The sequence below is a fragment of the Orcinus orca genome, chromosome 7 (genome assembly GCF_937001465.1).
Source record: "Orcinus orca chromosome 7, mOrcOrc1.1, whole genome shotgun sequence".
In the NCBI taxonomy this organism is placed as follows: domain Eukaryota; kingdom Metazoa; phylum Chordata; class Mammalia; order Artiodactyla; family Delphinidae; genus Orcinus; species Orcinus orca.
Window position 1 is genome coordinate 108216524 of NC_064565.1, and position 72089 is coordinate 108288612.

A 72089-nucleotide genomic window follows, 5' to 3' on the forward strand; every position below is an offset into this window, starting at 1 on the left:
AAATAATATGATGGCAGAATATAATTAATTAATTACTGAATTGATGGCTTATAATTTTTTTGTCCTTATGTATACATGCCATAGTCATTAGAAACAGGCTCTTACATGCTCTTGTAAGTAGGATATTTGACAAGTTACATAACCTGTTTTTCAGTTTTCCATCAATGAAAAGGGAAATATGATAACCTCTATCTTATAAAATTGCTCAAAGATTAAATGAATAATAGATATAAAGTATAAGACCCAATGTTGGCAAATAATTATTTCTCAATCAATATTAACTATAAGTATAATTGTTATTGTCATAATTATCATCATCATTTAGGTAGGCAGCTTGTGACATGGATCCCAATGATCCCACATCTTGGTATTTATGCCTTGTATAATCCCCTCCTATTGAGTATTGGCTGTACCTAGTTGCTTGCTTCTACTAAAGAGAATACAAGAAAAGTGATGAAATATGATGGAATAAGCAAGACCATGACTTCTATCTTGCTAGCGCTTTCTCTCTTGCTGCTACTCTCTCTTGCCCTCCTACTTGCTTGCTCTGAAGAAATGAGCAAGCAGGCTTTAAGATACTCTATGGAGAGATCCAGTGGAAAGGAAATGATGAAGCCTCTGACCAAACAGAGGCTCCATGGGAAAGTAAATTCTGCAATAATTATGTGAGTGAGCTTGGAAGCAGATCATCCCCAATCAAGTCTTCAGATGAGAATACAGCCTTGGCTGATACATTGATTGCACATGGTGTGTGCATCCCTGATCTGCAGAAACTATGATACATTCAGAGTGAATTAAGTCAGAAGGAGAAAAATAAATATTGTATATTAATGCATATATATTTGGAATCTAGAAAAAAATACAGATGAACCAGTTTGCAAGGCATAAAAGGAAATGCAGATTTAGAGAACAAACGTATGGACACCAAGCGGGGGAAGAGGAAGGTGGGAAGAATTGGGAGATTTGGATTGACATATATACACTAATATGTATAAAATAGATAACTAATGAGAACCTGCTGTATAGCACAAGGTACTACACTTCGTTGTACAGTAGAAACTAACACATTGTAAAACAACTGTACCCCCAATAAAAAATTAAATAAATGAAAAAAGAAATATGATATAATAACTGTCTATAGTTTTAAGTCATTATCTTTTCATGAAATTTGTTATGCAATAAGGGATAACTAATAGCTAATAGTCACCATCACCACCATGATATTCAGGAGATACTCATGAGTAATCCTATATTCCAGGAATGCCTTTTGAAAAGTAGGGACTTTGAAAGATTAAGATAAGATTGGGATAGGGACTTCCCTGGCGGTCCAGTGGTTAAGACTTCACCTTCCAGTGCAGGGTGTGTGGGTTCAATCCCTGGTCAGGGAACTAAGATCCCACATTCCTCTTGGCCAAAAAACCAAAACACAAAACAGAAGCAATATTGTAACAAATTCAATAAATACTTGAAAAATGGTCCACATCCAAAAAAAATCTTAAAAAAATAGATAAGATTGGGATATGCATAAGAGGTGAATGGAGGGTGTGAGGTCATTTAAAGAGACAGAAAACCATTGGTAAATCATCAAAAACAGAATACTGAATATTTAAGAAGCATTAAGATAAGCTGAAATAAGACTGAGATGGGTGTCTGGGAATTTGACTAAATTTGACTAGATTGATGGAGATAAAATCAAGTTCACTAAAGTTCAGTCTTTTCTACTAGACTTACTAGATACTTGATAGCAGGATAAGGTTCTGCCTTAATTCCCTCTTTCCAAAGTGCCTATGATTGGGCCTATCAGAAAATATTTAATCAAAAATATTTGGGACTTCCCTGGTGGCGCAGTGGTTGAGAGTCCCCCTGCCGATGCAGGGGACACGGGTTTGTGCCCCGGTCCGGGAAGATCCCACATGCCACAGAGCGGCTGGGCCCGTGAGCCATGGCTGCTGAGCCTGCGTGTCCGGAGCCTGTGCTCCGCAACGGGAGAGGCCGCAACAGTGAGAGGCCCATGTACTGCAAAAAAATATATATTTGAATGAGAAACAAGTGAGAATAAGGTGAGTTTCTAGGCATCAGAAATCTCTGGGGGATTTTACAATTAGAAGTTACATGATGAAAAAAATGTTTACAGAAAGTTATTTGAGTGCACATCTGTACCATGGATTACAGAGAGAAGAAACTGTTGTCATGGAGGCCAGCTCTTATCCATGTATGAGGACATGTGAACACAGACTAAAGGGAGAGTGGTAGGGATGGATGATATCCAGAGACAAAGAACAGTCTTCCCAGAAAGCCACAGGTAACCAGGCTGTGCCCAGAATGTCAGATCTTTAGGGATGTCAATATAATTAGTTGATCTATCATTCCTTCTACTTTCCTTGCTAGGAATTAACTAAACTATGAATTCTCTACTCATTATCTCTTCCACTACTGTCCATCTGTCCATCTGTACAACTACTGTCCACCTGTAGCAGAAACAGCTATAAATCTATAAGGGCAGATGACTATTAGAGGTAGATAGGGTCACAGGCCAGAGCAGTATTTTCAGAGAAAGGAGAAATCATGAAAATGAATTCCAAACACCGACATTTTCTATTTTTCAACTTATTGACATCCTATTTGATTCTTGAAATTAAGCCTCATAAATCTAACAGAAAGAATGAAATAAATAAAAATTACTGTACCTGAGAATCAGTCCACTATTTTTTTGTTGAATGACACAGTGCTAAATTCTGAGTAAACTGAAATAATTTAAACACACACACGCACGCACAGAATTTCTGCCCTAATGAACCTTATGATCTGAGTTTAAAAAGTAAAAATGCATAACTAGCGATATAAAAGAGTAATGAAAGCTATTAAATTATAGAGGTACTCTTAATGTGTAGCACAATATAATGAGAGTGATTTAACTGTGTCAATATTTAATGGAATATTGATTCATATGTATAAACCCTGTTACTAACAATTTAAAATAGAATGTAAGTATTTGAGAAACTTTTTCTAAGGCAGTCACTTTTCTTCCTCACCTGTTTCTTGTTTGCAATTTTATTGTTTGCCATCTGTCTTTTGGCTTTGTTTTGTTATTACAAGCTATGTTGAAATTCTGTAGAAAAACGAATGAATTATTTTTTAAATATAGTAAAAAAATATATGGAAAAATAATTGATAGTAATGTGACAATGAAAGACAAATTACTTGTTCTACAAGAAAGTAAACTGTCTACATGATATTCTTGAGAAAAGCAGAATCAAATAACAGTAGGGATTAATGTCCATGTGAGAGTTCATTAAGGTGAGAGAACAATCAGGCCGTTTCAGTTTGTACCTTAGTTTTTTCAAGTAAATTTTTCACTCAAATACAACACACTTATAGAAAAGTACATAAATCATAAGTGTAGAGCTCAATGAATTTTTATAAATTGAACCCAACTGCAGAGCCAAAACCCAGATCAACAAACAGAATATTGCCAGCACCCCATAAAGACCCTTAATATTCTCCAAGGCACTTCTGCCCTTCTGAAGGATAAACATTCTATTCATTTCTCAAATCATAAACAACACATGCCTATTTTGTAAATTGTAATTAATGTTTATTTAAATGTTTTTAATTTTCAGCCATGTTGTGTGATGTTGCACTCATTCATTCTCATTTATGTAATGGTATTAAAATGAATATGTTAATTTACAAAAATGTATTTATTTGTTCTACTCTAGATGGACATTTGGGTTGGTTTCTAGTTCAGACTATTACAAACAGTGCTGCTATGAACCAACCACTAACAAATGAATATATATATATACGCACACACACACAAACACATAATTTGGACTGGGCACTATGCATGGTGTAAAATTCATTAGATGATTGAGTTCATGTCATTTTTCAATAAAACAGGATATTATAGTTATCATTAATATCCTCATTCTTAAACTGTAGAAACTGAAGTTTGGAGAAGGTTAGTAAGTTGCCCATTAAGACATAGCTAGTAAGTAAGGGAGGTGGAATTCTTGATTCAACACATAAAATCTCTGTGTGCCAGAATTCTTGTAGAAACAATAGAAAAAGCAATAAACAAAACAGATCACAATCCCTGTCAACCATTTTAGTTGGTTTTGGGGAAGGAAATAATAAAATGTCATACATTAGCTGGTGAGGTAATTAATGTTATGAAGAGGGCTTCCCTGGTGCCCAGTGGTAGAGAGTCCACCTGCTGATGCAGGGGACACAGGTTCATGCCCCGGTCCGGGAAGATCCCACATGCAGCGGAGCAGCTGGGCCCATGAACCATGGCTGCTGAGCCTGCGCGTCTGGAGCCTGTGCTCTGCAGCAGGTGGGGCCGCAACAGTGAGAAGCCCGCGTACAGCAAAAAAAAAAAAAAAAAAAAAAATGTTATGAAGAAAGTAAAGTAGGAAGGGAAATAAGGTATGGGGGAGTGTTGATTGTAAAGTGTGGTGACCAGAGAAGACTGATGAGAACAGTTCTGTTGGAATCAAAAATCAGAAGGAGAACCTGTCTAATTGAAGAGCCCATGCTGTTTACTGCCATATTAAACTAATAAATATACATTTATCTTGTCTTAATAGAGATTTCCTGAAAATTTTGTGCATCCCTTTTTTTCTTTTTTCTTTTTTTGTTTTGGCAAACAATCTATTGGCCACACAGTGTATAGATCATTAAACTGAACAAAACAAAACAGAGCAAACAAACAAAAGCTAATATTTTTAAATTGATTAGATTTATATAAACACAGAATAAAGATGATGGAGGAAATAATCAGTGAACTTGTAGAAATATCAGTAGAAACAATCCAATATAAAGAAAAAACAATTAACATGACTTCAGGAGCCTGTGGGTCAATACAAAAAAATTCTAACATATGTATAATTGCAGTCCTAAAAAGAGAGGACACAGAGAAAGGGGAACACACAATATTTGAAGAAATGGCAGCCTAATAATCATATATTTTATAAAAGACATATAGATTCAAAGAGCTCAAGAAAGATAAACACAAAGTAACAGAAAATATTGCCTTGAAAGGAATGTTAAAAGAAGATTGTCAGAAAGAAGAAAAATGATATAGATCAAAAAACTAGTTTTTTGTAAAAAAAAAAAAGGAGCAGAAAAGAATGAATAAGTGAAAGTAAAATAAAAACTTTATTTTTATTTTTTTCAATTCATCTAAAATATAACAGTTTATTCAAAATAATAAAAAAAATTATTTGATTATGTAAGCTTACATATAAGTGAAATGGATGACAGTAATGAAGAAAAGGACTTGCTCTACCCATGAAGTGATACAGTGTTATTTGAAAGTGGACTTGGATTAGTTGTAAATGTGTATTGCAAACTGTAGGGCAACCACTAAAAAAGTAAAATAATAATAATAATGTATAGCTGATATGCTAAGAAAGGAGAGAAAACTGAATCATGTAAATTGCTCAATTAAAACCATAAAAGGCAAAAAAAAAGGTGGAATAAAAAATAGGAAAAAAGAACTTTGGCAACAAATGAAAAACTATCAGATAAGGTATATATAGGAACTATATTTAATCAATAATCACCTTAAACACTAATGGTATAAATGTCCTAATTAAAAGACAGATATAGTCAGAGTGGATCAAAAAACAAGACCCCAATTTGTTGTCCACAAGAAACCCACTTTAAATATAAAGACTCATATAGATTAAAAGTAAAGGGATGGAGAAAGCTATACCATAGTAACACTAATAAAAGGAAAGCAGGAGCTATATTAATTTCAAACAGAGCAGACTTCAGACCAAGGAAAGTTATTAGAGATAAAGAGGGGAATTACATGATGATAATGTGGCCAATACTCCACGGAGACATAATAATCCTTAATATGTGTTAGCCCAACATCAGAGTATCTAAATATGTGAGGCAAAACCTGATAGAACTGCAAGAAAAAATATATGAATCCACAATTTTAATTGAAGAATTTAACATCCCTTTCAGAAATGGACAAATCCATTAAGTAGAAAAGCAGAAATGACATAACTGAACTTAACAGTACCATCAATCAAGTGGTTATAATTGACAACTATAGAACATTTCATCCAGCAACAGCAGAATATATAATTTTATTCTCAAGCTCATACGAAACAATCATTGATAGTTCACTTTCTAGACTACAAAACACACCTTAACAAATTTAAAGGAATAGCAATCATACAAAGTCTGCTGTCAGGTCACAAGGCATTAAACTAGAAATTAATAACAGAAAGATACCCCAAAAAAATCTCAATATACTTGAAAATTAAATAAGACACTTTTAAATGACAAATGGGTCAAAGAAGAGATCTCAAGAGAAATTATTTTAATATTTTGAACTAAATGAAAATGAAAATATAATTTATCAAGTTTGTGGGATGCAGCCAAAATAATACCTAGGGGAAAATTTATTATATTGAATGCATACTAGAAAAGAGAAATCTGAAATCAATAATCTAAGCTTCCACCTTAGGAAACTACAAAAGGATAAGGAAATTATATCCAAAATAAGCAGAGGAAAAAATTTAAGAATTAGAGCAGAAATCAGTGCAACTTTAAACAGAAAATCAATAGAGAAAATTAACAAAACAAAAAGTGTTTTTTGAAAAGATCAATAAAATAAAAAAAACCTCTAGTTAAGCTAACTAAGAAAAAATAGAGAGGACATAAATGACTAATATCATAAATGAAAAAAGGTACACCACTACAGATTCCATGAATATTAAAGGATAATAAAGGAACGTTGTGAAAAGCTCTGTGCCCACCAAGTTAATAGCTGATTCACTTTGTTATAAAGCAGAAACTAACACACCATTGTAAAGCAATTATACTCCAATAAAGATGTTAAAAAAATAGCTTAAATAAAATGGACCAATTCCTTGAAAGAGAAGACCTATTGGCTCACACAAGAAGAAATAAATAATCTAAATATATCTATTAGAGATATTTAAAAAGTAATTAGTTACCTTCCAAAATAGAAAACACCAGGCCCATATGGTTTGACTGGTGAATTCTACTAAACATTTAAGGAAGAAATTATATCAATTCTCTAAAGTCTCTTTCAGAGAATAGAAGCTTAGGAAACACTTCATAACTTGTTCTTTGAGACCAGCATTATGCTAATACCATAACCAGACAAAGACATTACAAGAAAACTACAGACTAGTATTGCTCATGAACATAGATGAAAATATCCTGAATAACATTAACAAATTGAATCCAACAATGTATAAAATAAATTATACATGAAGACCAAATGGGATTTGTCCCAGGTATGTAAGGCTGGCTCAAAAGTAACATCACATGATAACAGCAGTAGATGAAGAGAAAGCATTTGACAAAATCCAAAACCCATTCATAAGAAAAACTCTCAGCAAACTAGGAAAAGAAGGAAAATTTCCTCAACTTGATTAAAAAAAAAATCTATAAAGCCTAGAGCTAGCATCATACTTAATGGTGAGAAGCTCAAAAATTTCCCAGTAAGGTCGGGAAAAAGCAAGATGACCCCTCTCACCACTCCTTTTCAACATTTTATTAGTTGTGGCTAATAAAGTAAGACAAGAAAAGGAAACTAAATGTATATAGTCTGAGAAGAAGAAATAAAACTCTGTTGTCAGATGACATGATCTTCTATGTAGAACATCCAAAATAATCAACAAATAAACTTCAGGAACAAATAAGCAATTATAGAAATGATGCGGGATACAAGGTTAATATAAAACTGTTAATTACTTACCTATATATCAAGAAAGAAAAAGTGAAATTTGAAATTAAAAACATATTACCATTTACATTAGCACCCCCAAGATGAGATACTTAGATATAAATCCAACAAAATGTGTGCAAAATCTACATGAAGAATATTATTAAAGTTTCTTGAATATAAAAGAACTATAGAAATGCAAAGATGTACCATGTTCATGGATAAGAAGACTCATCTTGTCAACGTGTTAGTTTTTCCCAACTTGATCTATAGATTCAGTTTGATCCCAATCAAAATTGTGAGTATCAACAATCTGATTCTAATGTTCATGTACAGAAGCAAAAGACCCCAAATAACCAAGTGAATATTGAAGGAAAATACAAAGTTAGAGCACTGACAACTATAATGCTACATTAGTCAAGACAGTGTAGTATTGGCAAAGAATAGGCAAATAGATAAATGGAAAAGAATAGAGAGCTAAGAAATAGATCCACATAAATGTAGTCAACTAATCTTTGACAAAGTAGCAAAGAGCATATGATGGAGCAAAGATAGTCTTCTCAACAAATGGTGCTTGAGTGACTGGACATCACATGCAAAAAAATTATACACAAAATTTACACCCTTCAGAAAAATTAACTCAAAAGGGATCATAGACCTAAATGTAAAATGCAAAACAACAAAACACCTAGAAGATAACATAGCCAAAAACCTAGATAACCTTAGCTATGGTAATGACTTTTTAAGGTATAACATCAAAGGCATGATCCATGAAAGAAATAATTAATAACCTGGATTTCATTAAAATTAAAAATTTCTTCTCAGTAAAAGACAATTATCAGGAGAATGGAAAGGCAAGCAGCAGACTGAGGGAAAATATTTGCTCAAACAGATCTGATAAATGATTGTTATTCAAAATATACAAATAAATTTTTAAATTCATCAATAATGAAATGAACAACCCAATTTAAAAATGGGGAAAGACAACAGACTTCTCATCAAAGGAGATATACAGATGGCAAGAAGACTTATGAGAAGAGGTTTATCATCATTAGTCATTATAGAATTGCAAATTAAAACAATGAGATAACTCTGTACATTTACTAGAATGGTAAAAATCTGGATCACCGACAACACCAAATGCTGACAAAGATGTTAATTAACAGGAATACCATTCATTGATGATCGAAATGCAAAATGATACTGTCACTTTGGAAGACAGTTTGGCAGATTCTTACAAAACTAAACATATCTTTACCATGTGATCCTGCAGTGGTGCTCCTTTGTATATACTCAACTGATCTGAAAATTTTATGTTCACTCAAAAACTTGCACCTGAATATTTATAGCAGCTTTATTTATTATTGTCAAAACCAATTTATTATTCATTATTGAAGCAATCAATATTCCTTTTGGGGGCTTCCCTGGTGGCGCAGTGGTTGAGAGTCCGCCTGCCGATGCAGGGGACACGGGTTCGTGCCCCCATCCGGAAGGATCCCACATGCCGTGGAGCGGCTGGGCCCGTGAGCCATGGCCGCTGAGCCTGCGCATCCGGAGCCTGTGCTCCACAGCGGGAGAGGCCACAACAGTGAGAGGCCCGCGTACCGCAAAAAAAAAAAAAAAGTCTTTTGGTAGTTGAGTGAATAAATAAACTGTGATACATTCAGACAATGGAATATTATTCAGCACTAAAAGAAATGAGCTATCAAGCCATGAAAAGACATGCAAGAAGCTTAGATACATACTACTAAGTGAAAGAACAAAATTTGAAAAGGCTACATACTATATTACTCGAATTATATGACATTCTGGAAAATGCAAAATAATAGATACAGTAGAAAATTAGAGGTTGCCAAAGGTTAGAGGGAAAAGTGGGTTGAATAGGCAGAACACAGAGAATTTTTAAGGTAATAAAATTATTTTGTACAACACTATAACAATGAATACATATTAGTATACCTTTGTCAAATGTCTTGAGTGAACCCCGATGTAACTATGGACTGTAGGTGATAACGAAGTGTCAACGTAGGTTTATTGATTGTAACAAATACATCACTCTGGTGTGAGATGTTAATAGTGGGAGAGGTTGAGCATGTTGGAGGCAAAGGGTATATGGGACCTCTGTACTTGCTGCTCAGTTTTGCTGTGAATTTAAAACTGTTCCAAAATTAAATTTATTAATTAAAAACAAACCAAAAATAAAAAGGAAATGATAAAATGTCTGTGAACTCCTCAAATTTTTGAAATTAAAGTGCATATATTTAAATAAATTGAATTGAAGAAGAAATCTAAAAAGCAAATCTTACAGCACTTCCTTAGGTTTGGTGTCAATATGATGCTGGCCTCATAAAAATTCATTTCAAAACTTTTCTGCCTACTCTTCTCCTATGTTTGTGTAAACTGGAATTAATTTTTCCCAAAATATTTGATAGAAGAAGGCAATGAAACCATTTAATCTTGGAGTGTTATTTATTATAATTCAAATTCTGTTAGAAATGTGATGCTATTCAGGTTATCTATTTCTTCTTGAGTGTGCTTTGGCAATTTGTATCTTTCAAGTCACTTGTGTATGGCATTTAAGCTATCTAATTTATTGACATAAATTAGTTTGTCATACCCTCTTATCACCTTTTAAGTATCTGTAAGATCTACAGTAATATTTCTGCATTTATTCTTGATATTGGTAATTTGTAAGCTGTTCTATAATAAAACAAATTTGTTAAACTAGTCTATATGTTGTTTATAAAAGGCACAGTTCAACATAAAGATTAAAATGGTGAAATTAAAAGGATGGATACCATGTATGTATACTGTGTAAATAATAAAAAAAAAAAAGCTGCTGAATGAATGCCAAAAATACTTTAAGACAAGAATCATTAATAGAAATAAAAGGAATATTTCATTTAAAAAATGGTGACCCAACAAAACAGAATTTTAAATGTAAGCTCACATACTATCTAGATTAAAATACTTAAATAAAAAATTAATAAAACTAAAAATCATCCAACTTTTAAAAATTGGGAGACTTTAATAAACATCTTTTAGTACTTGATAGAATAAGAAGCTTAATAAGGTAGTAATCATAGAGAAGATCTGAACAGCAGAGCTCTAAGTTTGGCTTAACATATAAAAATACTTCACTTAATAATTGCAAAATAAATGTTTTTTTACAAGTAACCATGAAGTACTTAGGAAAATTCATCATTTTCTAGCAATAAAGCCATCTCAACACATTATAGGATTCAAATGATGAATAGGTAATTCCCAGATCGGAGTGGAATTTATCTAGAAATCAATTGAAGCAAAAAAATTATCTGAAAATCCCCATGAGTTTGGAAACTAAGGAACACATTTCTAAATAAATAAATGTGTCATAAAATGAATTTCATGAAAATTAGAAAATATATTACACTCAATATGAATAAAACAATTATATATCTCAACATGTAAGATGAATCACAGCTGTGCTTACAGAAAATTTCAGCCTTAAATTAGTTTACTAGGTTTTCTTAAAAGGTAGAAAACAATTATTTAAAAATCCTTTTCAAAAAATTGTATTAACATCAATAAATTCAAATAAAGTAGAAAGGAAAATAATAAAGAATGAAAAAGTGAACAAATATATGATACAGTGAATCAACAAAACCAAAAGTTTGCACTTCAAAAAGACTAATACAATTAATAAATCTCCTATAATATTGATAAACAAAGAGGGAGAGAGAAAGAAACAGAGAGATATAGAGAAATACCTTAAATAGCCAGGTCTGAAAACAGTAACATCTCTATTAATACTACAAACATTAAAAAGATAGGCAAGGGCTTCCCTGGTGGCGCAGTGGTTGAGAGTCCGCCTGCCGATGCAGGGGACACGGGTTCGTGCCCCGGTCCGGGAAGATCCCACATGCCGCGGAGTGGCTAGGCCCGTAAGCCATGGCCGCTGAGCCTGCGCATCCGGAGCCTGTGCTCTGCAACGGGAGAGGCCACAACAGTGAGAGGCCCACGTACCGCAAAAAAAAAAAAAAAAAAAAAAAAAGTAAAAAGATAGGCAAAGTTATCATGATCAAATTTAAAGCGATGAAAATCAAGATAAAATAGCAAAATCCCAAAAAACACAAATTACCAAGACTGAAAATAATTCACCAGTGAATTCTGCCAAACACATCAGGAAGAAATAACAACAAACATGCACAGAATTTTCCAGAGACTAGAAATATATGGAATAGTTCCCAACACATTTTATAAGATCAGCATAACCTTGATAGCAATATCTGATATCCAATGAATTTTTAAAAGGAAAATTACAAGACAGTCCCACATAAAAGCACAGATGTTATATGCCATGATGAAATATTAACAAAATAAATCCAGCAATAGAGAAAAAAGATAATATATTATGACAATATTGAGTTTTTTTCTGACTGGAATATAATCCAATACAATAACAGAACAATTTTGTTAATGACACTATCTCAATAGATAGATTGTTTATTCCAAGACTTGTTCAATACACATAAAGCAACCAGTATAAAACACCATATTAACAGGCTGAGAAGAAAAATCACATGATCATATCGATTGAAGCAGAAAACACATTTGAAAAATTTCAAAAACCCATAAATAATTAAAAACACTGCAAAAGACAGGAATAGAGGAAAACTTCCTAAATTTTATAAAGAGCACCCATAAAAACCTACAGCTATCAACATAATTAATGGTGAAATACTGAATGTTTCCCCTTGAGATTGAGAAAAAGACAAGGATGTTCACTGTGTTACTTTTATTTGACATAGTGCTAGAAGTTCTATCTAGCATATTAAGGCAGGAAAAGAAAATAAAAAGCACACAGAACACAAAAGAAGAAATAAAACTCTCCTGATTTTTAAATGACATAATTATCTACGTAAAAAAATTCCAATAATTTTACAAAACGAACAAACACTAAGCACTGCTGGAGCTAAGTGGCTTCAGCAACATTGCAAGAATACAAGAGAAATGTACAAAAATCAATTTTATTTCTATAGCAGTTGACACTGAAATTGAAAATACCATACCACTTATAATTGCTTAAAAATACAATAAAGTAAGTCTAATGAAACATATACAGGACTTCTATACTAAAAACTGCAAAACACTGTGAAAATATAAAAAGATATAAATTAGCGGAGAGTCATATCATTTTCAAGTATTGGAAGACTCAACATAGTAAAGATGTCAATTCTTCCCAAATTGTTATAGAGAATTAGTGAAATTTCTATTAAAACCCTCACAAGATTTTTATAGATCTAGACAAGACTATCCTAAAATTTGTATGGAGGGCAAAGGAACTATACACGGAAAAGTAATTTTGAAAAGGAAAAATTAAAATGAGAGTAGATTTACCGGATTTCAAGAGTTTTTATATAGCTACAGGAATCAATACAACTTATTTAAACTTCCTTCAGGCACTAATATAAAGCTGTAATTATTCCATTTTTTATTTAATTTCATTCTTTCAACAAATATTTGTAGAGTCCCTACTGTGTTCCAAACACCAGAAATATGGGGAAAAAATCTCTATTTTCATGAAATATATATTTACTGGAAAGAGACAATATATAAGAAGTAAATTGGAAAATATCAGGTAATGCTAAGATCAATGATGAAATAAAATAGAATGATCTGACATAAGAATACCTGATTATTATTGCACTGAAAAATGTAAGCTCCATGATGACAAGGACCAACTTTAATGTTTCTTTGCTACATCACCAGCACACTATATGACACATAATATTCATTCAGTATATGTTTGTCAAACTACATAATGAACTAATGGGAAAAAAATAATCAGTGGAATAGGGAAACTACATTATCAACTTTCCCAAACCAAATGCCTTGAAAATACCCCAACTTACCATCAGAAGCCCATAACATTTTGTTAAACCATTTTATTAAGAAAGGTATGGTTCTGGTAGATTAGTGACTAGAAGCACTATTTAAGAGGATGAAGAATAGCATTTTAAAGAAGTCATCTGGGGCCAGGTTTTAGCAGTTGCAGAGTCTGGTGGAAAATGCCAGGAGTGATTGAATAGGGAGATTTGATTTTTTGCCTAAGTATGTCTGGCAGAGTGTATGCTCTAATTCTGGGCTCTGAAAAATATACTTAGCATATTCCATTTGAATGATTATGTAACCATAAAATATTGATTATGTCACGGCCAGTAGAAATATCAATATTATAAGATAGATAGATAGATAGATAGATAGATAGATAGATAGATATTCGGATGTATATATACATCCAGGGAAGTAGAAATGAATGACCCAAAATTGCAACATAGGCAATATGGAAGTTTATGATAAATCAGTTTTAAAGTAGCACTTTATAGAGAATTCTATTTTGATAAATCCATTTCTCTCTCCTTTTTTTTGTACTTTCTAAAGTTTTGTCTTCAGTTCTCTGTTCTCTATCTATGCTCTTATTACAAGTCAAATGTGTTGATTGTGATGACTGCCAGCCGTGTATAGAATTCTGTATTAAGTACAGAAGCAGGATAGGAAAGTGTGAATGATAAACAGACCTTACACAGAGGAGCATAATACACTAGTACTTCACCACTAACAGCTTTAGTGAAACTATTCATGAATGTATGTGGTGAACTTTATATTAAATCCACACTGCAACATGTGCCTAAAGCTTCAGTAAAACACTAAGAATTAGAGATGTAGACTCTTAAATTATCACCACTTTTTTATGAATCCATTTATTTTTTTAAAAAGTATTCATGGAAGCATATAACAATAAGAACAGAAATGCATACAAGTTTATAGGTAGGAAATGTTCTGGCAGAAAATTAGTGAAATGTGATTTAGCTGCTCCACATTAAACACTGACACATGGATGGCAAGAAAAGCGCAAATGCACAGTCTCAACAAATATAGGGACTAAAAATATAGGTAAAAAAATGTACCATATAGCAGAAATAATTCTTTTCAAAGGAAATTAGGACAAAGACAGAGATTCACAGGATCGTTGCTGGAAAGAGGAGTTGAGACCTTCCTGTTTTCTATCTCTACTGTGCTACTATCTGTATCTCTACTTCTGATTCAATGACTCTTCTCCAACCAGAGGGAAGGATGCAAACTCAGAAGGACATTTTTCTGCCACAGACAAGGTTGGTTCACCCTCATATGATTAACCAATAACTTTTTCGGGATTGACATTATTCAAGACAATGCAGGTGGGGGTTACAGTACATCAGAAGTTCGAGGCTAGTAATAGAAGAACATGGAGGCTTCAATGTTAAGACTGGAGCTGGGTTCAAAGAGCCATATTCAGAGATGTCAGATAGTAGCTTGGAACTGACCAAAGTATTTACAGCATGGAAATCAGGGCTTCTTTTATACCCCTCAGGAGAACTGATTATTAAACATTTACCAGCACAACACTTCCTGTACTTTTAAAATTTACTCTTTCTGGCAAGAAAATGAATATAGCTCGTTTCAGATTATCCTTAACTAACTTCTACCCCAGCAGGACTATCAAAAATTTGTTTGCTTAGGTCCATAGATACACCCTACATAAAAGACTTAAAACCATTAGAAATTTGTCCAGAAGCTTTGTCTGTCAATCACTTTTCTAACTAAATATCAAAAAATATGACTCAAAAATTACTAGATGGGTATATGAAGAACTAATAGAAAATATCTGCAGTGACTTTGACTAACACATGACCTGGACAGGCCCAACTTCCTTTAAGAATGAATATGGAGAGACAAATACAAAGCTTATAAAAATATTCCACAATTTGAGAGAAGTAAAACTCAGCTTAGGGTAAGCTGGGACAAAGTGAGAGAGTGGCATGGACATATATACACTACCAAATGTAAAATACATAGCTAGTGGGAAGCAGCCACATAGCACAGGGAGATCAGCTAGGTACTTTGTGACCACCTAGAAGGGTTGGATAGGGAGGGAGAGATAAGAGAGAGGAGATATGGGGAGATATGTATATATATATATATATAGCTGATTCACTTTGTTATAAAGCAGAAACTAACACACCATTGTAAAGCAATTATACTCCAATAAAGATGTTAAAAAAAAAAAACTCAGTCTAAACAATAAACTCAGAAACTTACTTTGAAAATAATTTTTTTAGGAAACCAGAGAACATTTAGAAAATATATATACTTCAAGCCTAGAAATGTTCCTTAGCTATTGTAAGGAGTTTGCAGAAGGCAACTGGTGGGAGTGGGGAAATGGGAGCTATAGAAAGGGAGGACATTGTTAGCATAACTTGGGAACTTGGATTTGGATTTTGGATTTTGGTGTCATGACCAGGACCAGGGTTAAAGAGTATTTTTCTCAAGGATTGTAGAAATGTAAGTCATTGAACTAAATAAATATTTCAAAGAACTCTGAATCTGAAGAAAACAATAGGAATAATGTGTCAGCATCAAAAGAAAGATTTTACTTGATTTTAATATTAAAATATCATGTTTTCTGTGCCTTGGTTTTTCCAAATCTAAAAGGGTTAAAAAAATACTGTTCTCATACATTCTTGTAAGAATTAAATAGTTTATTACTTTTAGAATCAGACATGGCATGTAACAAGTACGTAACAAATGTTAGCTTTTTTACTATAATCATTTCTTGAATAGAATGGCTGACAAATGCTAGTTTTTCTTCTGATGTCCTTATAGAATGGTCTTCCTCTCATTTGCAGCTCTAGAATATGAGTTTTTAACTTGGCAGAACCAGAAAGAACCTAAGAGGCTGAGTGATCATACACAATTATATAAATAGTAGAGGAAGAAAAGAAAAGCTGCAAAGAATTTGACATACCCCACTTCCACTGGTTTTTGTTATTTTTCTCCTCTCTTTAACTTACTGAATCACTCTTTTCTTTTCTTCCCCCATAAATTAGGAGTCCTCCAGTCTCCAGCCTTTTGCTATCATCCAACAACCTCTCTTTGGATGACGTCATTTATTACATGTCTTCAATTTCCATCTACATGCTGATGACTCCACAGTATGTATATCAGCCCAAATTTCTCTCTAGTACTTGAAACCTGAACATCTAAAGGTCAACTTGATATCTCCACCTCAGTATTCCACAAAATTATCTTCTTCTCTATGTCCAAACAGGGTTCTCCTCTGTTTCTAAGTCAGAAATCTGGGAATAATCCAAAAACCCTTCCTTCCTCTTGTTTTTACCTATCAGTCTGGAAAATAGTACTTTAGTTTTTTTTTAAATTATGCTAATACAAGCTCATAATTAAATATCAAATTATAGTAGGGCATATAATAAAAAAACAACCTTTTATCCATCCTAGCCCTGCTGGGGTGTGGGAGTACAGACTGGCAAACACTTTTGATGGATTTTTATCATTTAGTTCTTTTCTATAACTATGGAAAACAAAATTATGGCTCTATTTCTTGTATGTTAAAATGAGTACATATTTTGTTACTTTATAATATGTTAGATTAAGATTTGGCAATTTACACCACTAGCCTCCCCTTCCCTTTCTAATATAGGTATAAACGTTAACATAACTTTTTCTACTTGTCACTTCTATTACTGAAGAGTAAAATTAATTTGCCCTATCTTGTTCAGTAAGACTTATTATTCATTTTCTGTCCTAAGAGGAAGCTTTTAATGTTCCCAGGTTTTCTTTTACCTTTTCTCCTCATCTTCTACCTGTCATTTGCTGCAGCTCCATCTTTACTTTTACATTACAAGACTGATAATATTTATTATGTTCAGTATACAATTAGGCATTATGTGATTTATCTACAAATCGATTCTAAAAGTAGAGAACAATTCAATGATTATTATGATTATTCAGCATGTTTACTGAGGATCCAATGTCACAATGCCGTGCTGCTCAAAACAGAGTATTACTATAGTCGTTAGAATGGATCTATATTTTTTATCAAATTTCTTCTAAAGGTTCCGTAATTCCATCTCTGCATTCAACTCCCCTATTCCCCCCACTTTCTTCCTCCTAGAGTTTTCTACCCTCATACTTTTATACTGAATTCTATATTGACTCTCCAAGTTTGCCATTCTCATTTCATACTGAGAGCAGGTCACCACTCTCCTAAAGTGCTCTTTCATGGATTCGATGTCTTCCTCATTCTTAATTTCTCTTGAATGCTTTTAGAGTATATCCTTAATTAGTTTTCCACAGAAGCCAGCAAGGAAGACAAAATTTTGAGATTTTGTATATCTTTAGAAGCTTACATTCTGATCCATTATCTTTTTGTCTTGTAGTCTGGGAGGTATTTTTGACATTTTCTACTCCTTTAATTTTTTATGAAAATTATATTTCAAGATGCATGTTCAGGTTTTATGCTCATTTTTCATAGCTCACGCTTCTTGTGTTACCAATAAAACATTTCCTTGAATTTGACGACACTAGTGAAAAATTTTTATAATTCAGGTTCTGTTCTGTGATATATCACATTGTTTACGTTGTCACATTTTGTATTTCTTTTTCATATTGCTGGCATTCTTTACAGGTCTGGTAGTCATTGGTTGTCTGCTCCCATGTAAGAATATGGCCATAAAAAGATTACTTAGTATCAGTATGCATAAAGGTAGGGATTGTTGTCCAGCATGTTTTACTTTACAACAGGGCAATGAACCAGCCATTATGTTAGGTAACACCTAAATTCAACAATGTCAAAATTTGTCTTGTGGATATCTCAATATCGCTGATTGCAGTAGAGTTTTGGAGACTAAAAAACCCAGCTTCCCAGTCTCTGTGGCAGAAAATAACAGAAAAAAGAATAGTTGGCATTGGCTGTTGCGTTAGCCAGTCCCTTTTGTCTGCTACAGTCTCTTCTCTCCTCATTTATTCACTAAATCCCAGCACCTGAAGGCCTCAATTCTTACTTTCCAAACTTCTACTGCAATCAATTTTGTTCAATGAATGAAAAACAACAAACATGACGATAAACACTTATTGAATATTTACCTACATAATTTAGGTGTATTAATTAATTAAATCTTGACAAAAGCCAAAAATAAGAAGGTACTAAGGTGCAAAGAGGTGAAAAGTGGAGCTGGGATATGAACTCAGACAGTCTGGCATCAGACCCAAAGCTTAGTTCTACGTTATGAATTAATAAATAAATAAAATGATGTCTTAAAAATCTCTCTTATTTGGCTTCTGTAATATTGTCCTCCTTTGGGGTGTGTTTCACCTTATTGGCCCTTTCCCCTTCGTAAATTCTAAATATGGGAGTGCCCCAGATCTTGCAAATGAGCTTTCCTCTGTTCTCATTTTCAACTTACCCATCATCATAGTTTTTAATAACATCCATATTCTGATGACTTCCAAATGTAATCCTCTCTTCTGAACTCCAGACATGTAAATTTAAATGTTTCACATTTCCTCTCCATCTGACTTAACCTGCTCTAAAATGAACAATTGCTCTATTTCTCTGGTTTTGCTCCTTGTCTCTCCAACCTTATCTCAGTGTTTGTTACTGTTTTCCTCCCAGTTGTTCAAGCCCAAGATCTAGGAGTCAACTTTAACACATCTCTTGTAACTGTCACATCCATTCATTGATTAACACGTCTTACTTACCTTAACTATGAAGCATACTTCATATCTGTCCACCTGGCTCCGAGTCCATTGCCCATCCCTGCCTGAACACTTATCCACCCAATACTAAGGCTTCTGCCCACTCTTTAGGCACTCATTCCTACTCTTTAGGGACTTAAGAGTTAACTGAGGAGATAGACATATATGCCACTATAATACAATGTTAAGAAAAATCTGTAACAGAAGTATTTTCACAGATCTATGGCTGACAAGGAAGGGGTATATTAATTCAGCCTTTGGTGGGGTTGGGAGGAAAAGTATCACAGTGTAATGGACAGTTTAGCAGCAAAGTGACTCGGAATTCATGTGAGGGATATGTTTTAATTTTTGAAAGACTCGTTTGAAAATTGCAAATCTCTTCTTTCTTTTTGAACACTGCCATTGTTTTCCTTTATCATAAGATAAAGAATATGTTGTTTTTCCAGTAGATAAATAGAGAAGAAATGTACACAATGCGTTGTCCAAGGACCATGAAGTCTTATGGAATCCCAGGACAGTAGAGTTGAAGGAGAGATTATGATATTATATAGCCTTTGCTTTCAGGCCTATTAATTCCAGTTTGTGTCCACATATCCAAGCTCATCGAAAGTAACTCTCCATCAGCAGCTCAGCTTACACTGTACCCATTCAGAGCAAGCAATTTGTTTTGTGGCTAGCTGTTCAGAATAATCTGCTTCAGAGAAAAATTAAAAACTGTTGAAGGATAGAATATACTAATAAAATAACAAAATGAAAAGATTAGATGGAGATAAGTAAAACAGTTGCATGTTGCATGTAATTTAGGCTTATATTCTCCATCATTCCACAGTTATTTCTAAACTTATTTTGTCCCTCAATGAAGTATTAACAGTAGTTTCTATTCTACTGTGAGGCGTTGTTGGCAGTGTGAGTTTGGTTTAATTTTTTTTTAAGTGCATACTGTAATTAAAATCGTAGAGTTTTTTTTTTTTTTTTTTTTGGTACGCGGGCCTCTCACTGCCGTGGCCTCTCCCGTTGTGAAGCACAGGCTCCGGATGCGCAGGCCCAGCGGCCATGGTTCACGGGTCCAGCTGCTCTGCGGCATGTGGGATCTTCCTGGACCGGGTCACGAACCCGTGTCCCCTGCACCGGCAGGCGGACTCTCAACCACTGTGCCATCAGGGAAGCCTAAGTTTTTTAATCATTGTAATAATGCTAGTTTTGGGGTCTAAATTACTTGTAGTTAAAGACTTCCTACAGTAATGCCCTTTTGCTATTTTCAAAATATTTCCAAGTAATGAACCAAATTTATATTATAGTTCATAAAGTACTAAGCAGTGTTAGATAATTTTCAACATTTATGTCAAAAATATTGGTTGCATATAAATGCTGAACTTGAGCTATCAGAGACTGGAGTATACCTAACTTCTGAGCAAGCACGATAATTCAGGACAGCTAGCTTTATACATATAATGTAAACACCTATTTTTTCACAATAACAACTCCTTAAATTATTAAAGTAATGCTTGCAGCCAATAAAATATGTGCCAGATATTCAGATATTCATGAAAATGGGGAAGTAAAGACCCCCAAAAGCTCACCTCCTCCATAAATGCAATAACAACAAAAAAAACTGGCAAAAAATTTTCAGAATCATTTTTTTTTCAGAATTCTGGGAATTAACAAAAGGCTTGCAGCAACTAGGGGAGTATTTAGTCAAGAGAAACTGCTGAATCTCAGTTAGAATAGCAAGCTCTGTGGCTTGCTTTTAGTCACATCCCTTTCTCCCCAATTCAACGATAGCCTTGAAAACTAACAGCCCATATTCCTGGAATTTAAGAGAGAATAGATCTCATTTCCAAACAATTGTCATTATTTGACCTGTCTGGTGGTTCCCTGGAAAACTTCGCTCAAAAAACCTTGTTTTTATTCCCACTCACTTGAACCCACCCAGCTATAAATGACTGGAGGGAGGAGGCTTTTGTCTAATGTTTTAAAATTACAGCTGTTTGAGGCAATGAATAAAAGTTAGGGCAAATAATAGATTACCCAAAAAGCTTAACATGGAAAGCTGCAGAATGAGATGCTCACAGGGGATTCAGAAAGCTCCGACATATTCCTGAAAACTTAGAAGGCAATGCACATGGCCTTATGCAGCTGTGTGCATGCTCATAAAAGGCATGAGAGGCCCTAAGCTCTTACCTTAACTGACCCTGAGGTTCAAATAAAAGAACACTGGACAGTAACACAAATCTACATTAAAAAATTAAAAGTACTGGTGAATGTAACTATATAGGTAAATATAGAATACAGTATAAATGTTTTTTCTATCTCCTTTTATTTCCCTTTCTGATTTAAACCACAACTGCATAACACAATAACTATAAATATAAGTTAATGGGCACATAATGTGCAAGGATGCAATTTGTGATGATTATCACATAAAGAAGGGGGATGAAGCTATATAAGACTGAAGTTTTTGTATACTGTTGAAATTAGGTTGGTAAGAATTTGGATGGTAATTGTAATCTCCAGGGCAACCTCTAGTAATTCAAAAATGTATAGTAAAGGAAACTACAAGAGAATTAAAATGGAACACTAGAAAATTTCTATTTGACACAAAGTAAGGCAGTAATACAGGAACTGAGGGACAAAAAATACCAGACATGTAGAAAGCAACAAAATGTCAGATGTAAATCCCACCTTATTTGTTATTATATTACATGTAAATGAATTAAACTCTTTAATTAAATGTCAAAGTTGAAAGAATGGATTAAAAAAAAAACAGGATCCAACTATATGCTGTATATAAGAGACACACTTTAGATCCAAATACAAATAAGTTGAAAGTTAGAGAATGAAAAGACATACCATGTAAATGGTAACTGAAAAGAAACTAGGGTCGATATACTAATATCATACAAAATAGACTTTATAGTACAAATTGTCACCAGAGGCAAAGAAAGACATTTTATAATGATAAAAAGCCAATACACCAAGAAGATATAGATAGCTACTATAAACATATGTGTACATAAAAAGAGAACCTCAAAATACATGAAGTAAATATTGACTGAATTAAAGGGAGAAATAGGAAATTCAACAATAGCAGTTGACTTTAATTTTAATAGTTAACAGCTAGATTGAAGATCAAGAAAGAGAAAGAAAATTTGAACAATATTATATAACAAATAGACTTAACCGATATCTATAGAAAAATTTATTCAACAAGAGCAGAATTTTCATACATTGTTTTCAAGTGCACATGGAACATTCTCCAAGATAGATTTTATGTTAAGCCATAAAATAAGTGAGATATATTTAAAAGGATTGAAATTATACAAAGTTTGTTCTCTATACATAATGAAATGAAATTAGAAATCAATAACAGAAGGAAATTTAGAAAATTTATAAAAATGTAGAAATTAAGTTACACACTAAATTACCAATGGGTCAAAGACGGATCATAAGAGAAATTAGAAAATGCTTAGAGATAAACAAACAAACAAAAACCCCCCAAAACTTATGGGATGCAGCCAAATGGTACTCAAAGAGAAATTTACACCTCTAAGTGTATACATTACAAAGGTAGAAAATAACCTAAAATTCCATCTTAAGAAATCAGAAAAAGAAAAAGAAGATAAACCCAAAGCAAGCAGAAGAAAAAAAAACAAGTAAAAATTAAAGTGGAAATGAAGATTGAGAATAGATAAACAATAAAGAGAATTAACAAAACCAAAACTTGTTTATTTGGGAAAAAATCAACAGAATTGTCAAACATTTACCTAGATTGAAAAAAAGAGAGAAGACTCAAATTACTAAAATCAGAAATGCTATAGAGGATATTACTACTGACATTATACAAATGGAAATGATTTAAAGGAATACTATGAATAGTAATATGCTAACAAACTAGATAATCTAGAGACACAAACAACAAAATTGATTTGTAAAGAAAGAAAAAACCTGAGTAAATCTATGACAGATGAAGAGACTGAGTTAATAAAAATAATGGTAAACTTCCCTCAAGGAAACCTCCAAGATAATATTGACTTTGCTGCTTTGCTGGTGAATTATATCAAATGTTCAAAGGAGAATTCATGTGAATGCTTCACAAACGCTTCCCTACAATAGCAGGGAAAATTTACTAACTCGTTCTATGAGGTCAGTATTACCCTGATACCAAAACCAAGCAGACATATCAGAATAAAAGAAAGCTTCAGACCAATATCCCCTTTGAATATAAATGCAAAACAACAGCGAAAGCAACAGAACCTCAACAAAATTCTAGCAAACTAAATCCAGCAACAGGATATGAAAAGGATTTCATATCATGTCTGAATGGTATTTATTCCAGTTATGCATGGTTGGTCCAACATTTGAAAATCAATATATGTAATACAAAATTTTAGTAGGATAAGGGGAAAATCCACATAATCACCCAATAGATATATAAAAAAATATTTGACAAAACTTAATACTCTTTCATGATAAAAACACTCAACAAACTAGGAATAAAAGGGAAGATTCTCAACCTGATAAAGGACATCTATGAAAAATCCCCAGATAACATTCTACCTAGTAATTAATTATTGAAAGTTTTCCTTAAAGGTATAGAACAAGACATAAATAGCCTCTCTCCCCACTTCTATTCAACATTATACTGGAAGTTTTAGCCAGGGTTAGAGACTTGTCTTAGATTAAAAAAAAAAAGAAATAAAAGCAAGCCAGATTGGATTTAAAAAAGTAAAACTAACTCTATTTGTAGATGACGTGATCTTATATATAGGCAATCCTAAAGAATCCACAAAAAAATTATTAGAATCAGTAAATGAGTTCAGCAAGGTTGTAGAATACAAGTTTAATATATAAAAATCAGTTGTATACACTACCAATGAATAATCTAAAAATAAATTAAAGCACTTCCATTTACAACAGCATCAAGAAAAATAAAATACTTTAAGCAAGATGTATAAGACGTGTACACTAAAAACTATGAAATATTGTTGAAAATAATTGTAAAAGATCCAAATAAAAGGAAATAAAAGAAAAGACATTGTTTTCATAGATTGGAAGGCATAATATTATTAGCATGGTAATACTCCTCAAACTGATCTACAAATTCAACAAAATTTCTATTAAAACTTTCAATACCTTTTTATAGAAATAGACAAGCTTCTCCTAACATTTTAATGGAATAGCAAGAAATACTATTTTAACATTTTAAAAAAATAGACAAAACATCTTGAAAAAGATGAACAAATTCAGAGCACTTATACTTTCTGATTTCAAAATCTACCAGAAAGCTACAGTAATCAAAACAGTGTGGTACTAACATAAGAAAGACAGAGATCAATGTAATAGAATTGAAAATCCACAAGTAAAGCCCTCCATTTATGGTCAGTTGGTTTTAGCAAGGGGTTAGTTCTATGGACAAGAAGTCTGAAAGCAAGATATCATCAGAGCCATAATCCTTCTGAAACCTGTATGGATATCCTTTCTTGCCTCTTCCCAGCTTTTGGTGATTTTACTGGCAATATTTGGCTTTCCTTGGCTTGCAGCTTCATAACTCCAATCTTTGCCTTCATCATCACATAACATTTTCCCTGTGGCTCTCTGTCTTCATATGGCCATTTTGCTACGAGGTCACCAGTCGTATTGGATTAGGGGCCCATCCTACTCCAAAAAGACCTCATTCTAACTAAGTACATCTACAGCAACCTTATTTCCAAGTAAAATTACATTCTGAGGTACTGGAAATTAGGATTTCAGTATCTTTTTTGGGAGGTGGAAGAGGTAAAGACACAATCCAACCCATAACAGGTCCAAGATAATTTAATGGAGAATGAATAGTCTTTTTAATAAATGATTCTAGGACAACTGAATGTTTATATGCTCTTAAAAATGAATTTGAACCCATTATCTCACACTACACACAAAATTAACTTAAAATTGATAAAATTCTTAGAAGAAAACATAGGAGTAAGTCTTCATGACCTGGATTAATTAACAACTTCTTATATATGACACCCAAAGCACAAGCAACATAGGAAAACGTAAATAAATTGGACTTCACCAAAACTAAAATCATTTGTGCATTAGAGGACATTATTACATAATTAAGGGGACAAATCACAGAATGGGAGAAAATATTTGCAAACCGTATATCTTTAAGGTCTAGTATCCAAAATACATAAAGAACTCTTAAAACTCCACAATTTGGGCTACACTGGTGGCACAGTGGTCGAGAGTCTGCCTGCCGATGCAGGGGACACGGGTTCATGCCCCAGTCCGGGAAGATCCCACGTGCCACGGAGCAGCTGGGCCCGTGAGCCATGGCCGCTGAGCCTGCATGTCCAAAGCCTGTGCTCCACAGCAGGAGAGGCCACAGCAGTGAGAGGCCCACGTACCGCAAAAAAACAAAAAACAAAAAAACTCCACAATTCAATGAAAAAAAAAATCCACAATAAAAAAGACAAATAGCCCAAAAAGAAAAATGAGTAAAAACATAAACAGACATTTCTCCAAAATAGATATACAAATGACAAATAAGCGCCAGAAAAAATACTCAGCATTATTAGTCACTAGTGAAATGAAATCCCAAACCACAATGAGATACCACTTCACACCCATTAAGGTGTTTATAATTAAAAAAATAAAATAAAAGAAGCAAGTGTTGGTGAAGATGTAAAGCTATTGGAACGCTCATACATTTCTAGTGAAAACATAAAATGATGCAACCACTGTGGAAAAGAATGTGGTAATTCCTCAAAAAAGTTAAAGATAGAGTTATCATATGACTCAGCAGTTCTACTCATGGGCATATAACCAAAAGAACTAAAAATATATGTCATACAAAAACTTGTACATGGTATTTACAACAACATTACTTATAACAGCCAAAAAGTAGAAGCAACCAAAAGTCTGTTAACTGATAAATGGATAAACAAATGTGATACATGCATAAGATGAAACATCATTATTATTCTGTCATAAAAATGAATGAAGTACTGATACATGCTATGACATGTGTGAATCTTGAAAACATTACGCTGATTACAAAACCAAGACACATAGGCTACATTTTGTATCATTCCATTTATATGAAATGTTCAGAACAGGCAAATCCCTAGAGACAGAAAGTATATCAGTTGTTTTCAGGGACATTTGAACACAAATCAGGGGTGAGGAAGAAAGGAGAATGACTGCTAATAGAGTTTCTCTTTGGAGTGAACAAAATGTTCTGAAATTAGGAGTACAGAGGATCTTTAGGATGATGAAAATACTCTGTATGATACTATAATGGTAGATACCTGTCGTTATATATTTGTCCAAAAGCATAGAATGTATAACACCAAGAATGAAACCCTAATGTAAATAATGAACATTGGGTGATAATAATGCACCAATGTAGGTTCATCAGTTGTAACAAATATACCATTCTGGTGGAGAATGCTGATAATGGGGGAGTCTGTGCATGTGTGAGGGCAATGGGTATGTAGATATCTCTGTAACTTCCTTTCAACTTTGCTGTGAACTTAAAATTTCTCTAAAAATAGTCTAAAAATGTTTCAGAATTACATGGTCATGATGATTGCATGTTTCTGTGATTATACTAAAACACACTGAAGTGTATACTTTAAAATGGTAAATTTTATGGAATTTGAATTATATTTCAATTTAAAAAATATGTTTCAGGGAGAAAAGTGAACCCTCGTGCACTGTTACTGGGAATATAAACTGGTGCAGCCACTATGGAAAACAGTATGGTGCTTCCTCCAAAAATTAAAAATAAAACTACCATATGATCCAGCAATTCCAGTTTGGGGTATTTTCCAAAGAACACAAAAATACTAATTTGAAAAGATATATGCACCCTTATGTTCATTCCGGCATTATTCATAATAGCCAAGATATTGAAGCAGCCTAAATGCCTATCCATAGATGAATATGTAAAGACGTTTTATATATACACAAGATGTATATATAATATACACATATAGGATGTTATTCACCCATAAAGAAGAATGAAATCTTGCCATTTAGAACAACAGGGATGGCTCTGGAGGGTATTATGCTAGTTGAAATAAGTCCGAGAAAGACAAGTGCCATATGATTTTGCTTATATGTGGAATATAAAATAAATGAAAAAAACATAAGTAAACAGAAAAAGACCACCAAGAAAAGAGTGAAAATGGAGAATTCTGGGGGAAAGCTAACATTTAGAGCAGATTCTTAAAGTGTGATCTCAAACAAGGAGCTTCATCAAGACCTGGGAACTTGGTAGAAATGCAAAATCACAGGTCTTACCCCAGATGTGCTGGGTCAAAAACTCTGAAGGTGGGACCCAGTGGTTGGGTTTCAACAAGGCTTCCAGGTGATTGTCTTGAAGTTAAAGGCTGAGGTCTGCTGAGACAGAGAATCAGAGAAAAGAACCGATAAAGGGGACTTTAAAGTGAACAGTTAGTTGGTAAAAAGCAAAAATAAACAAATGGAATCTAATTAAATTTAAAAGCTTTTGAATAGCAAAAGAAACCATAAACAAAAGACAACCTATTGAATGGGAGAAAATGTTTGCAAATGATATGACTGATAAGGAGTTAATATCCAAAATATATAAACAGCTCATACAACTCAATATCAAGAAAACAAACAAGCCAATTTAAAAAATGGGCAGAAGACTTGAATAGACATTTTTCCAAAGAAGACTCACAGATGGCTAACAGGCACATAAAAAGATGCTCAGCACTGCTAATTATAAGAGAAATGCAAATCAAAACCACAGTGACAACCACACTTGTCAGAATGGCTATCATCAAAAATTCCACAATTAATAGATGTTGGCAAGAATGAGGAGAAAAGGAACTCTAGTATATTGTTTTTGAGAATGTAAATTAGTGTAGCCACTATGGAAAGCATTTTGGAGGTTCCTCAAAAAACTAAAATTAGAAGTACCATATGATCCAGCAATTTCACTCCTGCATATAGCTAAAGAAAACAAAAACATTAATTCTAAAAGATACAGGCACCCCAATATTCATAGCAGCATTATTTATGATAGCTAACATACGGAAGCAACCTAAGCATCCACCAAAAGGTGAATGGATAAAGAAGATGTGGTATACACACACACACACACACACACACACACACTGGACTATTACTCAGCCCTAAAAAAGAAGGAAATTCTGCCATTTGTGACAGTGTGGATGGACTTGGAGAGTAATGTGCTTAGTGAAATAAGTCAGACAGAGGAAAAATTATGTTATCACTTACATGTGGAATCTAAATAATAAAACAAATGAATGTATATAACAAAGCAGGAACAGACTCACAGATATAGAGAACAAACTAGTGGTTACCAGTGTGGAGAGAAGGGGGGCAGGGGCAAGATAGAGGTATGGGATTAAGAGATATAAACTACTACGCATAAAAAAGATAAGCAAAATAAAAAGAAATAAAGAACAGTAAGGATAGTATGATTAAAAACAGGAGATGGAAATGTTTTAGAAACTATGGGAAAATTACAAGATGTAAAGAAGTCTCACCAGGGCCAAGAACTGAAAAGAAGTTGAGTATCATGATGGTTCTATAAGAGCCATTTTCCTTTAGGTGCTTGACAATCTCTGAAAGCTAAGTTTTAGTAGAGTTTGAATAGAATAAAGAATTGATGGAGAAGAAGGCAGTTAGCAGTTGGAGTCAGCATGGGAAGGTCAGGCTTCTGAGTTGAGGTGGTGAAACAGCAGAAATGGGAGATATCTCCAGGGAACAAGAAGGCTGAGAGACTGGTTACTTCTAAGATGGATGAGCAAGTTTTTTGGTATAGGAATAAATCTCTGCCAAGAGACTGATGTCTGATAAAAGAGAGAAAAGAATATGGAGAGAACAAATACTGGAGAAGTGAGGAGAGAAGAGTTTCTGACACTAGAAGATGGATTAGCTTTGGACTGGTATTAGCTAATATCCAAGGAGGAACAAAAGAACAGAGCATTCCGGACTTGACACTTGATTTTAATTGGAATTAAGTCTCTTGGTTATTTATTTAAATGATGGGTCTATCTTCTTTTGAATCTTTTGTGTACATGAAAAATCTTTTAGTGTTTACTTCATGGCAATAAAAGGTAAAGTTTAAAGGGTGGTCTCATGTATAAAGATCTCCTGATGAGAGCTTTCAATTATAAAAATCCATGTTTTAATTTAAATTATAGAAAGAAAGAAGAGAAACTGATTTTCTGAATATTTAGGGCTATTATCTGAATCAAAATAAATTTCCTATAGAAATTCTATGGGATTCATTCATTCAGTAAAAATTCACTAAAGACTAGTATATGTCAAGCACTGTTCTTGTTTTCTGTGTTCTTACATATCTGAAAATAATCAGGCAAGGCCTTTTTATCATGGACCTCACATTTTAGTCAGGAAATGGAGCAAAAATTAAACAAATAGATATTTTAATATTTCAAATAAAGAGGAAACATCAAAGTGACAAGTGCTATGCAGAGAAATAGAAGATGATGGTGTGGTAGAGAGTGAGTGACTGACTATATTACACGGAGAGTTATATTACTTAGGAAAGTGCTATGGCTGTGACAAGTAAATGCACAAATTTTAGTGACTTCACATTTACATTCTAATCCAATGGAGTTCAAGTACAGAGAAAGGGCCCCATTGAGTCATTTGGAGACATAGGCTGATGCCAACGCTGCCATATTCAATGCTTGCCTCCTAAGCTTGCTCTGGAAGATCACATAGAAGGAAAAGAACGTGGAAGATGGTACATTGGAGGTTTTCACATTTCTATCCAGGGAGCCACATGCATCACTTCTGCTGATATTCCTTTGGCTAATGCTCGGTCGTATGGTTCCCCTAGCTCTCCACCTTGAAACTGCAAGAGAGACTAGGAAACATAGCATAGCCATGTGCCAGGGAAAATGGAAAACCAACTTTTGATGAAGGGTTAGTAGTCCTTCTACAAATTGTCAGATCCCACAGGCTATGATTAGAAGCTCGTAGACAGTCTTAGGAATAGAATGGTAAAATTTGATTTGTATGTTACAAAGAGCACTCTGACTATGAATAATGGATAAGAGAATGACAAGAATGGGAGCATGGAAGTCAGTTAGAAGGCTTTTATAGTGAGAGAAGATGCTGACTCAATGGCGACTTGGACTAGAGTATAATTCTAGTGGAGATGGAGAGAAGCAGAAACACACTGAGAATGAGCTTGGAAAAAGGACTAGGCACAATTCATGAATATAGGTCTTCTCCACACTTCTTCTCAGCTGCTTCTTCTTAGCTCTTATTTCTTATCAGAGACGTTTTCACTTTTAAAATGTTTTATTAATTCTGCACCCAACTAACGTTGGTGGCCAGATTTAGTTTTATTCAACAACACTAAATGAGTGTGGCATTTTCCCCAGCTGTCATTACTGGGTGCTTGGATGAGGTCCCCTTCTGTAAACAAAAAGAACAAGGATTTCAAAGAAGAGCTCACCCAAGTTAAATCCACTCTCCAGTTCTGCAATAAGGTTGGAGCTAAATCCAGAAGTGAGAACTTCCAGCAGCTGGGGGAGGGCAGAGAGAAATGGAGCCCATTTCATGCACATGTGACAGTCATGATTCATAATGGGAATCTGGGTCAGAATTTGCAGCTGGGGAAGCACCAGGAAAAGATTACTTTTATTATAAAGCATGTACTTAATTACAGCTCAGAGCTGGAGTTGGGGGTGAATTGTAGAGCTGGAAGGGGAAGCAAATTAATTTGTTGACTTTTAAAGCCCTCTTACAGTGAAATATGCCCCCTCTTGTTTTAGCATTGGGTTATAACTAAAGAATTTTCAGGGTAACCTCAAAGCAAGGGTGAGTGTGATGCAATGTGAAAGCAAATAACTTACATTAGGTACCTCCTCAGCCTTGTGAACTGCAAAAGCTTTGGGCTGTGGTTTCTTTGTACAAAGCAAACAAAGCCTAGCCATTGGTCAGGATTATATTCCTTAACAGGCAGTATCACCTCCAGAGAAGTTGATGCCCTTGTAAACAATGTCCTTGATTTTATACTACAGTCCTTATTGATCATTGGACCCCACAGAGAGACCCTGTTGACAGAAGCTGGCACCCACGTACCAGGAAACAAAGACATTCAAATATACGTTAAGTCAATATGTTAAAATGGTGGGAATTAGATTAAAGTTTTCAAGCCATAGCATGTTAGTTATAAAATAACCCTAATGACATGAAAATATTTGCAACTTTCACAATAACTAGGCTGTATCTTTTTGGCCATGCATTGAGCAAGGCAATGAAATACAAAACAAGACTTCTGTCATCAAAAGACCAGCAATCTAGGTAGAGCTAAAAGATATGGATACATTAACACATAATTAATAATCAAGTCATCTGCAGGAAAAAGTCAGAGAAAGTAAGATTTGATAAGCATCTTGAAGGGAGTGGTATCTGATAGGCAGAGGCCAAGAATCTGAAATCATAAACAAGTCATTAGTTGAAAGCAAGAGTGTAAAAATGGTAGACATGAAGCCTGTTAATAATAATTTTTTAAAACAGCAAGATTTAGAAGATCGCAGACATGAAAAATTATGAATTAGAATACTATCACTGAATATATATGAAGATTCAGGAACTATTTCAAAGAAAAGTAAAATATTCAGTGTATTTGAAACTACTGTTTTATGAAACTACCATTTTATGCTCTCTGAAATATACTTTGAATAACTCTTTAAAACTTGGAACAATTATAATAGAGAATATCAACAGGATAAAGGATCTAAATTTAATTTTGAGTTATACTAATTTTATCTTATATTACTTGATGTTAGGGCACTTAGATAATGTTCAAATTTTTATTATTCCTTCATAAGTACATACCGAGAACTTGATATACAAAAGACACTCGGCTAAATTTTATCGTTGAATTCATATATGCTAGTGCTTTTATATAAGTGCTATATTGCCAATTCAAAGGCACCACATCATAAACTAAGTCCTAAGTAATTAACAAATATTTATATTTGGACTATCTGATGATTGATTTTCATATCATAGATTTCTTAAATTGCTAACACACTATAATTAATGAAAATTATTTGCAAATATTTACAACATGAGACTGGTTTTGATGTGAAATGTGGAATAATAGAATCGACATTGACTGGGCAGCCAGCCAATGCCATTCTGGACCTGCTTCTCCCACTAAACTGCATAAACTTTCACAAGTGACTTGGTTTCTGGGCTTTTCTAGTCTAGAAAATGGGTCAGTGGACTAGATCATGTTGTTTGTTCTTTCCTTCTCTAAAAACTATGATTTCTATGTGTTCCAAAATGGTAGCAATGTATCATGTGTATTTCTGGTCTCATCACATATGCAAGCCATTGCAGCCTGGGTAAGAATTCTTCCTGCAAATATAACATTATATTCCTACTTCTAGATGTGAACAATGACAGACTTAGAGCTGTCACACTGTCACTGAAGTAGGCCCAGCTTTCACTTTCAACTGGGACCTAGTGTCAGACTTCTACCAAGTAATGAACAAAGCAACAAAACCAACAGTAATTCTAACTCTGCCATGTATGACCATCATCATCCTTAGACATAGGCACAGAGCTTGAAAAAAGGGTTTGGACACGAATGCCTTCCTTATACTAGATAAAGTTAATTTCCAATTTTGGTATCTTCAGCTTGGGTAGAATAAGTGAAAAAAAAAAAAAAAAAACAGACAAGTATCGAATTTACCCAGGATTCAAATCTGATTTTAAAATCTAATACTTAAGTTTCATCAAGAAGATACATTTTTAAAGTATCAGGACCAGGGAATAGTCTGAAAGCACCATAGATCACAAAGACAGTAACAAATAAATGACAAAATAATTAGAGCCGACATTGCATTATACATATTGTGTCTGGCCCTGTTATAAGCATTTCATATATGTTAGCTCATTTAATTCATTTAATCTTCCCAATGAAACTATGAGGAAGGTACTATTATTATCCATATTTTACAGATGATGAAAGTAAGTAACAGAGTTTCAGTAACATGCTCAGGATCATACAGCTGATAAGAAGCAAAAAATTGGTTTCCAAATTCAAACAGCCTGGGTCTGAAATCTGGACACTTAATCATTTATTACACTGCTCCTGCATGACTATTGAGAAGAAAGAAAAGAACAACAATACAACAAACAACCTGGGTAGGCAGATTTAAAGAGACATTGCTATGCATATCACTCTAGTCAGTGTACAACTCTTGCTCCAAACTGCTCCCATTCCCCCCAGCTCCTTGTCAACAAATCTTCAAGGAATCATAAACTGTTCCGAAGAAGTATAAAAGGGGATCCCTGCTGTCAAGTGGTGCCAATAACAGAGACATAGGAGGGCAAGCTCTTGCCGGGGAGCAGTAGATACAGGCCTGCACAGAAGAGGAAAGAATGCATAAAGTGCAGAAAAGTGAGGGAAGAGTACAAACGTCCTCCTTACTGTCCCTGAGATGGTGCTTGAAAACCTCAAATTTGTCACTTCTTTGAGTCAAGGCACTATATAAAAATACAAATATTATACAGGGATGCTATTACATTAAATTATCATTGGGGTTGATTAGCTTATTTATGTTGATTGTTTTCCTCACCTGTCATATTAGCAGACCTGCTGCTTCCATGGAAGACCAACACAGATGAGGCTTCGTAGACAGAGGCCCACATAAACGCATGCATACCTGGCAGGAATGTGAAAGGAAGAGAGGCAAAATGGGCTAAAAGTGATTATGGCTTTTATGACTTCATACAGTATGCTTCTTCATTAATAATCAGGGAAAGACTCGGAATGAAATGATTGTGCAGTGTTACATTAGATTTGCTGATTCAAAAGAAAACAAAACAGTTAACATTATTTCTCTCCATTATTTCTTCTCCCTAAAGGGAAAATAAAATTTCCCAATTCACGGAAGAGCAAAATCTTTGCCGTTTCTTTTTTCTCCTCCTTCAGTAAAATACATTTTGGATATCTAGGACCCTTTATGACATATTCCAAAAAGCATCACTGATCTTCCTGGCTACACTGTCACCGCAATTTCTGGGACTTAATGCTTTGTAGAGGCTCCCTGGATGCCTAATGAACTGTTTTAGAAATCTGTTCTGCTTTGTTTTCCATTTGCTGGTTTCTTCTACCATGTCCAAAGTTACTTAGTCTGACTTCCAGAAAGCAGATGGATGAAGTCTCTGAGAACAAAGGCTCCTTGGCTAAGTAAATAACTTGGGAGGTTATTGTGCTTTGCATCAACAAACTGCTTTGCCCACAAACTGCTTTTGTGAGGTCATTTCTACATTTCCCATGTGTATTACTAAATGTGTGAATTTTAGGAGGAGTAGGAACTGAAATAGTGCCTGTAGAAATAATTATTTGGAAAAAGCATGTTTCTAGGTTTCAAATGCAACTCTTCTGGTTAGAACTTCAGTTTTAACAAAATTAAAAAGAACTCTGTACATAGACATGTCTCTATATATGTATGTATGTATATGTGTGTATATATACATATACACATGTATACACACATATATATATTATATTGGCTTTTACATTATTTGTTACATTGCATTTTATTTGTCCCTTAATTTTTTTAAGATAAATATTATTATAAATGCTAATTGTTTTCTTTCTTTTATTTTAATATTGACAAGTAAGTATTTTGTTTAAAATTAGGGCTACAATTTGAATATCTTTCCCCTTATCTAAAGGATGGACAAGAGAATGTTACTCTTGAGTAGAATACATGTAGAAAGGTAATACTGGTCAGCTTTTTAAAAAAAGTTATTTTCTTGGAAGCAGAATAAAATGAGATCTGAGTCTACTATTCAAATTCTATATTTTCTTCCTTTTTAGTTCATAAGTGAAATATTCTTTCTCAGCGACCTTCAAATTAATGAACATATCTTTTGCCATTGATATAATAGATCATTAGCCATCTGTGGAAGAAATTGAAGGAGTTGCCTGCAAATGTGTGACTGAAAAATCAGTTATGGGTAAGGTTATATGATAAAGTAGTTCTACTTAGATTTGTGATGCTGACCATATGCCCGTTCTCCATATCAGAGTACTGAGCTATGGAAGGAGTCCCAGAGAGCTAGGAACCAGCTTACCAAGTGAATCAGACAACTATCTATATAAGCCTAAAGTGCATGACTCAGTTATAAAGCTTGATGTGAGAACATGTCTTAGAGTAGACTTTTCTAAAATTTTGGCTAAAACTGTGGGGAGAATTATGTCTGAAAAACAGATTTTTTTCACCCTCCAGCCGGTTCTTTGGAGAATCAGAGACCTGCCTCACACCTCTATCAGAAACAGACCAGTATGATGGAAATCGGTTCAAAAATAATTTTGTCAAATGAGTAATTCACCGAAAATAAATTGACAATTTTTTGGTAGTGTTTTACCATGATCTTGTTAAAGCCAATCAAGAACAAGCCCCTTAGAGGGCAAACTCTTGCATTTAACCCAGCACACAATCACTGCTACATTATGCTTGAAGAAGAATCCAGAAATGTACTGTCAGAATGACACAGTGTGTGCTTTTCCCCCACAATTATTTCACTAAAATCCTTTTCTGCAGAGCATCTAAGAAAACTATTATGATGAGGAACACACTTAGGGAGAAGATAACCTAGCACATGGGAAAAAGAAACCCCCAAAGGCAGAAATTAGCAGAGCCCATTCAAATACTACCTAAGGAAATGGTGAACTGGCACTCAAACTCCGCACACTGCCCTTTCGGGAAGATAGTCCTTTTGGAGTCATTCGATTATCTCCTATGATTCTGACTCTCTGCTTACAGAGCAGTCATCTATTATAGTTTGGCTTCTAGTGCAGATTTGCCTGCAAGGAGAGAACATACTGGCTCAGCCAACAAACCACTACAACCCTGTGCTTTGACTTCACTGGAACTTCCAGTTCTTCCAATCCCTCAATCTTTTTCTTTCTTTGCTTTGCTCATCATCCAACTTAGATTCCACGAATGGTTCCAGAATTTTGGTTTGCTACTTGCTAGCATTCTAAACTCCCTTGTTTCATTTCTTGTTATTCATAGGATGAAATCATAACTCTGTATGAATTTTAACTATGTTTCTACGATTGCACCCAAACTGCTGAATTCTGGTGGAGAATGTCTCAAAATAATTGCTTAATTTATGGTTACTAACCTCATATAGGAACTCAATACTGCCTAGAAAACACTATATTTTCTCATTGCAATCAGTCTCCAATACTCCACAGTGACTTTTTCAAATCTTCTCTATTGCTGTCAGATCTCCAAAGCCCTTACCTCCTCTTGCTTTCTCTCCAAAGAGAAAATGGAGGCATCCAGAGGAAATGTTCTCATCTTCCCACCAGGATGCATACAAGTCTACCTATAATTTGTATGAATCTTTTCTTTCTTCCCTTTTATTACAATGAAGAATGGAATTGGCTCCCACTTGAGGCCAACCCAATAGCCATGCCTTGGATCACTATCCTCACCTTTTCAGACAACTTATACTACTAATTGTCACTGCCCTTCACATGCACATTTACCTTTCCACGACTGCCTTCTCATTAGCCTAAAAAAAGCTCACATTTCTTCAATAGAACACACACACATGCACTGCACTCATTCCAGAAACCTCTGCTTGCTCCACAGCAGTCATTCTATCTATCTCCTCTTCTTCTCATCCAAACTTTTCTAAAAATTTCTCTGTATTCAGTGTGGTTTTTCTTTAATTGTCTTTAGTTGTATCCGGTGCTTCTTTGATCAGGGTTAATTTAAACTAGATTTTTAATTTCTTCTTTTCTTTTAAATGTCTTCTTGAGTCACCTTTGATAATTTGTATTTTCTTAGAGTTATCAATTTAACCTCAGATGTCCAAATAGATCTATATAAATCTGTAGAATTGATTTCTTGTAACTTTTTTGTATCTTATCAATAGCTTTAGCTAAGACTCCTTTCTCATTCATAATATTGTTTATCCTTCTTTTTCCTTTATTGTTTGATTATTGATTCAAAGATTTGTCTAATTCATTGATGTTTTCAAAGAACTACTTTTGGATTTATTAATAAGTTTAAAAAAATTTTTTAACCTAAGTTTAGTTGATTTACACCCTTGTGTTAGTTTGTATCTGTTAATCCCATAAGGATTCATTAATAAGTTCTTATGTTCATATTTGTATTGATTAATTTCTGCTACCATCTTTACTAATTATTTTATTCTACCAACTTGAATTTTACTTTGTTGTTTATTCTTTGGCTTCATTGCTTCATTTTATCTTTTCTTTTTAAACAAATGTATTTAGAGCTATAAATGTCCCACTTTGTACCATCTTATCCACTTTCCATTGGTTTCATAGTATTACATTTTCATTGTCATTTATTTATAAATAATCTCTAATTTTGGTTTTGACTTTTGCTTTAAACAAAAGTTATGTAAGAGTGTATGTTTAGCTCTCCATATACAAAAATCTATATTTTTATAAAAATATAATTCTTGTTTCTAAAACATATTCTGAGAGAGGTTCGTGTATATCTGTGTTTTTTGTTGGTACCCATTTTCTAAAAGGTCTACCTAAAAGTGTTCACTAAAGCCAACTAAACCAAAGTATCAATAAATACACATTACTTATGAAGACTCATATGATACTTCTTCACATGAGTTTTTCTCATAATTGTGTCTACAATATTTTTAACTGAGCTGTTTCACTTATTTCAAACTTTCTATATTTGATTGTTTTAATTTACTTAACAAATGAGTACTTTTTAAGCAAATGAAATATTACACAAAAAGGAAAACCTGATCATATTAGTTCCCTTCCATTATTCCCACCTCCTAACTTAATAAATGTTAAATTTATGGTGTGTGTATTTCCACAGTTTTGTCCTGGATTATCATAAGCAACTATTTATCTACCTTAAAGTAAGGAGAAGGTGACTATATATTTCTGGAAGAGAGGATCTTGTATGTAATAATAAGTCATTATAAAGATAGGTCTCTGTTAATTTATAGGATCTATGAGGTAACTGCAAAATTCACCTCCTAAAGTCTTTTCTCTTTAAATATATATATATATATATATATATATATATATATATATATATAATGAAGAAAGAAGCAAAAAGTTTCCTAGACATTTTTCTTAGGTCCTAGATTTAAAATGCACCCATGTCATGTCCCTGGGAAATGATATCTTGGAAACATTTTTTAAGTGTATGCTATGAACTAAATGTTTTTGTCTCCCCTCCAAATTCATATGTTCAGATCCTAATACCAAACGTGATGGTATTTGAAGGTGGAGCCTTTGGGAGGCAATTAAGTCACAAGAGTGAAGCCCTCATGAATGGGATTAGTGCTCATACAAGAAAATACACTAGAGATAATCTCTTTCTTGGTCATGTGAAGTTACAGTAAGGAAGTAGTCATCTGCTAACCAAGAAAAGGGCTTATGGGATCTTCTGACCTCTTGATCTTGGACTCCCCAGCCTCTAGAACTGTGGGAAATAAATGTTTGTTTTTTAAGCCACCCTCTATGATATGATATTTTATTATAGAAGCCCAAACTGGTTAACAGTGTACCATTCAGTTCTCTCTCTCTCTCTCTCCAATTCACATATATAAATAATCTGGAGATTATATTACACAGCTATAATAATCCAGACAGTGTGGTATTGGCTAAAGAATAGATAAATATATCAGTGGAACAGAATAGAGAGCTCAGAAATAGATCCACGTAAATATAAACTCATCTTTGACAAAGGAGCAAAGGCAATACAATGGAACAAAGATAGTCTTTTCAACAAATAGTGCTGCTAAACTAGACAACTACATGCAAAACCAAAATGAACCTAGACACATACCTTACACCCTTTACAAAATTAACTCAAATTGGATCATAAACCTAAATGTAAAACACAAGTCTATCAGACTCTTAAAAGATAACATAGGAAAAAACATAGATGACCTTGGATATGGCAATGACTTTTTAGACTTTAGGTACCAAAGGCATAATGTAAGAAAGAAGTAACTGATAAGCTGGACTTCATTTAAATTAAAAACTGCTCTGTGAAAAACAATCTCAAAACAATGAGAAGAAAAGGCACAGATGGGAGAAAATATTTACTAAAGACACCTAAGATAAAGGATTAGTATCCAAAGAATTTTTTAAATTCAGCAATAAGTAAACAAGCAATCCAAATAAAAAATGAGCCAAAGACCTGAACAGACATTTCACCAAAATATACTTCATATCACATGTCATCAGGAAAATGCAAATCAAAACAATGAGATACCACTACATACCTACTAGAATGGCCAAAATCTGGAACACTGACAGCTCCAAATACTAGTGAGAATGTGGAGCAATAGGAACTTTCATTCATTGCTGATGGGAATGCAAAATAGTACAGCCACTTTGGAAGACTGTTTGACCACTTTCACAGACTAAACATACTCTTACCATATGATCCAGCAATGTGCTCTTGGTATTTACCCAAATGAGTTGAAAACTTATGTCCACAAAAAAACCTACACATGGATGTGTATAACACCTTTATTCATAATTGTCAAAATTGAGAGCAACCAAGATGACCTTCAGTAGGTGAATGGATATATAAACTATGTTACATTCAGACAATGTAATACTACTCATTTCTAAAAAGAAGTGAGCTACCAAGCCATGAAAATACATGGAGGAATCTTAAGAGCATATCTAAAAATACAGTACTGTGTGATTCCAATTATATGACATTCTGGAAAAGGCAAAACTATGGAGACAGTAAAAAAGGGCAGTGGTTGCCTGGGGTTGGGGTTAGGGGGAGAGATGAATAGGAAGAGAACAGAGGATTTTCAGGGCAGTGAAATTACTCTATATGATATTATAATGATAGGTGTGTGTCATTATATATTTGTCCAAACCCATAGAATATACAACATCAAAAGTCAACAGTAGGGCTTCCCTGGTGGCGCAGTGGTTGAGGGTCTGCCTGCCGATGCAGGGGACACGGGTTCGTGCCCCGGTCCGGGAAGATCCCACATGCCGCAGAGCATGGCTGGGCCCGTAAGCCATGGCCACTGAGCCTGCACGTCCGGAGCCTGTGCTCCGCAATGGGAGAGGCCACAACAGTGAGAGGCCCGCATACAGCAAAAATAAAATAAAATAAATTAAAATAAAATAAATACAAAGAAAAAAAGAGAAACAATTTCAACTATTGTGCAATGACATTCATCACACTTCGATATGCTCTACTTGCATCTGGCTTACAGTTCACATTATTTAGTGTCTAAATTTCCTATTTGTGCACACAATTCTGTGAACCTAAATAAGTCAGTTATGCAGCTTCCTCCACCTGTCAGAAAGGTAAAATTTAGGAAGGTCAGGATTATTTTACCTCTAAATTGAGGAATGTCTACATCAAAGAAACCTTTGAGTGACCTTAGCTGTGCTCTGGTTACTAACTAGTCCCGATTTAGCATGAGGACATGTATCATTTTCAGGAAAAAACTTCAAAGAAAACAGGGTTCTGGTTGCCTATGATGGATGCTAAGTGATGAAATCCCAACTCTGATGCTAATTATTTGATTTGAAGTTATGACACACATTACACAACCTGATTTTTAAGAGGTTTTGATGAATAAAAGCAATACAGCAATAAGATCTCAATAAAAAAGCCACATTTGCAAGTGTATTATACACACTTTCTAACACCCAAGCCCTGAGGTTTTTAACAGTATTTCTATTTTTCTCAATAGAAAAATAAAATAAACAACTTAAAACAATTGTGAAAGGACAATATGGGACCATATAAATAAATTTTGCAGTTAAATAACAGACTACTAGGCAGCCATGAAACTGGATATATGGATTAATATTTATGTTTATTGCCATGAGAAACTATCATGTCATATTGAGTATTAAATCAGATTACAAAATATGTGTGCATGATGATTCCATTTGGTTGTGTGATATGTGTGTATATATGTACCTGCATATGCATATATATGTATATTTGACAACATACATGCATACATATATACAAACAGGTTTGAGTCTCTGTTTTCAGATTCCTTCCTCACATTACCTTGTAGGTCAGAAGTATTTTCTTCCTCTTTCATCTAGTTTATAGATGTGTACGGCCAAAATGTTTTTGCCAGGCAGAGTTTCTGATGTTTTCCTGGGGCAGGGTTTCTGACAGCTGTTTTGCCCCCTCAGTGGCTCCAATTTTCATCAGACAGGCCCAACACAATCCTATTTTTCTCTGGCTTGATTCTAGCTTCTGACACAGACTCTCACCCTTGGGCCCTGCAAACTCTTTCTCTTCCCTTTGTTCCTTTAGCCTAAGATTGGTGATGACTTCATCTGCTTGCCATATTGTTTCCAGTTTGGCCTTGGGGTTCATGCATCACCAGTGGAAACAATATTCAACTCCTCTGGTTTTACTTCCTAAGGGTTCCTATGTGGCTGTTGGGCCTTGCCTAGTGGATACACACCCTCACACACACAGACACACAGAGAAACGGTGTTGAAACATCTACTGGCTTCCAGGCAATCTTATTCCAGAACCCACTCTCTCGAGCCTCATGCTAAATTTCTCCCTTAATTGAATTTACCCTCACCTGGAATGTTTAAATAAATTTGGCTTACGTGGCTTTGTACACACTCTGGGAAGACTAGTGTGCTCCCTGAGTTTTCTGCTTATTTCTAGAATCTAATAGTCCTGTGGCTTATTCCTTCAAGCTTCTGTTTTCACTGGACTTGATCTCATTTATCTTCCTGTTATTATTTATACAGAGCTGTTTAGTTTCTTTGTCTCTTTTCTTGAGATCATGCCTTCTGGGCCTCCCCTTTCTCATTCAAAGTGGCCTATTATGGCATTTTACTAAATAAAGACAGTTCCTTTCCTAAAAAAATCTCTTATAATGCTTATAAATAAAATATAAAACAATTATTTTCTCCTAAAATAACAAAAAAAATGAATTGCTATTTTACAACAATTTCTCACTCTTCTACAGGGACTATTTCTGATTGATGAGATTATGGATGGCCTTCTTTATGGCAATTTAAAATTATTTTTATAATGAGCACAAAATACCTGTGTGATTAAAATAACTCTGCCAACCACAATAACTGTTTGCTATGAGTTTAGAGTATGTAAACTAAATCCACCACTACCTCAAACTTGAGATATATTTTTCAAGCAAATGTGTAAATGATTTAACACATAGACTTTAAGATTAAATGCTTAATAAGAGGGGGGAAGAGGGCACTTTACTCATTTTCACACAGAAAGAGATGATAATTGTTATAGAATAATTTTTTAGTTTCTGCAGAATTGCATTTTGTCACAGGCTTTGCTTTAAATTGGTGCTTAATTTTTAATAGTAGTATAAAGTGATAAGAAAAGTGAAGAACAGAAAAACTGTTGTGAATGTATTATTCAGGATATAATTCATTATTCACTCCTACAATTCTCCAAGAAACTGAGAATCCTTTGTTGCAATTATATAAACTATTACTTACAGTAAACAGACCATTGAAAGTAGCTTAAATATATATAGGACTCAGAGATTTCATCTTAATGGTATTTGTTGTAATGAGATTTGACCTGTATAGAGCTTTCTGCAAGACAAGTACTTAGAGGAACACAAAGAGAATGTAGAGAATGAATAATATTGAATCTCACCCAGTTTAGTGAGACCCATGTCAAAAGAACCTATCCTAAGTATCAAAATACTTTATCAAGAGCAAAGGGGTCTCTGAAGAAGAAGGGAGAAAAGAAAAGAGAAGATATGTAGCTAGATGCTAACTTTAAATGTTCCCTTCAATTCACAGCTCTTAGTTAACAAGCATTGTTCAACATCTAGGTGACAGGCAATATACAAGATACCAGACTACCCAGAGATGAGAGTAAGAGTTCTTCCTTTCAGAGAACTCTCACACTAGAGGAAAGGAAAGGCAAATACTCATAATACAACACCCTGTGACAAGTGGCTTATGCAGATAATAAGTGTGTTGTAGGAGCCCTGGAAATTGCAGGGGGGAATGGAGAGCTAACCCTATCTGGGGCTTAACGGCAGGACAAAGACTCTCTTTTTGACCAAACTTTAGTTAGGCTCCTCTGAGCCCTCTTCTCCATTAACCTTGACCTTGGCTCTATCTGGTTGTTGGCTTGACCAGGCCAGTCTTAGGAAAGAATCTTGCTAAGCCACAGCCCTACGCTTGGTACCTGATCAAGTTCCTCATCTCCCACCTTTGATGTCTAAATCCTTGACCCGTCTTCAGCAAGAATCCTATTAGGTCAGTTTGGCAAATGTCCCCCTGCCCTTGAAGCCCCCTTTTATTAGTAATTGTCTATCCACTGATCCCCCCTGCCCATCCCGCTCATTAGCTGTAATCTCCACTTGTCCTTGTTGGATTCAGAGTTGAGCCTAATCTCTCTCTCCTATTGCAATACCTCTCTTGCAATAGTCTTGAATAAAGCCTTACCATTTTAGCACGTGTTAGGATATTTTTTTCTTTAATAGAAGGCTTTGAGGAAGGGGTTACAATAGACCTAAACAATAAAGGACAAGGAAGATGGGAGCAGGGAAGAAAGCAGTGAAGAACACTCTTTACTCCTTCCTCTTCTTCACCGGCAGAGGAAAGGAATTTGCAAGAGCAGACTGCTTTGAGAATCGGATATGTTTGGAGCAGCATGGATTTGGTGTGGTTGGAGAATAAGATGCAACTGACCTGGTGCTGTGAGATGAGGCTGGAGATGGCCTGGGACTGCACTTGCAGGAAGAACCTTGTATAACCAACCAAGAAATTTGTATTTACACTAAATAACATTTTAATTTTATCCAGGGAAGGATTTTAAGCATAAATGTGGCACTGTTGGATTTTCATTTTAGAAAGATCATGAGGCAGCTGAGTCGAGCATAAATTGAGAGATGTGTGATTAGTGGGCTGCATGCCCAACTAAGGAAGCTCAGAGATCACTGGGTAGTGAGGCTCTCAGTGAAGATCAGAGGGCAGACGATATGAGTGGCACTGGACTGATTTATCTAGACATCTACAAGGGATAGGATTCCATTGCCATGGGTGTTGAAGTAATGAATAAAAAGGCTGGGGTGATTCCTCGGTTTCCCTGATTGGGGTGACTGTAAGGGTGTTGGCTCATTTCTTGAAATAGAGTATACGAGAGGAGGGAGGAGGCTTGAGGAAAAGATGATGATTTCACTTTTTTCCTTAAATCCCATTATGAGAAATTTAGAGAATGGAAATTGCTAAATGGCTATTCAGTCTTTGGAATTAGCTGTGTAAGACCAAATTACAGTAATTCATAACTATAATCATTCTAAATCCATTTGATTTTAATATGTTTCAAATATTTTTACTGTATAATTTACAAGAAAATTGTTCTATATTAAAATGGTCATTTTCTCTAATTGCATATTACCAAATCAGGATAGACTATGAAACAGAAATGTGTTTGAGTAAATTTGCAAGGCAGGATGAGCTACAATTGCTGAAGTAGCTTATTGCTGAGCAATTCTGTGTAGAATAGGTCAGAAGATACCAAGGATGTTTTATTTCTGGTGGCTAATTTTAATTTATTTATACTGAGAAACACAGTGAAGTTAAATTATCATTAATACAGAGGGTTTTTCTCTCTCTCCCTCTCTCTTTCTGTCTCTCATTGATGTATTAAGTCATTCATAGACTTGAGCTCATTCAAAAGAATGTTCTTAACTTTTGACAAAGACAATTTTAACTAGAAAGCAGAGCATTAAAGAATTTCCCAAAGGAAAATTTACTTAAATATAGATAGAAAATACATGTTGGAATGATAAGGTTTACTAAGCTATTGGAAAATGTTCCAATATGTATGTAAATGTCAGCATTTTCTTCAGATACCTTTGGCCAGGATATATGAACATCTGATGATGATTATATTTTTAGTAGCTTTTATATGCTCCTCACAAAAAGACAATTCAAACAACACTGAATAGAACATGTGCACATTCACACTGCCATCTTAAAAAGCTAGGTACACAATATCTTCTTATCCCTCAAACACACTTGGCAACACAAGGCATATACCTGTTTTATGATGAACCTGTGAGATTGTGAATATGTTCAGGTGGCAAAATCATTCACTAGATAAATATACTGCTAGTGACACCAGCCTTCAGAGAAGAGGTCTATATAAATATGCAAATAGAAAACATCAGTAAATAGTAGTTGTAGGAATTGTGCCAAGCATTTGGGAAGGGACTAAATGTGTGAAGGTAAATTACCACACTCACATTATAAGTTCCTAATATTAATCTACCATTACAAGGAATGTTATGTTGGTCTTAATTTTACCCAGGAAAATGGATAACTGGGGGAAAAAGTCTTTGGGCTACTACGCAATGTCACTTTGGGTAAAAGAACATATTTATTACTAAGTCAGTGGTACAGGATCATCATAATAACAGCTTGGATTTCCTAGAATGTTGCGAAACAGCAATAGGAATGATTTTTTTTCCCAGCAGTAGTGAAAAGTGTAGATGATTCTAAGAACTTAACTGTGTTCTAAAAAATAATTTCAGATGGCTTTCTTCCTTTTTTTTTTTTTTTTTTGTCTGTAGGTTGAAGCGGTTTAGCTCCTTCCATCTGATAAAACTGAGGATATTCCTGTTCATTTTCAGATATGAAAACAAAAAAAACAAAACTTTGTACCATAAATATGTATCATGGAATAACAGATGCTCAGGAACCTCAGAAGATATCCTAATATCCAACTAATATCGAATTTGATAGAATATACATTTTCTTTTAGTCCTTAACAAGATGACATATGATCTATTTGGGGATAAAGTTTAGCCTAATTTTCTGGGGTTTTCTCCTGGAAATCTAGTAGATTGGATTAGGTTCAATACTTTCTTTGAAAGACTACAGGATGACAGATTATTTCTAGCTTTTTCAACTAATGTAATCATGAAAAAGATATGCCGTAGCACAGGACTGAGAAAAGTCAGTTGGTACAGGAAGTAATCTCGGCATTTACTAATATGCTCAGCCAGGAACATAATTGCTCAAATAACCTTGAAAAGGGATGAAAGTATTGCAGTGGTGCTTACCCTGATTTCAATTACTCTGGTTTAAATGGAATGAAATAGGGCTCTAACTCTGTTAATTAACAAGCCTATCCACAGGTGATCTCTAAATGCTGCATGTATAACTCCCATTAATGCAGAAAATGTACATGCCTAGAAATGGCAAGTCTGTATATTAAACCCAATTATGCAGTTTATGAGAGAATTGACGTTCTTTTATTTTTCCACAAGAAAATTATAGTGGAGGGTGAAGGGAGAACGAGGAAGGAAAGGGGCAGAGAGGATGTTGCATATATTAATGAATAATGATCTGGAGGCAGAACTTTTCTTTTCTTTTTTTCTTTTTTTTCCGGTACGCCGGCCTCTCACTGCTGTGGCCTCTCCCGTTGCGGAGCACAGGCTCCGGACGCTCAGGCTCCGAACGCTCAGGCTCAGCGGCCATGGCTCACGAGCCCAGCCGCTCCGCGCCATGTGGGATCTTCCCGGACCGGGGCACGAACCCGTGTCCCCTGCATCGGCAGGCGGACTCTCAACCACTGTGCCACCAGGGAAGCCCCAGAACTTTTCTTGAATTAGTTCATTTTTAAGGAGAAAAAAGGAATTGTCTTGCTGGGTACATTTTTCAGCAGGGATGCCTGACTGGCTTGTTTTTTATCTGACCATGATGTGGTTTCAGTTAGCAGTAGCACTCATTGTACCAGAGTAGCAGTCATTGTACCAGAAAATACGAATCTAAAGAGGTCGAAAGATACTTGAGCTGGATGCAGGTGTTGTCTAAGCGCGTGATGCTTTAACTTCTCCCTGGCTAACCATCCTCGTCCGCAAGTCTCTTCAGGTTTTGAGAGTTCAAGGCAAGTATCTTATCGCATCTATACTACAACCTTTAAAACTTCTTTTTTTCTCTTATTTTACTTACCTTAACTCTGCTTTGGGTGAAGTCAAGAGAGGATTTCTACTTTATATCAATAATACAAGTGTGGATGTTTTCAGCGTTAGAGAAACTATAACACATGTAATGTAACTCAAATCCACCACTGATAAATTTTTAAATAAAATATTTCCAAATATGAAGGAAGGATAAGTTTGAAAGAAGAGATTTATGGGGCAACTGGTCTCCTAAGAAATGTGAAGAAATATAACAAACAAACAAAAATCCAGAAGAATGGTAGGGACTGTTTTCAGTGTTAGTGTGACCTTCCTGAGATGTTCCAAATCAATGACTAGGAAAACTCTGACATGAAAGAACCCCTAACTGAAACAGAAGCTCAGCTTGCTGGTGTCTTTCAAGATGCCTGGTGGCTTTTATTGCCTGGACTTGCAAGGGCCAGTAGCCCAGGGATATATGATTTCCTCCTGAGTGTTCTATCGCTATTAGGATATTGTCTGCCACCAGGTATGCACTTGTAACTTGCTTATAACCTTCAGATCCAAAAGGTTTTCCAAATGTCATGTGAGATTAATTAAATCAAAGAGAAAAATCACAATTTTCTTATCAAGTTAAGCATTGAAAAGATTTTTGTTAAAACAATGAAGTATGGATTATAAAAACATATTTCACAGTATAGAACATGATTTAAATAAATGCAAATACCTATAACAAAATTATTAACCTGTTGCCATACTGTAACTCATGGGTCAGCAATCCATGGCTCATGGGCCAAATCCGGTCCTCCCTACTGGAACACAGTCATACCATGCACTTCTGTATTGTCTGTCTGCTTTCTTGCTAGAACGGCAGAGTTTAGTAGTTTTGATAACCACTGCATGGCCCACAAAGCCTGAATAATTTTATCCAGTTCTTTACGGAAAATGTTCGCCAACACTAGTGTGATTTAATCTTCATTTAGAGAAAAGTAGAATGCTTTCATTAATTTTTCCTGAATCATTATGCCTCTAGTTAAAAAAAAAAATTTCTTTCAAGGATATACCTCCAACTTTCATACAGGCAGGTATGAAGCAAAGTGCCAAACGAAAGACGAGCACAGCTATAAGCAAATAGCTATTAGCAGTGCCACAGTTGATAAGAAAGCTGTAGCTAATTGGAAACCAAAACAAACTATAAATCAGAGGCTTCAGAGAAACAGGAAACAAGACTTCTGGGTAATTCTCAGGGTTTTTTCTTCATCGGAAATGTGGCATTGCCTTAAAATTCCTCTTATCTGTGAATCGAGAGGTGAACCAAGATATAGTCACAGATATTTAGCAACAGATATTCATAAGCTGAGGGCTTTCAATTGAATAAATTCTTACCTTGACATGTTGTAAAGATGATAAATTTTCTTTAAAATGTCAAGCAATGGTTAAAACAAAACATAACCGTTAATGAGACCTTGCAGTTGGAACAGAAAAATATCTCTATTCAAGCGATTGACATTTAAGTAATTGTAGATATACAGACAGATATTCTTTGCATCATTACAATACAAATCAGTCTGGGAATTGCACCCAAGTATGCAAAAATAGGAGAAGAATCAGTAACAGGGAAACCAAAGGACAAGATATCAATCCAGAACGAATAAGAATAGAAAAGTGTCCTGATAGCTATTAGCAAGAAACTATAATCATTAATATGGAGTTACCAGAAAATTATACCCATATATCAGTTGTGAGAAAAAAAAGCATATGTGTGTATATATATACATATATATATATATATATATATATATATACCATTCAGAATACTGTATAGTTTATTTTCTACTGTTGACATTTTCAACTAATCTTTTTAACTTTTATAGAAATTCTCAAGTAAAAAATTTGGTGAAGTTATTTTAATGTTAAGGTAAGGTATAAATAAGGTAGGCTAGCTTCCATTTACAGATTATACAAGTAACAAAGCTATTATTCTGACAAAAAATTAATAAGAATAATTCTACTTATTACTCATATCCCTCATGGATTCAATTTTTATATTTAAGGTATTTATTGAACATCTACTGTATGTCAGGCTTTTGATGCTTTTGATTCAGCAGTGAGCAAAACAGAAATTCATGCCCTCATGGGCTGAACCATCTGGTCCAGGAGACAGACAACCAATGGCCAAACATGCCTATTCTACTTTCAAATGTATGTCCTAATCTAACCTCTTCTCACCACCTCTGCCACTACTATCCCAGTCATATCACCATCATCTCTGTCTGGTTAAATTCATTAATTTCCTGATCACTCTCCCTGCTTTTGCCCTCATCCCCAAGTTTTATTCTCCACATTAGAACTAAAATAATTCTGTTAAAACCTACTTCAGGCTTCCCTGGTGGCGCAGTGGTTGAGAGTCCGCCTGCCAATGCAGGGGACGCCGGTTCGTGCCCCGGTCCGGGAAGATCCCACATGCCGCGGAGCGGGTGGGCCCATGAGCCATGGCTGCTGAGCCTGTGCGTCCGGAGCCTGTGCTCCGCAACGGGAGAGGCCACAACAGTGAGAGGCCTGCGTACCGCAAAAACAAAAACAACAACAACAAAAAAACCTACTTCACATAGTGCATCTTCTCTCCTGAAAGCCCTCCAGTTGTCTTCCATTTCACGAGAATAAAATGAAAAGTCCTACTGTCACCTCCCAGTGTGTACCCTCGACCCTCTTTCCCATCTCATCCCCTACAGCTCTTCTCACTTACTCTACGCCAAACCCATGGGCTTCTTGACTTGCTCCGTGAAAACTTCAGGCATAAGGAAACACCTGACTCGGGAACATTGAACTTGCGGCTCCCACACCACATGTTCTTTCCCAGAAATCAACATGCCTTACTTCCTCCCTTCATTCCTATTTCTGTCCAAATGGCACTCTATCAGATAGAACATGCCCCATCAAAAATAATGCCTCATCTATCATGAGGATGCCCTTCGTCCGCTTCATTGCTGTTCTTCATTTATACATTAATGGTTCATTTGATTAGACGTGCAACACCTCTCCCCTACATTTGTTTGGTTTTTGTTATGTCTGCTTCTCTTATGATCCTTTGTTCTAACCATTGCTTAACATTTTAAATGAGATTTATTATTTTTACAGTTTGCTAAGGTAGGAATTTATTCAGTTGAAGCCAATTGACTTGTGATTATCTGTCTCTGTTTTGCTGGTTCTTCTTTATGTTTGTTTCTCTTATCATCTTTCTTATTGTAAAATATCTGCCCATTTTCTCTCTTTTACTTTTCCTGGATCCGGATGCTTTTTATATATCCAAAATATTAACTACATTGGTCAGTAAATGTCTTCATGACTTGGTTTTGACTTTTCTACAATGTGTTGTCTGAACTCACTGAAATAATTGAAACAGTAAAGTGGAAGATCTTAAAATCTTTATAAAATAGATTTTATAATTTTTTATGTACAGTTGATTAAATAAGGAATAATTAATTTTGAAGGTTTTTTCTAATGATTCTCAGAATTATTTTTAGTAATTCACATTTTTAAATGCCTACCTATACTCTATCAAAATTATTGGAAGCTAAATATGGACATATTTTTGTTTTCTCATTTTTTAATAAACTCAGATATAATACATACCCCATATTAAGAAATACATATATAGATATAGATTTGGATGTATAAACTAAGGAAGAGGAACTACAGAATTCCTCCAAATTTATCAAATATAATGTAAGTAAATGAGCACTATTTAACATTACCATCAGATTTTTCAGGTTTGGGACTATAGGATTAACATACACAAACTTTCATCCTGTCTATATGCTTATTTTAACTTTCAGATATGCACCCTTAGTTAAAGTAAAACCAGTACAAACTCTCTTGTTTTTTTTTTTTTCTACTGAATCAGTTACAGTAACATTTTATTCATTACTATTTTTACATTCAGAAAATGTACATCTTTACTCAACAATAATCCTGTAAAGTTCATTTGCCTACTGTAAACTAAGTTTAAAATATGGGGATATATGTATATGTATAGCTGATTCACTTTGTTATAAAGCAGAAACTAACACACCATTGTAAAGCAATTAGGCTCCAATAAAGATGTTAAAAAAAAAAAAGAAGAATACTTGGGACTTCCCTGGTGGCACAGTGGTTAAAAATCCGCCTGCCAGTGCAGGGAACATGGGTTTGATCCCTGGTCCAGGAAGATCCCACATGCTGTGAAGCAACTAAGCCCATGCAACACAACTACTCAGCCCACACGCCACAACTACTGAGCCTGCGCGCCTAGAGCCTGTGCTCCACAACAAGAGAAGACACCACAATGAGAAGCCGTGCCCCACAACGAAGAGTAGCCCCCGCTTGCCGCAACTAAAGCCCACACACAGCAATGCAAACCCAATGCAGCCAAAAATTAAAAAATGAAAAAAAGAAAACAGAATAAAACCAAGTTCACTTCTCTGACTGAGCTAGTATTGTTAAACTATCAATGAAAAACAAGCTAGATTAAAAATTACAATGATTGTAAAAATAAACAGGTTAAACATTCTGTCTCATCCCTGTTTCTGCAGCTTCTCACTTTCTATAGCAATACATACAACTCTGGGCTCACCTATTCTAAAACAAAATAAACATACAAAAAAGCCAATAAACTTCCTTCTTTTTCTGAAAGGAGAAATGTGGGACTGGGAGACATTAAAAACTTTGACAATATCACAAGGATTTTTTTTGTTTTGTTTTGTTTTGTTTTTTGCGGTACACGGGCCTCTCACTGTTGTGGCCTCTCCCGTTGCAGAGCACAGGCTCCGGACGCACAGGCTCAGCGGTCATGGCTCACGGACCCAGCCGCTCCGCGGCATGTGGGATCTTCCCGGACCAGGGCACGAACCCGTGTCCCATGCATTGGCAAGCGGACTCTCAACCACTGCGCCACCAGGGAAGCCCCACAAGGATTTTTGATTGGGGCAAAGTCGGGGCCAGAATCCTCTCTCTGATGTTGACTTCAGGCAAAGGCCTTCAGAGGCTGTACCCTCCAGGTCAAGAGTGCAAACTGAGGAAGCATAATAATCTAGGTTTAATCCTGGCTATTCTATCTACTAGGTATTAATTTACTTAATCTCTTTAAACTATGTAGCCTCATCTGGAAGTGAATATTGTAAAAATTGAACCTACTACCCAGGGTTATCACACAGACTAATGAATGTAAAGCACTTGCCAGTAGTACCTGGCATTTGATAAATGTTCAATAAATATTAAGTATTGCTATTAGTTCCCATTCTATATTGTTACTTTGCCCTCTTGTTTGAATCTTTAAGGAGTGCACAGTTCTTCCTTTTGTTTCCCTTGCAAAGAAAACCTATGTGTACCCTGAAATCTTTTTACACTCACTGTAATGGGGAGACTTCATCCTCTCCCTGCAATAAGATGCTAGCTGGTATCAGGACTCTGCCTGTCTTCTACATTTTTGCTCAACCAATATTCTTTAAATACTGTCTCTACCATGCTGGTCCTCTGGTCTCAAATCTTTGGTGGTACCATCTGTATCACCACAATAAAACTAAATTTCTCAGCCTGGCTTTCAAACTGCCCATACTCAGAACTAATCACTTCTTCGTTTGCAGCATTCAAGCTCTCATCACTGATCTTGTCCCTAACCCGTTCCCTCATAGCTCACGACAGCAGCATGGTTAGTGGTTAAGCATGCCATCTCTGGAATCAGGTTGTTGAGTTCAAATCTTGGTTTGCCCAATGTCTTCAATACAGAGGTTCCTCAATCTCACTAAACCTGAGATTCCTTCTGTGTAAAATGAAGCTAGTAATAGTAAAAATATGCTCCACTGGGACTAGATAAGATAAAGTGTGGGACCTGAACCATAGTAAGCATTCAGTGAACACTAGCACATCTGATGGGTGGTGCATCTTACCTTCTCTTTGATGGATGAGGAGTTGCTTCTTATGGATGAGTAAAGAAAGTGGTTTCTTGAGATGTAAGCTACTCCTGGTGAAGACGCTGTGAAGATTGTTGAAATGACAACAGAAGATTTAGAATATTGCATAAATTTAGTTGACAAAGTAGAGGCAGAGTATGAAAGGACTGACTCCAATTTTGAAAAGTTCTACTGTGGATAAAATGTTACAAACAGCACTGCATGTTACAGAGAAATCATTCATAAAAGGAAGAGTTAATCAATGCAGCAAACTTCTTTGTCCCCTTGTTTTAAGAAATTGTCACGGCCCCCCAACCTTCATCAATCACCACCTTGATTAGTCAGCATCCACCAACATTGAGGCAAGACCCTCCACTAGCATAAAGATTGTGACTTGCTGAAGGCTCAGATGATGGTTAGCATTTTTAAGCAATAAAGTATCATTAATTAAGGTTTATACATTATTTTTTATAGATATGGTTGTATTACACACTTAAAAGATTACAGAATAGTGTAGACATAACTTTTACATTCACTGGGAAACCAAAAAAATAATGTGACTCGCTTAATTGTGATATTTGCTTTATTGTGGTGGTCTGGAACTGAACCTGCAAAAATATGTCTGAGGAATGCCTATAGTAAAAGAAAATATATGCTATTGCCCAAAAAACATTGCAAAAACATCCAATGTAAAATCAGATATGAACCATCCATATGTATATGTGTGGCGACTTTTAGCCTGGGAGATAGATATATATGTAATAAATACACATGTGTATACAATATACAACATGTATGTTACATATATTTTATTAAATACGTGCAATATATTTGTAAAAGATAGTTGTTTAAGTAAATTTAAAATAAAATTTTAAGAACCCGTACAGTGAAACTATTGTAAGAAAAGGCCATATTTATTTGGGGCTTAGATTGATTTTCTTATTGTCTACACTTAAATTGAGGTTTCTTAACATTTACCTTGCAGTGGAGCCTATTCATCTGAGATAGATCACTTGATATGAGGAACAGAAGTTTATCAGATATTAGTAGTATTAAATTATCTTTCTTAGTAAAGGGAATAAATCAGTTTCAGGAAAATTTGAGGGAGGAATATGGTGTTTGTAATTCAGTTTCCTCCACCCCACCCCACCCCCCACACACATACATGTGTATCAACCAGCCATTGAATATGGACTGCTCCCAGGGAGGAAGCATGGCCTAGGACAAGGAGCTCTCGTCAACTGAGGGAAAGAGCACTCATCTGAGAGAAGTCAGCCTCCAAAATCCCCAGCAGATGAAGTGATAAGAGCCTAGGTCCTGAGGAGTGGAGGGTATCTGGGAGACACACCACAGCATCCACTACTGGCCTTGCCAGGTGACTTCCTGAGAGGTAGACCTCTAAATTCTCTATCTTCTTCCATACTTTCATCAACATTCTGTTGTATGCTTCTCCTTCCACAACTCAGCTACCATTGCCCCTACCTTCCCTCCACAAACTTCTCAATATCCTCAAGACTCCCCACAGAAAATTCTGCCTCTTTCCTTGGTTTAACTAAAACCTAACCCAACTCTTAGATGTGGCTTTTTTTCTCTACCAACAACCACTTATTTTCTTTCATCCAGCCAGAACGTGTTAATTCAGATGGATTAACATTCTCCTCCATCCTCACTGCCAAAACTTTTCTTCTGTATCCCTTTGAAACTCATAATAACTGGATATTTTATCTTCTACTTTTCCTCCTTTCTACCAACTAATGATGTCCTTGTCATTGTCTCACATTTTTCAAAGATGCTGGCCCTGCCTCACAGTATAATTTTATACCCTGCATCTTGGCACCATCTAGGGTGACATCATACTCACATGAACAACTTGTGAAACACCCTAGTATCATTATACTCAGAAAGCATGGTCCACAGTCCAGCAACACTGCCATGACCTGAGAGCTTTGTAGAAATTCAGAAATTCAGACCACTGCAGAATTGATTTTAAAGAGCAAGAAGGCATATAAAGAAAAGGGTATTTTAGTCAGTGAGAAAAAATATGACAGTTTCTCCAACAGGAAAATAAAATGAAAGTCTTAAGCTCTAAGTTGGGGCTGAGAAATCAGAGGAAAAGGAGGTCAGAGTGGATGATGGTTCAGTAAAGGTAGGTTGAGGTCAAATCATGGTCACACAATTCATGAGAAAGAGTGTGGATATTCATATGTTGATTTTTCAGGTAGTGGTGGTGTGACTAAATCCGATAAAATTAGAATAAATTAATATAAGAAGAAACAAAGATTTAGAAAATAACTTAGGAGACCATTATGGCAGAGAGAAACCAAAAAGTCTACATTCTCTGGATAAATGGGAGAATCTAGTTCACACTGCTACACTGTGAGCTACAGAATCACTCTGGCAAGTACTCCAAAATATAAATTCCAGAGCCCAGTTTCCAAGATTGTTATTCAGAATATCTGGGATGATGCCAGAATGTTCTTTTTATTTTGGGGGGCATTTCCCCAGTGAGTACTTCCTGGTTCAACCCCTGCATGTAGGTGTAGTAGTTGGCAGGTCTTGCTGTTAACACTAATGTTCTCCATCGAAGGACACCTCTTTTTCCAGTTTTATAGAGAGGAGGTGTACTACCTTTATTTCAACCTAGAATGGTCCTAAAGAAACAGAAGCAATTTTAGAGAGTTAGTCTGCCATCTAATATACAAAATATAGGTATATGTTCTTTATTCAGTTTTAATCAGGTTACTACCTGGAATCCCTAAAAGAATTGGCTGACCAAATTGGCTACAAAAGACTTCAGACATCTCTAGGATGAAGTCTCCATAATTAAAATTAAAAGATAAGCAAAAGTCTGGGAGAAACTTTACTACACTGAATAAAAGAAGCAAAGGCTCTCATTATAAAGAATTTCTAGGGGACTTCCCTGGTGGTTCAGTGTTTAAGAATTCACCTGCCAATGCAGGGGACATGGGTTCAAGCCCTGGTCTGGGAAGATCCCACATGTCACGGAGCAACTAAGCCCACAAGCCACAACTACTGATCCAACGTGCCACAACTACTGAAGTCCACATGCCTAGACCCCTTGCTCCGCAACAAGAGAAGTCACCACAATGAGAAGCCCGCGCACCACAGCAAAGAGTAGCCACCGTTTGCCCCATCTAGAGATAGCCCACGCGCAGCAACAAGCACCCAACACAGCCTAAATAAATAAATTTATTAAAAAAAATAAAATAAAGAATTTCTGGGAATCATAAAGAAAAAGATCCAAACAGGGATGGCAAAGGATCTGAACAGACAAGTCACAGGAAACAATACAAATGGCCAATGTAGGTAAGACTTGTTCTATCTAAGGAATAATCAAAAAAGGCAAACGAGGAATCAATGTGACATTTTTGTTTAGGTTCTTGGCAAAACTTCTTTTTTTTAATGATGATAAACACTGATTGAGAGTGTGTGAAAATGGTACTCTAGTGGTATCCAACTTGTGGGAATATAAATTGTTTTTTATCCTTTTAAGAATAATATGGTAACATCTATAAATTTAAAATTCTCATACCTTTTGGCTTGGCAATTCCAATGTAATCTAGCCTGCAAAAGTACTAGCATTATGACCAAAGATTTCTGAGAACGTCAGTTTTAGTATTATTTATAATACTAAAAAAATTGGAAATAACCTAATTATATATCAATAGAATAATAACAAAATACAGTAAACCATGAAATGTTTTCCAGTATTTCAAAGGATGAGGTGAATGTATAGGTCCTAATAAAGAAAGATCTCTTTGGTATATTAAATGAAAAAAAAATCAGTTCACACAATAATACATATAGTATGATTGAACTTACTATTTTTAAAATTTATATGGTTGCTTGTATACATATATGCATGAGAAAATATTTTACAAAGTCTGGATGGATATAATACAACTGTGACTACTTCTGGGGAAGGGAATAATTTGCCGAAGTGGGAGTTCGTGGAAAATTTCATAATTTAATCTGTATAGCACTGCATTATATAATTTTTTTACAATATAAACATATCCTTGTATAATTAAAAAAATAAACAATATATATTAAATTCTTCCTAATATTGGAGAAAAACTATCAAGTTAAAGAACTCTCAAAGGAAAAACAAAGCTCACCTTGACTATCACTGTTCTGATACTAAGAAACCTTGAACTGTCCTGCTATGCTTATCTTTGATTGAATCCTTAATACTACATTAAAAAAATTAAAATATAACTATGATTAAATAAAGGGTTTAGAATGGGGCTATTTCAAAATGTAAATTTGGGTAAAAGTTAGTTTGCTTGTTCAATTTCCCGCTCTCTCAAAGCCTTAGCTGATAAAAGCTGTTACAATTTTGAGTGTGTGTGTAACTGATTCTGAGGCAAGATAAAATCATTATCACATAAGAAGGTATTTCCCATTTCATGCTAGCCCCTCAGCTTCGTTGCATCTCTGTATAGATCATATTTCTCTAACTGAAGAGAGTGCACTTTATAGACTGGGCTGACGCCTGCCATTCTCATCCTTGCTGTGAGATCCATAGCCGCGTTAACGCTGGTAAAGCATCTGTGGTCCTTTCCACTTTAGAAACCCCCTGCAATCCTTCCCTAAACTGCTGGGGGTCGTCATTTTTACAACAGGAGACCGCTTGCATCAGTGAAGTTCATTTTAACACTTTGCCCTGTTATCCATGGAAAGGGAAGTTCTACCCAAATCCCAGGAGTGCTTTAAACTTTATTTCCGAGGTTAATTAGACTCACACAAAGTTCGCTACCTTCCCCAAAGGGGGGCGTCTCCGAGTAAAAATGCCTTCCAATGGAGAATCCATCGTGTGATAATACAAGACAGAGGTAGCAACGTTTGGAAGGAGAGAGGATGGAATTTCCTTTTTTTATGTGTGTGTGGTGGGGAGAGGCAGAAGAGAGAGAGAGAGGTGGGCAGAGAGAGAGAGAGGGAGAGAGAGAGAGATGGATGTGTATTTTGTCTATGGGAAGGAATGGATCTCGTAGTGGACAGCATTCTTACAAAAAGAAGAAAAAAATATATAAATATATATATACATTTTTTCCTCCTGAATAAAGGAGGTGAAGCCCATCTCTCTCTATTTTGATCCTAATCCCTTCTCTCCCGCCTCGAGTGGCCCGGGAGCACCCTCTCTTTTTAATAAATGGCTGGCAGAGCAAGCTATTCACGCTCTCTCCTTTGATCACCTCCGAGCTGTCAGCCCGTGCCGCAGTTTTCCTCCCAGCTCTTGTTCCTGCCTAATAGTGGAAGTAATACCCCCTGAAAGAAATACCCTAGGTGTCCTGCAGAGCATCAATCTATTTCTTCTTTTTCCCTGAGGCCCACCCTCCCAGCTTGAACAAATCCCCCTCTTCCTCCCTCCTCCCCTCTCTACAGAACCCCGGTTCCTCAGGAGACACCCTCCGCTGTGCGGGTGTGACCCCCCCTGGGCCCAGCTGTCTGAGACGCTACCACCCGGCCAGACGGGGGACGCTCCGCCCCTCCCCTCCCCCAACGCTCCTCCCCCTCCCGCGGGGAGCGGCTCCCGCGGGGAGCAGCTCCCGCAGGCATCTGTGTTCGCGTGTGCTGCCTTTTGCTTTCTGGAAGGCACGCATTGTTTTCCGATGGATGCGGCCTTTCTCTGACCCCCCATTCTTCCCTTTCCCTTCCCCCGTCGGGGACTTGGGTTGGCCCGCGGCCTCCCCCGGATCGCCGTTTGGGTCTCAGCATCCGGGAGGCGGCGACCCAGCTCCCACTCAGCTGTGAGCCTTTGCAGAGGCGGCTGCTTCCAGACAGGGCATTGAACACATTTTCCAGCGCGTGTTCCCGTCTCTTGTTTACAGCTGAGATTATAAGCAGTCTGTGTCCCCTCTTATCATCGTGTCAGGCAGTGATAGATAGTTTGTAAATATTATTCAAAGGAAATAATTTGCGAAGGCAAACAATTACAAGCAGAGTATATGGATCATGAGGTTTGCCCTTAATGTGTTTACCAGAAGGAAGGGAAAGGGGGCTGGGAAGTGGGGAAATGATTGGGGCGGGGGGAGCAGGACTCCAAAGGATTCTGATTCTGTGACAGTGACATAACTAATTAAATTTAATGTTGCTTAAAAGCCTTTGCTCTTTTCCTGAAATTGCTCGAAAGTATGCATTATTTTTAAAAAAAAAAAAGATGTAGAAAGGGGAGGACTTAGAATGACTGAATACAACTCATTGTGCTGGCTGAAAAATGTCAAACTGCAGTGGAAAGAAATACAGCATTGCAGGCTGGTGTGCTGAGGCCCTAGCTAGGGAAGCTGGATCTGCTAAGTGGAAAATTCCTGCGGAGGACGTGTTTCCATTTCCAATGGGAAGAAAGAGGGTGTTGTTGGAAGCTGGCAATTCTTTGGAAAATACAGAAAATACAAGGGAGATGACAAAATGACCTCACTGAACTCTGAGAAATTAAGCAAACAAATCGTTTCAGCCAACATACCACATTCTTATAGTGCCTGTGCCTGAATAACAAGGCTGAACTACACGTTCTATTAGAGGCCGAAATCTCAACACTGTCTCCCTGGTCCCCCAGGTCTCCTGGGAGGAAAGAGATGATATTTTAGACACTGGCAGGGCTAGAGGAACAGGACTGTAGGAGCGTGTCTGTGAGGACACGTGTGCTTAGGGACATGTTGACTTTGCATCCTGAATACTAAAATGATGGCGCCACTTTCGTTTATTAGCAGAGGACTTCAATTTAGGTTGCTTTTTTTTTTTTTTTTTCTGATGGAAAGAACCCAGCTCTTAAGGGGAGTCCACCGAATTTTACCAGCCAGGGCTGGTCTCTGTAAGAAGTTAGTGGGGTTTCTTCAAAGGATAGCTTGGATTATGTCAGGAAAGGCTAGTAGTTAAGAGAGCAGAGGCAAGAGGGTGGACATTTCGGAGGCGATGTGAAGGCATCTTCCTATACCTGTCACTAGAATTAAATTTTATGTCATCTAAACATATCCTGGTAGAGAAAAACAGAGGCTAATCAGAAGCCATGATTTTTATTGTTCTGCAAAGCTTCTGTCAGAAAGAAAGGGGAAAAAAAATGCATCGAAAGTTCTATGCACACACACAATGCAGTCCAAATGATCTTCATTTGCTATGCTGGTCCTTTTTCTACCAGACCTACAACATACTGAGAAGCTGAAAAAACTTGTTTTGCTTTTATGGCAGTGGGGTGTGTGTGTGTGTTGGGGTGTGTTGCGTGGCCCTTTTAATAAAATCCCTGTCCATAACAGTCTGAGAATTAAGTGACTGTTGAATTGTATTGAAAAATCTTTACAACAACTATTTGCCATTTTTAAGTTATTTTAATTAAAAACCACAGATGACTGAATTTATGTGGTCAAACTCCCACCTGCTAACAAACCCACAGCATAAATCAGTATTTCTTGTATCATTCAAGTATCTCCTTGCATTTCAAGTTTACCTGCATATGTAAATTCAATGCTATGATGGAAAATTTTCAGGGACATTTATTAAGCTAAGTCAGATTGTCAAGGTAATGCTGATAATTGATTGAGAAAATGGTATATTGTTAGTTATTATATATTTAAAATATAGATGTTCTTGTCCTTACAAACAGCCCACTTAGTCATTAAAAAGTTCAAAGAGTTCTCTTGAGAGATATAATGCATGGACCATAAAATTCACTCTTTTTAAGTGTTCAATTGAATGGTTCTTAGTATATTTACAGAGTTGTACAACCATTGCTACAATTTTATTTTAAAAACCCTTAAAAAGAAATGTTGCAATCATTTACAATCACTGTCCATTCCCACTTCTGCCCTAAGTAAATGCTAATTTAGTTTCTGTCTTTCTACATGTGCCATTTGGGGACATTTTATATAAATGGAATTGTACAGTGTGCGTGTGTGTGTGTGTGTGTGTGTGTGTGTGTGTTTGGTTGCTTTCACAGAGCATAATGTTTTTGAGGTCCACCATGTTGTTCCTTTTTATTGACAGATAGTATTTCACTGTACAGTTATAACACACTTTGTTTATCCATCAGTTATTGGACATTTGGGTTGATTCCACTTCTGGGCTACATGAACATTCATGTACAAGTCTCTGTGTGTACATATGTTTCCTTTTTGGTAGACACCTAAGTGTGGGATTACCAGGTCATCTAGTAAATATATGCTTAACTTTTTAAGGAAGCGCCAAACAGTTGTTTAAAGCGCTGTGTCATTTTTCTTTCTTACCAATAATGTTTGAGGGTTTCAATTGCTCCACATCTTCACCAAAACTTTTTATTGTCTATCTTTTTTATTGTAGCCATTCTGATGGGTGAGAAACAGAATTTTATCATGGTTTTGATCAGTATTTCCCAACGACCAAGGAGGTTTACATCTTTACATCTGCTTATTAGCCATTTGTGCATCCCTTTGGAAGGAATGTCCATTCAAATCCTTTGTCTATTTTTCAGTAGGGTTATTTGCTTTTTATTATTGACTTGTAAGAGTCCTTTTTATATTCTGGAATGAGTCCCTTGTTAGAAATATGAGTTGACAATGTTTCTCCCTGTCTGTGGGTTGTCTTGTCACTTTCTTGATGGTGTCTTTTGAAGCACAAACATTTTTTTAAAATTTTGATTAAATTCAATTTATCAAGTGCTTTTCTTTTATCACTTGTGCTTTTGTTGTCATATCTAAAGTTCTTATAGAGTTTTAAACTATTTTATTATTTCCTTTTTAGGAAAGAAAGACCTGAGATGGACAATATTTTAGATTCAATCAAAAGAAGATAAAAAATGAATTTGAGGTTGCAAGTTTTAAAGACTACCTGATTGCTGACCTTGATACGCCTCACTATGCATTTCTTTAGTCAATATTAAGTAGGGTCATAGCTGAATTTTTTAAGGTCCAAGACAAAAGAAACTAGATCCAAATTGAGGGGAAAAAAAACCCTTTTTAAAAAAGTTCAGAAATGCACCCATTTTTACTCTTCCCTTTACTTCTCTGTATTTGCAAGTGGACTTCTTGGATTTAATAGGAACAGAGAAGTAAATTTTAAGTCACTCTTTAATACCTTCTTAAAGGTAAAAATGGATATTTGTAATTTATTAGATTGACAAATGTAGTTATTTTAAATTTAATATTATTCTTATTTTCAATTCACATTTGCAAATTAGAATTAAAAAGTGCCTTTTTATGTATTTAAAATGTACTCTTCAGAGACTTCCCTGGTGGTCCAGTGGTTAGGACTCCCCGCTTCCACTGCAAGGGGCACGGTTCGATTCTTGGATCCCTGGTTTGGGAACTAAGATCCTTCATGCCACATGGTGAGGCAAAAAGAAAGAAATTCACTCTTCAGTGTTGTTCCAGACAAATCCTCTATGGAAGAAAATGGACCTAACATATTATTTACCCCATATATATTATTTTAGTAACTTGCGACATGCCTATCACTGTATCAAAATAGATAACTGCAACAGTCCTGATGATTTATCCTTTAAAACACTTTACAAAGTCAAGTGTAAGAGGTTTGGATTTGAGAACAAAACCACTGATCCACCTTTATAATCTGAAATTCCTATTGATAGGGCCTCTCTGAGTTCCAGAAGGCCTGAGTCATTTCCAGTGTTTGAGGTTCCAAGTATATTTTAAAAGTGACAGAGTTGAGAAATTGTAGTATATCTAAAATATACATTAATACTTTTGAACATGTATAGTGCAATATGCGTATTCACTCATAAGATACATTTAAGGATTATGAAATCTATCAACTTATGGTGTGCCACGTTTACTGTACTTTAGCTTTAGAGACAAAAGTTTAAAGGTGATGATGAACATCTTTCAATCTGGTTCCTGTATGTCTGGGACTAGGTACCATTTTATTTGAAGATGACATCAATAATCTAAATTTGAAGTCATTTATCACCTGCTTGCCCCGTGAAAGTATGCTGCGTCAGAAGATTGTCCTTATCTTTTCCATCAAATACTGCCGCTTGTGTGGGTTGCCCATGTTCTGATATGACTCTGTTGGAGAGGCTGACCTTTCCTCCACCTGGAATGAGCGCTAAAACACTGATAGTAGAAGATATCACACACCAGAATCAATGTCAACTGTAGTATTCAATTGAGATGCTATTGCTATAATACTAACCTGATGCATTTTTATTTCTCCTTTAAATCCCTGAACACCTATATCCTTCTGCTTTCCCAGAGAGACTCTTATGGACTATCACCTGAAAGTCTGAAAGGGTGGGTAAGAGACTTAGCAGGAAAATGGGTTCACGGGGCAGGTTTGGATGAAAGATGAGGTCAGAGAGAGCTAACTAGACCATGAAATTTACTTAAGGGAGTTCCTTACAGGAAGAACAACAGAAGGAAGGTCATTCTTTCCAGCCCCTGGGGATTGGGAGAAAGAAGGAAAACGATGAAAGAAGCAGAAGGGTCTCCCACACCACCCCGGCCCACCAGCTGCTTGATAAGGACAAATCCAAAGAAGATAATGACTTTAGTAAAAGCCAGACAAGTTGGGGGCAGGTTTGTGGGGGGATTCTAAGGTCATTGTGGTTTTTCTTCTTTCCATGGTTTGAGCTCTGGAAGGCAATTATCTTGAGAGCTGCCCCATACCTATTTGGGGCACTGCTTTATTAAAGTAACCTGGTCAGGGCAGCATGGTTAGAAGGAGGAGGCCTTGATGTTTAGCAAGCTCTAGCTGCTGTCAGTTCCTGTTTGGATTGGACAGGGGCCCCCAAATAGCTCAAAGCCTGGCCAGGTTGCCTGTTAGCATCTTCCACCATATCTGGAGTAAATGGACAGCAGCTGTATAGTGGATACCTGGGCTTGGATAGATAAAGCCATTAGTGCTTCCAGAAACAAAATCACAAAAATCACACTGCAAGTTGAAAAAGAAAAAAAAAACACACACTCAACTTTTTTTTTTTTTTTTTTTTTGGATAGAGGTAGAGGGAGAAGGAGAATCTAGATTGATTCTGGGCAATGCCAGTGGAAGCTTAGTATCTTAAAAGCCAGTTTAAATGATTGAATTTTACTATAAATTCCAGATGGGGAATGTATTAGGTCATGGCTAGGTCAGAGAAACAAAACTAGCAGGTTTTATGTACATTAAGGGATATATTGCAAAGAAATGGCTTACACAATTGCAAGGGCTGCCTAGGCAAGTCGAAAATCTGTAGGACAGGCCGTCAAAAAGGATGGGCTGGAAATCTCAGGCATGGGCTGAAGCTCCAGTCCATAGGCAGAATTTCTTCCACTTCAGAGAAGCCTCTGCTCTGCTTAAAGTCCTTTGAAGTGTTTGGATCATGCCCCCCAGATAGTGTAGGATGATCTTTCTCACTTAAGTCAACTGATTATGGACCTTAATCACCTCTACAAAATACTTTCACAGCAACACCTAGATTAGTGTTTGATTGAATAACTGGGCATTTTACCCTAACCAAACACATAGAAACTACCATCCCTGGGAACTAGGTTCATTCTTCCACCAGGCCTTTATCTCTCAGTGGGCTGCCAACAGGAAGACTAGATACATTTCATGAAGAAGTCACTCCTTCTTTTCACAATTGAATTGCCCCATGAGTATATTTGTAAATGCAATTCTGCAAGAGAAAGTCAGAGAGATGCTTAAACATGGTCTGTAGGATCAAGGAGGTGATCTTCCCAGTATTTTCCACCTGGGACAGAACCAAAGTATAAAGGCAGGATCTGCTCTGCGAATTAGTTATAAGAGAACCACCTTTATTTCAGACTTTTGGTCTCCAGAACTGTGAGAGGATAAATTTCTGTTGTTTTAAGCCACGAGGTTTGTTGTGATTTTTACGGCAGCCCTAGGAAACTAATACAAGCATACTGTAAATTTTGCTTTATTTAAACAACTTGAAGGGCGTATTGGAACTATTGCTACTTCAAGACATCCTTTGGGCTTTTTTTTTTTTTCAGAGAATTATTTTTCCTTCTTCTCCCTAAATAAGGAAACAGACATAACTAAAAAGTGCTCATAAGGAGAGTTTGAAAAATATCACACTTCGTCTCTAGGATTTCCACTTTGCTGTATTCAGATGGCTTTTAAATTTTTCTCTGATCACTGAGGAAGCACATTCTTCATCTCAGTAAATAGTCCCACCAAGCATGAGCCAAGGAAGCCATCCACGTGAAGTCTGCTTTTTGCCCTCTCTCTCCAAGACCATGTTTCAGCAAAACACAACATACTTCCAATATGCCTGTCTTTCCATCTTTACAGCTAGCATCCCTGCTCTCCCCTGCTCTCCCTGCTTTAGTTATTTCTTCCCTGATATGTCACTCTGTGTATAAAAGCCAGGATAATATTTTTTAAATTTCAGTCAGATCTTGGTATTCCACCTCTCTGCCCCCAGCTTAAAAAATCATCAAAGGTTTTTCATTGCAACTAGAATAATATCAAATTCCCTGACCATGCCCAGTATGGTGTGAGCCCTGCCAACATAGTCGACCTCATCTCATACCTTCTCATTCTTGCTCACTGTGTCCCAACAACTCTGGCCTAACTCCTCTTTGTGAAATGTAGGAAGGATTTGCTGACCTCTGGGCCTTTGCATTGGCCGTTTTCTCTTCCAGAAAATTCTTCCCTTGGAGTTTTATCTGGCTGGAACTTTCTTGGCATTCAAGTCTCCCTTCAGATGTCACATTTTCAGAGAAGCTTTCCCTAACACTTCCCAAGTTGCAAACTCTTATATTAACCCTATTATTTTTGTCATTGCACTTATCACAAATTATACATACCTGGTTGTTTACTCACTTAGTTATTGTCTGTCTAAATTCATTAGAAGGTAAACTTGAGAAGCAAAATTTTGCCATTTATATGTATTTTTCTATCCTCCACACTTAGAACAATGCCTGGCACATAGTTGATATCCAATAAATACTTAATAAATATTTGTTAAAAGGATGAATATGTAAATATTAAAACAAGGTGATGTGCTATATCTATATAAACTATGAACTACATAGAGCTTCATATATAGGCTATATATTAAGATCTGTTAACTTGCATCATTCTGGCTTTTAATACCTCCATTATCTTCTACCTGCAACTCTCTTGACAATCTACAAAACGTAATAAATTTAGTAATGTTTAATGATATGCCCAATTTTACCAACTCTAAGACCATTCCTCAGCTGAGGAATCAAAAGCTGTAAGAATAGTACCATTTTTCCCTGTGCCTTATAATTCATCTGCCATTTGTTCACATTTGAATTAGTCTCCAATAGCCTAAGGCAGCAACTCCTATCTGGGCATGGCTGACACCATGGCCACAGTGTGGGAGTAATTTACAGTAGGATTTGCTGGTTTGGGATGCCCAAGGTAACATAAATAGGAATTAATTTTCCAGTTAATTTGAGTTGTTTGGGTTGAGAAGAAAGCAGCTAGCCATGAGAACAACACACAGAGAGTAAAACTTTTGTTCTGTGGAAAGACCCCAACTTGAAAATATTTCTAAGAATGCTTCCTTCGGGTATATAATACAACAGAGTCCCTTGTAAGATATGTTGACCAAGTTTCCGGTTGGCAGCACCATAACTTATGGTATAAAAATGTCTGATTATTTTTAAAAAGGGCTATATTTAGAGGTACTGCATGCAATGACTCAAAACACAGACCACCATAACTTCCCAAATTTGTCTTCATATTTTAGACTACCAACATAGTACTGGATCTGTGTCCAGAAGGGTTCTGCTCTCTTCTATTTTTTTTGGTTTGTTTTATTTTGTTTTTGTTTTTGTTTTGTTTTGGGCTGTGCCACACGGCATGCGGGATCTAAATTCCCTGACCAGGGATCGAACCTGTGCCCCCTGCCATGGAAGCAGGGAGTCCTAACCACTGGACCACCAGGGAATTCCCTGCTTTCTTCTATTAGATATTAAAACTTATACAATTCACTAGAAGACTGAACTGCTTTTATATGACATTTAAAACAGGAAACAATTGTATGAATTCATATTAAAATTCTTAAGAGTCTCAACAGTGTCAGAAGTTTATTTATTTAGGCAAAACAGCTAAAATTTCAGTGTAATAACAGATGCCAAACTGTTTTGTAAATAAAATTAGATCATATTTTACATGACACACAAAGCAATGGATGTGATTATAGCATAGGTCAAACTATGACTGTGACCCTGGCATACATAACAACATCTTAAGATTCTTCTTTGATGGACGAACAAGTACTTTCCTCAATGTGTGATACCAGGAACTGCTTTTCTAGGTGAATTCAATTGTAAAATTATTTTTATTACATATTCTCTCCTCTATGACATAATCAATTCTTCTCACAACCTTTACAGATGTTTTCATTGAACTAGGGTAAGTCAATCATAGGCTTTGTGCTAGAATGTTAATTACAGTTGTCCTTTATAGTTTTTCTTTACGGCTCCTGGAGATCATGCCTTAAGTTGTTTATGAAAAATCCCATCCTGGCCAAAGGGAAATTTGGTGTCAGTGTGCAGATGAGACTTCTACAAGTAAAACAAAATCCTTAAACCAAATCCTTAAACCAAATCCTCATTAAGAACCTTTGGGGTGGGGTGAAACATGGGGAAAGGTCTTCTCTGGTTCCTGTGAAAAGTTCCCAAAAGCTTAAGACCAAATCCTCACTCCTCAGAGTTGATGTCAGCTTCAATCTCTCCACCAAAGTACTTTGGGAAAATTATAGCTACCATTAAAAAACAAAAAACAAAACTTGGCATTTGGGAAAATGAGAAGAAATAAATCCCATTATTCTTTATATAAGTTTAAAACCATCTGTGTAGCGAGGACTCAGCTGCTTGTATGTTTTGCCCCTGCATTTGAAGGTGTCAAGAAGTCATCAGAATCCCTCAGTACAATATCATACCCGCAGCGCACTGCCACTCCAGTCTGTGAGTCCTGAGGTGGAGACTTCCTAGACATATGACTGGTGGTGAATTAAATGCACCAAAGTTTTCTTCACAGCAAAAGTCTGCTTTAGTGAAAATACTTCACTTTCCAGCATTCGATTTTATGTGCTGTAACTAACAGAAATGATAGTAAATCTCCCCAGATTGAATCTGATTATGAAGGGCTAGAGGGAAGAAGAATTAAAGCTACTTTATCATGAATTTAGATTCTTAATGTAAATAAGTATAATTATCAACCGTGTCTTAAATTGTAAGGAAATTTCTATTTCACCAATAAGAGGGTTTGTCAAAGTGAAAAACACTTGTAGTGTTATTAATGTGTTAAAATTATTTTAAATGTATGTATATTATAGACATATGTTATATTTGTATTTTATATAATTTACATATAATATATAAAATATATTAATATATATCTTCTATTTTATATAAGATATTATATAAATCATATATATGTATAGATAGATATAAGAGCTTGGTATATTTCATGATTTAGTGCTTGCTTGAAAGTTTGATTAAAAGTGGTTTGGTTATTTATAACAACAACAAAAAAAAGAGAATGACACTACATGTCTGTGTTTGAAAGTAAAAATTACATAAATTAAATGCTTTAAAACCAATACTGGCATCCTTGTATTATTGTACTTTGCTTTTTGTGTTTCACAGATACTGCATTTTTTACAAATTGAAGGTTTGGGGCAACGCTGCACCAAAGTAGACTACTGGTACCATTTTTTCAACAGTATTTGCTCACTTTGTGTTTCTGTGTCACATTTTGGTAATTCTCCCAGTATTTCAAACTTTTTCATTATTATTATATTTATTACAGTGATCTATGATCTTTGATGTTACTACTAAGATTTGCTGAACGCTCAGATGGTGGCTAGCATATTTTAGCAATAAAGTATTTTTTAATTAAGGTATTTAAATTTTTTAGATATAATGCTATTGCACACAATAGACTACATCGTAGTGTCAACATAAATTTTACATGTACTGGGCAACCAAAAAATTCATGTGACTCACTTTATTGTAAAATTTGCTTCACTGTGGTGGTTTGGAACTGAATTTGTGATATCTCCAAGGTATGCCTGTACTGTTTGTTTGTTTGTTTATTTAGCATATTGTATTCTCGAGAAAAGTTTAACTTTGGGATACAGGTTTCCCTTGCTATCCGAAAGTAGCGTGGGGCTATGGAACATTTCATAAAGCAAAATGGCTTAAATCAAGCAATTATGGATGCTGAATGTTATTTTCGCTTTTTGCCTTATTTTGTGAAAGTGAAACTCCTCTTTAGATTTCTTTCAGGTGGCAAAAACGGGTACTAATGTAGGTCTTCCATAAAAATGAAGTGGCATGAAGCAAACTTTCAAGAAGTGGGGTACACTTGTAGTAAGAAAAAGTCACAGGCTAAGGAATCTTTAAGGAATGTAGAAATAAGGAAAAGAAAGGTTCCTAAAGTACAGCGTAATAGCAAGGGCCCAGGGAGAAAATGATCTCTTTTTCAGTAAAAGATTCATTTTTTCAGTCTAACTCTCTAGATATAACAAGTTTGGGAATTTTGTGATAAATTCTTCTTAAATTTCAAAAAGTGATTAAAAATTAAGACTGAAAATTATTGCTAACTTTAAGTATATAAGTTTCTCTTTAATGGATTTAGTAAAGTCAAATTTCCTAGACATTAAATAATAAGAGGCAAAAATCATATATATGACCCAATTATCTCTTAATTCATTGTAGTTAAAGGAAATATTGGTGAAATGAAACTATTTTAGAGAATTTTGAAACGGAGCCTTCTAAGCTTTATCCATAAACTTCAGGTAGAGCAGAATCCCCACCCCTCTCCTTTTTATTACCAGCAATTGAAAGACTTCCAAAAACTTAGATCTTGGTGCTGTGAGAATGCCTGTGCTCTCAAATTAAAAGTCAACTGAAATCAAACTCACCCATTAGATGAGAGAGTACGAATGTCCGTAGAACAGCATGATTTGAGTGCAAGCTCTGGTAGAATGCAGTTGTAGCTGACACTACAGTTGCTCTGCCTCTTTACTCTTAGCCTCTTTTGATCTCAGCTGTAGCTGGCCGAGACATTGGCCACCAATTCAGACACTTGTGCTCACAGCCTCTCACAGCAGTATCATTTTGGTTTTCTGCCCAGGAGCTCTTGGAAGCTGCAAAAGCCCATTGGCCCTCTGCAGAACCTACAGCCTGGGAATGCAGAGGAGAAAATAACCTTAGGACAGCCCACCCTCAATCAAGGGAGCCTGACAGGTGGTGGAGAAAGTCTCTTGCTTCCCATTTTTCTGCAGACAATTCTTGCAAGCTTCCCTTGAGAATTAAATCATTTTGCCCACAACAGTAACCTCTAGAGCACACCCTTACATTGGCTTCCTCCTTCTCTCATTTTCCCTGCTTCCTCACTTCATCTTTCTAGGATCAGCTGCCAAATGAACTATCTTCATCCAAGTTCTAGTTTCAGGGTTTGCTTTCTGGGGAACCCAAACCAAGAGACATAGCTCTTCATTGCATCTCAGTTCAGTGATTTCATAAAAGTGGGGAAAGGACAGATGTGATGGTTCTTAGCTTTCGGCTTGGGGCCATTTTTTCTCACTTCAATCTGCATGAAAATTGTTTTAGGAAAAGGCAAAAAGGTATTTCAAAAACCTCCAAAACTTCTTGCTTATCTCCTTAACATTGATTATTTTAGTGTGTTCATCATTATTTGCATTCAGTGTACAGGTTTTGCATCTTGTTTCATTGCTTATTTACAACTGGTTCAAACATTGCAATGCATTTATGTCAAAGAGTGTTTTTCCTGTGCTTTCCTCTAAGAGTTTTATAGTGTCCAGTCTTATAGTCTTATATTTAGGTCTTTAATCCATTTTGAGTTTACTTTTGTGTATGGTGTTAGGGAGTGTTCTAATTTCATTCTTTTACGTGTAGCTGTCCAATTTTCCCAGCACCACTTATTGAAGAGGCTGTCTTTTCTCCATTGTATATTCTTGCCTTCTTTAATCAAAGATAAGGTGACCATATGTGCATGGGTTTATCTCTGGGCTTCCTATCCTGTTCCATTGATCTATATTTCTGTTTTTTGTGCCAGTACCATACTGTCTTGATTACTATAGCTTTGTAGTATAGTTTGAAGTCAGGGAGCCTGATTCCTTCAGCTCTGTTTTTCTTTCTCAAGATTCCTTTGGCTATTTGGTATCTTTTGTGTTTCCATACAAATTGTAAAATCTTTTGTTCTAATTCTGTGAAAAAAGCCATTGGTAATTTGATAGAGATTACATTGAATCTGTAGATTGCTTTGGGTAGTATTGTCATTTTCACAATATTTATTCTTCCAATCCAAGAAAATTGTATGTCTCTCCATCTATTTGTGTCATCTTTGATTTCTTTCATCAGTGTCTTACAGGTTTCTGAGGACAGGTCTTTTGCCTCCTTAGGTAGGTTTGCTCCTAGGTATTTTACTCTTTTTGTTGCAATGGTAAATGGGATTGTTTCCTTAATTTCTCTTTCTGATCTTTCATTGTTAGTGTATAGGAATGCAAGAGGTTTCTGTGCATTAATTTTGTAGTTAACTTTACCTGCAACTTTACCAAATTCATTGATTAACTCTAGTAGTTTTCTGGTGGTATCTTTAGGATTTTCTATGTGTAGTATCATGTCATATGCAAACAGTAACAGTTTTACGTCTTCATTTCCAATTTGTATTCCTTTTATTTCTTCTTCTTCTTGATTACCGTGGCTAGGACTTCCAAAACTATGTTGAATAATAGGGGCAAGAGTGGACATCCTCATCTTCTTCCTGATCTTAGAGGAAATGCTTTCAGTTTTTCAGCATTTAGAATGATGTTTGCTGTGGGTTTGCCATGTATAGCCTTTATTATGTTGAGGCAGGTTCCCTCTATGCCCACTTTCTTTTTTTTATTTTAACATCTTTATTGGGGTACAATTGCTTTACAATGGTGTGTTAGTTTCTGCTTTATAACAAAGTGAATC